This window comes from Lynx rufus, unplaced genomic scaffold (assembly GCF_022079265.1).
Source record: "Lynx rufus isolate CCGP_SWC_20201006 ecotype Redwood Valley unplaced genomic scaffold, mLynRuf1.p SCAF_2, whole genome shotgun sequence".
In the NCBI taxonomy this organism is placed as follows: Eukaryota; Metazoa; Chordata; class Mammalia; order Carnivora; family Felidae; genus Lynx; species Lynx rufus.
Window position 1 is genome coordinate 37,610,349 of NW_025814834.1, and position 72,089 is coordinate 37,682,437.

The 72,089-nt window shown below is 37.5% G+C and overlaps 1 pseudogene; it reads left to right on the forward strand.

Annotated features, from left to right (window-relative positions):
* The first annotated feature begins 27,419 nt into the window (after positions 1-27,419).
* LOC124515999 (40S ribosomal protein S25-like) lies at positions 27,420-27,799 on the forward strand (annotated as a pseudogene).
* The last annotated feature ends 44,290 nt before the right edge of the window (positions 27,800-72,089 follow it).

Sequence of the window (72,089 nt, forward strand, 5' to 3'; positions counted from 1 at the left end):
AGTATAGTAGATACTAGAATTTTTAATGTACTTAATATAATTGTTGATAAGGTCATAAGAATCTATAGAATATCACCATGATATAGCTATAACACCTCTGATTACCTCCTACAACTCAAATATAGTCACATATGAAACTATTAAGGATGTCAGAGTTAGAGGGCCAAAACCTATTACTCTTCCAGCCTTCCACTGACTTTCACAGTGGCATTAGGGGACACTGATAATTGACACTTCATAGGTCAAGTGATAGGTATAAGATATAGTTTCATGCTCTAGTTATGCAGAGAGAAAAGGTACATACCCATGAAAAGATGACAAGTTAAAAGGAGAGAAATCACTTTAAGTTAAGGTGGTCAAAAGACCTCTTATAGGAAGCAGAAGGTGAGCTGACTCAAAGGATTTCAATAGCCAAGAAGAAGATAGAAGAGCATTCTGGGAATAAATAAAAGTTCAAAAATGCAAGATTGTGCTGAAATAATTGGATATACCTATGCAAAAGAATGAAGTCGGATCCCTATCTCACACCATATACAAAAATTAGCTCAAAACAGATAAAAGACATAAATGTAAGAGATAAAACTATAAAACCCTTAGAAGAAAATGGGGAGGGGAGGGTAAATCTTCATGACCTCAGATTAGACAATGTCATTTTAATTATGAAAACAAAGGCACAAACAAAAAAAAAAAAAGAAAAAATAGATATACTGGACTTCGTCAAAATTTAAAACTTTTGTGGTTAATCATTAAAAAACTGAAATGACAACCCACAGGAGAGAAAATATTGAAACTCATATAACTGATAAGGGAACTTTATCTGGAATACATAAAAAAATTCTTATAACTCAATAATATAAATATAAATATAAACACAAACCCATTTTGAAGATGGGAAAAGAGTATACATAGATATGTCTCCAAAGAAGATACACGAGATCAATAAGCACATGGAGAGATGTTCACCATCGTTAGTCATCAGAAAAATACAAATAAAAACTACTGTGTGATACCATTTCACATCCATTAGCATGGATATAATCAAAAAACAGATAATAACAGGGCAAGATAATAATAACGGCAAGAGTGTGGAGGAATTAGAACCCTTAGGAACTGCTGGTGAGAACGTAAAGTGCTGTAGCTGGTGTGGAAACCATTCCAGTACTTCCTCAAAAGGTTAAACACAGAATTACCATATGACCCAGGATTAACACTCCTTGATATATACCCCCCCCCAAAAAAAACATGCATGCACACAAAAACTTGAACATGAATAGTCATAGAAGCACATTCATAATATCCAAAGAGTAGAAACAAACCACATGTCCATCAACTGGTAAATGGATAAAAAATATGGCATATTCATACAATAAAATATTATTTGGCAATAAAAAGAAATGAAGTACTGACACATGTTACAATATGGATGAACTTTGAAAACATCATGCTAAGTGAAAGAAGTCTGTCACAAAAAGACCACATATGGTATGGCTCCATTTACTTGACATGACCAAAATAGGTGGTCTCTATAGAGTATAGTCTCTACTCTATAGAGACTAATAGTAGATTAGTAGCTTATAGAAGGGTGGGCAGAAGGAAGAAAGGGAGTGACTGCTAATGGATATGGGGTGTTTCTTTTTGGGGGGGGGTAGGTGATGAGAATATTCTAAACTTGTGCTGACAGTTGCACATCTTTATAAATACACTAAAAACCATTGAGTTGTACACTTTAAAGAGGTGAATTGCATGCTTATGTGAATTATATGTGAATAAATCTGTGTTTTTTTTTAAAAAGGCAAGGTATGTCTGTAGAGAACTATAAATAGACTGTTCTGACCAGAAAATTAATAGTAGAGGACAGCAGAACAGATATGCAGAAAGCCTTTCAATGCAAAGAAAGAAAAGGAGTTTGAACTGTATCCTACCTTCCCAATTTATTACCTTAGGATAATATATATAGTTCCAAACCTAGTAAGCACCCCCAAAATGACAATTGTTCTCATTATTAGCATTATTAGGAGGTCTCTGATAATTTAATGCTACACATTCACCTTGAGGGGACCTCTGGATTAGCCTCTCGGGGCCTCGATAGTCTGGATTTTATGTGACCACTTGGGCTTAGCTCTCCAAAGACCAGGGGTCCATCCAACTTAACACAATTTACTTGTGAAAATTAAAGAAGATAACAGAAAACAACTTGACTTTTGGACCCCTAAAAAGTAGAAAATAATTTCAGAGCCTTGAAATTCTAGAGCACAATGTCAAGAACAAAAGCAATATCCACGTGGGTAAATTAGACTTGTAAGTTATCTTGATGTCGTAGTACGCCACTGGAATAATAAGTGAAAGACAATTAAGCACAACAATAGCTACATTCACTAGAAGTCACTTAGCCAGACACGCATTACCAGTGGGAAGCTGTTAGAGAATATTAGTGTGTGGAAGAGTGTGAGCCTTATAAGAACAAGGGAGAAACTCAAAGTCACCCAAGATGACTGTAATTTTTCCAGCTCTGATGGATCAGGCCGTTGAGTGACATGAGGAAGCATGTAATTTTTCCACAGTTCTACATTGAACAAAATAATTCAAAGCACACATGCATTACAAAGTTCAGCATTTAAAAAACACTGACATTATATTAATATTAAAAATAAGCCAAGAGAGAAGATGTCATTTTTCCTCTGGGTTTCTTACCTTTCCATTTAGGATCATGAGAGAGACATAACGTTTCTGACCACCTTTTGAACTATCAAGTAGATAATGAATATGTATGCAGGTCATCAGACAGTCACTAGAGAAACCCCCCAAATAAACAAACAAATGAAATGGACAAATGAACAAATGAAATGTGTTCTACCTTTGAGCAGACTATTTCAGTTCTAACTACTCAGATTAGAATTTATTCTAGTTGCCAGTATGTATGTAATGACACCCAAGTCACTTCTAAACTTAGGACAGTTATCAAAGAGTGAACAGAAAGTGAACAAAACCTCTAACATAAAGGGAGATTCTCCCACGTAGTACAAAAGCAGGTTTTCCCAAGGCTGCAAGGACCAGTCCTCCCTGGGATTCCACAATGTCAACACCTGCTCAGCAATCCACCCCTCTATTTTCCACACTGGAGCAGGAATCTCCTCCCCCAAGTCTGGTTCTGTCCCAGACTGACACAACTCGAGGGCCTAGGCTGGTACAGGAAATTAATTGGCATTAGTTGGCACACAATGACACGTGGTTCACAAGAACACTGAGCCACAGGTTGAGCATCTGACTTCAGCTCAGGTCATGATCTCACAGTTCGTGGGTTCGAGCCCCGCATCAGGCTCTGTGCTGACAGCCCAGAGCCTGGAGCCTGCTTCAAATTCTGTCTCTCTCTCTCTCTCTCTCTCTCTCTCTCTCTCTCTCTCTCTGTGTGTGTGTCTGCCCCTCCCCTGCTCACACTCTGTCAATCTCTCTCTCAAAAAATAAATAAACATTAACAAAAATTAAAAAAAAAAAAAAGAACTCTGAGCCACAGAAAAAAACTAACCAGAGATTTAAAAACCACCATGGATAACCCACCTGTGATTAATCAAGTGATTAACACAGACAAACCATATTTATATTCCTTTTCTTTAAACGCCCCAAACTGAAGGTGGTGACACTGACCATCATCAGTCTGCTCATGGGTCCACTAGGTGGTCTTTCCATTGTCACCTTAAATGACCCATCAATATACATACCATCTTTTAGTCTGTGTTTATATATCTTTAAAAGGAGGAGGACAAGACTGAAGATAGAGGTATTATGAACAAAATCTGCAAGCTATTCTGATAACATGGGATTCCTGTACAATTTATTTTTCTCTCATTTAAAAAAAACTTTACTGGGGCGCCTGGGTGGCGCAGTCGGTTAAGCGTCCGACTTCAGCCAGGTCACGATCTCGTGGTCCGTGAGTTCGAGCCCCGCGTCGGGCTCTGGGCTGATGGCTCAGAGCCTGGAGCCTGTTTCCGATTCTGTGTCTCCCTCTCTCTCTGCCCCTCCCCCGTTCATGCTCTGTCTCTCTCTGTCGCAAAAATAAATAAACGTTGAAAAAAAAAAATTTAAAAAAAACTTTACTATATAATATGCCATATAAACTCCAAGGACAGTTTAATCATTTCTATTATTCAAATACAAATTATTCATGTTTCCAATTATAATACAATAACTACTTTCAACACATACAGTCTTCCTCTAAGTCCATTTATTTATTTTTCCAAAATAGAATATATTTCTTGCTACTTTCCACCCTTTACCTGCATTGGAAAGCAGGAAGTATCCCAGCCTTTGAGCCAAGAGAAAGCACCATTATCACCTATCCTTGAAGATCAGAAATAACTCCCTGAAGTCTGAAGTTTCATATAGAGACTATTATCTGGCAGAGGGAAAAAACTGCCATGGCCCTAGGACCTAAGCTTATTTTGTCTCTGAGCCAAACAAGGGAATGGCATAATAAGCAATTTTCTAAGAGCTATAGTCAGTAATTTTCTAAAATTACTCCAAAAGACAGCATAGGAAGCATAAAACTTTTGCTAAGTATAATATTTCTCTTTCTATGACTTAAGGAAAAGGGACTTAGAAATAAACTACTAGGTGGATTTAAAAGTAAGAAAACTACAAATCTATTCAAGATGAAAATAAGCAACTGGCTAGAGTAAATGATGACCTTAATATGTTCAAAATTAATAGAAAGAAAAAAGAAAAGTAATAGGAAATTCTTAAGATGGAAAATCAAGAGGCAAGCATTTGCCTCCCAAGTGGAAAATCTAACATTAGACATTAAGACCTAGGCATTCTCTCTCTGGATGATCTTCTTACAAATTATCCACAGGAATCCAAGTATCAGAAAAAAAAAAACCTGGCACACAAAAGTCAACATTCAAATATATACTCTGGGAAAAAGAAGAGCAAGAACATTCTCGCTGAATGGAATACAGTAGCGATTTACAGCTAACACATTCAGGACTATTATAAACTATTATTGATTAGAATTAATAAAGATAATGAAGTGCTGAGTTCCAAAATAAAATTTGGAAACATTCCAGAATACCTCTAAAATTGTGTGTCCTATGGAGTATGAATATAGAATCGAATACTGTTTGCCAAGAAACTGACAAAGATTCTAACATTCCTGAATTACTTTTATGAAGGATGACTTCTAGAGAAGCCATAATAATAATGCTATACATCTGAAATATATTTTTTTAAACACAGAAAAGGAGAGCATGTTTGCAAACCATATGCCTGATGGAATTAATTTTCAAAGTCTTAAAGGCAATTTATACATATTTTGTCAAAAAAAAGAAAAAAGTGGCCACAGGCATGTTTATATGGGGGGGAGAAAAAGACTAAACAATCAGTAGAGTAAATTCTTTACTGTACTCTTTTTCCCTCAACTATTTTCAGACCTACAAGGCCCCTGGGTTTCATCTTTTCCCTAGTCCCCTATCAAAATGTATTTGCAATATGGATCTAATATCACCACTTTGTTCCTTAGGCCCTGTGTTGCTATTCTCAAAGGTCTCTGCTTTCTCTACCATTATGAAATAAAAGACTTTGTCCTGGTTGAAGTAATTTCAGCATTCAGAGAGCAACTGGGGAAGTTATGAAGCTATTATACCTTTGAAATCTCACTATTAAACAACTGCCCATTCTATTTTCCTATAAGGCCAGTCTTGCTATAGGAAAGATAACCTACACATTTGAAACTGCTTCCTAAACTATTTCAACTCTGCACAAAAGTAACAGGTTCTCTTTTTATATCAATGTTCCTCTGTCTTTTTAATCTGGTTGATGCCATTCAGTGACTGAAGAACCCACTTCATAGTTTCTAACATCTCCTACCAAGAAAGTATACAAAAATATAAAAGCATCCCTTTTGTTAATTCAAAAGAAGTTAGTGATCTGCGGAGCCCAGAGAAGGTAACCCTGGGAGAGGTGATAAACCATACTGCACATGATGAAGAAATAGTGATTTCCTGGCATAAGCTTTCATGTGTTTCAGAAATCCAACTTCTCCCTTTGTCATATTTAATCAGGGAGGTGGAGCTGCGACAAATGTTTAGTAGCTAGGAAGGCAATGGTCAAAAACTCAAATCCCTATAGGGGCTCAGCAGCTCACAGAAATTAAATCCGTGGACTGAGAGAGTGAGATACAGAGAGTGAGATACAAGGAGGTAGCAAAATCCTCCTACAGGTGACATCTGTGACTCAGCTACACTGTGGCCATGCAATGTTGCAAAATCATTGATTTTTTTGAAGCAACCAGAAATACAGATTTTCATGTGAAATTTGTTAGAAACTACCAGTAATTAAAATTTTTAAAAATATTCGATAAGAGGGGCGCCTGGGTGGCGCAGTCGGTTAAGCGTCCGACTTCAGCCAGGTCACGATCTCGCGGTCCGTGAGTTCGAGCCCCGCGTCAGGCTCTGGGCTGATGGCTCAGAGCCTGGAGCCTGTTTCCGATTCTGTGTCTCCCTCTCTCTCTGCCCCTCCCCCGTTCATGCTCTGTCTCTCTCTGTCCCAAAAATAAATAAACGTTGAAAAAAAAAATATATTCGATAAGACAACTTTGAGCCAAACTAAAGGCATCAGCTGTCAGGGTGTGTCCCATTGGTCACTCATTTAGAGACACTTTTATATAGTTATGATCACTTGGTTCAATTCCCTGATGATTTTATCAAAGCGATTTTACCTATGGAACCCAGAGAAATTGGGTAATATGATGGTTAATTTTATGTGGCCTCTTGGACCATGTTTTGGGACGAGATTAACATTTAAATCACTGAGTTTGGGGAGCATCTGGGTGGTTCAGCCAACTGAGTATCAGAGTCTTGATTTCAGCTCAGGTCATGGTCCCAGGGTCAGGGATAGAGCCCTGTGTTGGACTCTGCACTGAGCATGGAGCCTGCTTGAGATTTTTTCTTTCCCTCTGTCCCTCTCCCTCGCTCATGCGTTCTCTCTCTCTCTCTCTCTCTCTCTCTCTCAAAAAAAAAAAAAAAAAACGAAAAGAAAAAAAGAAATCAATCAATCAGTGAATTTCTGGTAAAGCAGCTTGCCCTCCATAATGTGCAATCACTTGAGGACCTGAAATGAACAAAAAGAGTGGCCTCCCTGAGCCAGAAGACTCCAGAACATTTCTGGAGAACTCTCCAGAAGATTGCTTTTGGATTTTATCTGTACCATCAGCATTCCTGGGTCCCAAACCTGCTGGCCCATACTACAGGCTCACCAGCCTCCATAATCACATAAACCAATTCTTTATAATAAATCTCATATAAGTCATATATATATATATATATATATATATATATATATATATATATGACTTTGGCCAAAGTCACATAACTAGTTTCAGGACAGGTAGGGGAAAGAATTATTCTAACTCTGGCTAGAATATGTTCCAGTATACGGTACTGGAGTTGTAATCCTGGTGCAGTGAGAGAAGACATTACAGATATGCCTATGTGCTTGTATATACATTACTAAAACCCGAGACAGTACAGACAACACATATTTCTCAGAGTGTAACTGCAGCACCACAGAATCATATAGGTGCTTGCTTATATGCAGATTTCCAGGCCTAGCTTCAGATCTACTGAATCTAGGTCTCTAGGATGGGACTCCAGGAATCGGCATCTTGGAAGTTCCTTAAGATTATTCCCATGCACACCAAAATTTGAAAACACCAAAGTAATTAAGAAGCAATACAGACTAGTGGTTAAGAACATGGGTTCTGAAGGCAAATTCCCTGGGTGTGAGGCCCAACCCCACCACTTACTATGTGAATGACCTTAGGCCAGTTATACAGATGATGTGAGGATTGAACAAAGAAAGGTTCTAAACACTTACACATAATTAGCATTTAATTAATGGCAGTTATTACTAGTAAACTCTCTCATCACAGGTATTTTGGCACAGTTTCAATATCATGCTAATCAATATTTATAGTGATGATCATAGTGGCACTTTAAGATCTTGATATACTTTCTAAAGCAAAGATCAATGTGGTTAGATGCTGAGCGTTTCATTTTGTGCAAATGCTTTGTAACTTGGTGATTTGTGTATAACATTTACAGTAGCTTTCTGGATATTAAAACATTAGATTAGCCTGAATACCACATTTGACTACAACATGTAACAGAGAGTCTGCTGTTTATGTGCACCATGTAGTGTGAAGACAGAGAAATCTTCTTAAGTTGTATGGTCTTTCTGAGATCCACTGATCTCTTATCTATTTCTGTAAGGGTTGATGCTATATTTTATTTATGTTTTACCTCTCTAGCTCCTAGCTCACAAAGCCTCCATAATAGCTATTCAAAATAAATTATTTCTTGAATTAAATTTTCACACTAATATAATGGCTTTGATCCAACATTCCTCCACCAGCAAATTCTCATGCAATATCAAAGAAGAATATACATACAACAGGCTAGAAATAATATGGACTCGCAGAATATTTAAGTGATCCCCATGCTTCCCCCCAAAAAAGTCCAATTCACTTGTAGTTTAACCTTTTATCCCACCAAACTCTTAACCAGAGAGCAGTTATCAGCTAATAAACTGAACCTACCCAAATACAGCAGCTAGCACACAAGTAAAGGGGAGCCATATGAGAGACAACTGAGAGAGGGCAGAAATATGGAAGTCTTTTTGATCATTTAGAACTGGATAGAAACTTGAGTCTCTTTGTGTTTGAATTTGAGAAGATTAAAAACGGTCTTTTAACAGAGTGGATCTGCTTTAGGACAACTTAAAATATGGGAAATATTTTGCAGAACCTATGTGGCACAATTAAGGAATTAATTGAAGGTGAAAAATAAAAATAAGGGAAACCAACATGTATTGCGATATTTAACTTAGAAGAGAGGGAATATGTCCAAGAAAATAAGGATGTGGGCAAAATAAGGCTTTGGGCATAAAAAATGTTATTCTTCCATTTAGTGCTTGAATCAGAAGGAAGGGCTCTCCAGGAGGGAGTTTCCCATTTGAACAGAGGCAGATAGGCCAAAAGTGAAGTGGCTGTTCCCTATAAAGGAAATGGTCTCAGAATACATAAGGACATCAGCAATCTAAGCACTAGATTCATCACGAGAACACCAGTGGTCACAATTTACCAGCCTAAGGGTGGACTAACACATCTACATGTACCCAGTGTCACACAAAACTCACCAACTTCACATTAGTGAGAGATTTCTAAATCAAAGAAAGAATAAAGAAACAGCAAGGGAAGGGGTTTTACCAGAACCCTTCATCCATTGGCTCATTCAACTAGCAGTTACCATGGCCAACCCTGTCCAAGGTACTGTTCAAGGAAAAAAACAAAAAACATGGTCTCTGCCCCCAAAAGTTAGAATATAATCAAAGGACATAACATAAAGAACATGTATATAAGAAACAACAGTAATACAAAAGAATATTCATAATGTTTGAGTTTCAGTATTCTAGCAGAGTTAAAGGAAAGAAAGATTACTTTAATGGAAGTGAATTAGAAGGAATGGATGGACTTAGGTTTTTGAGAAGGCCTGGACAGTCAATCCTGACTTGATTATAAGAGAGACTATATTATTAGGAGATTATTAGGAGACTAATACATAAAGAAGCAGCACAAGCAAATGACTGTGAAGGAAAAAACACAAGAACAAAAAGTAAAGCAAGTAGTTGAATCCACTAGGACATAGAATACTGGCTGGAGAGTTATAGGGAACAAGGTTGGACTCCCCGCAGGCTTTCAAGGATCTTCACTGCTAAGCTACAAGTGTTTGGATTTTATTTGCTAGACAGTAGGAAGCCACTTAAGGCTTTAATCTGATTGTAGCTGATTTGTTCTATCTGGTACAGAGTGGTATTTAGAAAAGAATGAGAGCCAGGAGAAAAGCAAGATGACTCTTAAAATAATCCAGAAGGGTGGTGATAAATGCCTTAATTAAGCTAATGGGTGTAGGTATGGGAAGGAAAAGATTAATAGAAGTGGTAATGGTATCTGTTCCTAAAATGTAGAATGTTCTGATATTAATTAGCATATACACCTAGAAAATGCGTGTAGGTGTGTGTGTATATATATTCCCATTATAATTAGTAACTATTCCCAATTTCAGTATAGTAATTCTTGACATACCATTCTTAAATTCTTTTTTACGTTTATTTATTTATTTTGAGAGAGACAGAGACAGCATGAGTGGGGGAGGGACAGAGAGAGAGAGAGAATCTCAAGCAGGCTCCACACTGTCAGCACAGAACCCAATGCAAGACTCGAACCCACAAAGCTGTGAGATCACGACCTGAGCCAAAACCAAGAGTCAGATGCTTAACTGACTGAGCCACCTAGGCGCCCCACCATTCTCAAATTCTTAAACATTTCTCAAATGTTTCTTCTCAAAGAAAAAAATTATTTCAATACTCTTTGGCATCTAAATTAAAATAAATCACCACTATCACCTTCTCCCATAATTGGCATATAGAAAGACAAAGGAATAGTGCACATTGCAGAATACCAAAAACAGTCCCTGCCATTAATGAACTTAAACATGAAATTCATAGAAGTCTGGAGCTGCTCTCACTTACAAAGCTCCTCCTTTCTGAGTGCAACCATACTTTAGCCAAAAAATTCTCTAAAACCTTTATTCCCAGATGCACACATATTACGTGATACCGCAGAATAATTGTAAATTACCACATAGTTCTTGACATCCACTATGATGATTGCTTATAAAAGAAATCACAGATGTCAAAACATGATAAACATTAAAATCTCTGCCCATCATTTTGAAGGAAACAGGGGGCAAGCCATCTGAGAAACTAAATCAAGGCTCTCTGCACGCCTTCCTGCCTTCAACTTCCATCCCAACACAGTGAACAACATAATTTGTGGTGTTTTATTCAACCTCCAAAAGGCTTTGTGGTCAGACACCAGAAAACAAATCTCTAATTCTCCAGCATTAGAAAATTCCAGCTTTTAAGTTGGAATGAAACCTGCAGATAATTTCTCTCAGTCACCTCATTCTAAGGTCTAGAAAAGTAAGGATTAAGGTCCTACATCTGGTATAGCAAAGCTCTCTTACACACCTTTATTTCTAACTATTCATGTACCCAAATGATGGGGTACCAACACCAGTGTTACATACTGGGACACAGTCAAGGCAGAAAAATAAAAGATTAGCCATATACACATAGGGCAAGATAGCTTGAGTTTTGTCCCCTCACGGAGTTGTATACTATTTCCAGATTGTGAACCAGATTGTGAAGATTCATGCAGATTTACCCTACAATGGCACTGGTGTTTACTTAGGAAGTTAGAAAAAACAGAACAAAAATTTTTTTAAAAATCTGGAATATACAAAGTGTTATTAAAAACACTTTGAAAATACAATAAAATACTTAGAAAAGATTTTGATCCTTAAAGATCTAATTCAATTTAGTAGGAGAATATCAGTACATTAATCCAGATGCCTCTAAAATGAAGTTACTGGTGAGATGTCAATTATTAATATATTAACATATTAAGCAAGAGTATAATCTGGCCCATTTATAACTTTCAGGTATGAACTACATCTGACATACCTCTAGGAATCAGAATCATAAGACATTATTAATAGACCCATAGATTCTCAATCAGTAACTCAATCACCATAAGGTACCATGTAATATTTCCCAAAAACCACGAGGAATTACCCTCTGATAAAAATAGGAGATAATCAACCTGAACTCAGTCTATGTGTAACATTTAGTGATCCTTACTTGATATCAAGATTCTTGGGGCATCTAGGTAGCTCAGTAAGTTAAACATTCTACTCCTGATTTTGACTCAGGTCATGATCTCGCAGTTCATGAGTTCAAACCCCATGTCAGGATATGAGCTGACAGTGCAGAGTCTGCTTGGGATTCTCTCCCCTTCTCCCCACCTCTCTTTCTCAAAATAAAATAAATTTTAAAGAAGAGAGAGAGAGAGAGAAGATTCTTCCACAGCTGGGTTAGATCATGATCCATGCAAGCTGCCCAAAGGCCTTCTTCTCCCTTGAGATTGTGATGGCAACCACGTCCCACTCCCCACCTAAGAAAGGCAGGTAAGGAGGTAACTCATACAGGCAAGGAGTCCAATTTAAAAAATGCAACATTGGTGTGTGTCTTCTGAGTTATGCCCTCTCATTAGACTTATGACTTTAGCCAAGCTGCTTAACTTCTCTGTGCTTAGTTTTTCTCTCCTGTAAAATAACATTGTTCTGAAGATGAATTCAATGAGATAAAGTGTGTGAAAGCACCAGCAGTATCTAGCACATAGCAGCTCTCTACAAATGGTACATATTATTGTACTATGTGGAAGTATGATTCATTCACATAAAAGCAATAATGTAGGATTCACATCAGAATAGATGGTATAAAATACTATTTACAAAGAGTGGTTATGCTCTATGAGAGACTCACTGCTAGGAAGAATTTCAGCATTAATAAATGTAATGGCTTCTCCTACTGGTAACTGGGTGGTGTTTCCACAAAAATGTCATTTCTCCCCTCTTCTTACCATAGTACATTAAATCCACAACTAGCTTGCTCCAGTGCATTTAAAAAAATTTTTTTTAATGTTTACTTATTTTTGAGACAGAGAGAGACAGAGCATGAATGGGGGAGGGGCAGAGAGAGAGGGAGACACAGAATCGGAAGCAGGCTCCAGGCTCTGAGCCATCAGCCCAGAGCCTGATGCGGGGCTCGAACTCACGAACCGTGAGATCGTGACCTGAGCTGAAGTCGGACGCTCAACCGACTGAGCCACCCAGGCGCCCCACTCTGGTGCATTTAAAGGTAAGTACTAACTGGAAAGGGAAACAAAATAAGCCTTTATCAATGAATTTCACTTCAATAGAGAATAGTTTATCAAATTCTTTGGCCGATGAGCAAGAGGGTATGGACTTAGAACTAGGAAGGTTTAGGAGCGCCTGGGTGGCTCAGTTGGTTAAGCATCCCACTTCAACTCAGGTCATGATCTCACAGTCCGTGAGTTCGAGCCCCACATCAGGCTTTGTGCTGACAGCTCAGAGCCTGGAGCCTGCTTCGGATTCTGTGTCTCCCTCTCTCTCTGCCCCTCCCCTATCATGCTCTGTCTCTCTTTGTCTCTCAAAAGTGAATAAATGTTTAAAAACAAATTAAAAAAAAAAGAACTGGGAAGGTTTAAGACAGGGCATCAACTTTCACTACTTGACCATATTGTCAAGTGTATACTCCAAAGCTGTCCTGACTCGGGCTTGAGAAAGGACCTATTTGCTCAAGTAGGGGACACAGTGATAGGGTCCTATCAGTCCCAGTAAATCATGAACACTCATCACACAAACAAAATGAGTTTGGACAAGTGTTCTAACCAACCAAAAGGGACTGATTAGTCTTTAGGTCCCTTGACTGGTCTTGTGGACCATTAAATATTTATCAGAAAATAATCCATCACTTAATCAATGGAACTTCTACCAACCCAAGGCTATGTTCCTCAGTCATGTCCAACAACCAATTAATTCAGAGGGTTATAAACCTCAGAGTTACATTGGTGCCAGCCTCCCAGCCTTTAATAAAGCATCTTTCCTACCTATAGTCTCTATGTGTTCATCAGGATTCTTTTTGCTAAGTAACAGAAACAAAGTTTAGATCAGTTTAAGCAAAGTAAAAATATACAGGAAGCACACTAAAGTGTCCTTCATTATTAAGGGACTGAACACTCAAACTGCAAGAACTGCAAACTGACCCTTTCACTGTAGACTGCTTTCCTCCTTTGGGCAGCAAACCTGGCCATCAGAATCTCCTTGGTTTCACACTTTATAAATTCCCCAACCCAAAGGAACACTTTTAGAATGAAGCTTGAGTCATTTCCAAAGGTAAGAAGGTGCTGTTCCCAAAAGAAAGACTGAGGATAGTGTTGGATAGACAACAAGGGCAGACCACCACAGGTATTTATAGGCAATTTTTTTTTCAACAGTCAGCATGGTATGAAAACATATGTTTGTCATTTTGTTACTAAACCTTCACCAAACTTAACCATGGGCCATAAATTGTATACCCGTTCAAGTCAAGTAACTTATTGTATCCCTGATCTTCTCAGCCCACTGTTTCCACCATTCCCACTTCCAGACTCTTAGCTGAAACATAATGAACCTCCTTCCTAGCAAATTCTACAGGAAGAAATGCATTTACAATGATTTCACAACCATGCTTCTCTTGTCTAGAGCAGTCCTCAGGCAAGAATTATTTTGTTATTCTAGGTGTCTAATTTTGGCCTTAGATAACCTAAGAAGTTTTTGCAGTGCAATTTTATTACTGGAAACAATTTCATTAGAGGAGAATATTAAGCAACTGTTAGAATGAAGTCAAAAGGTCAGTATCCACACATAAACCACATTCCTGGCTTAAAATTCTGCTCGCTTCTATTTAGCAAATTCTGAAGTAGCAAAATAGACTTAGTAGAAGTATTAAAATATTTTTTAAACTATCTTATATTAGTATTTTTAATTATTTCCTCCAAAAGCATATGTGCTGACTTTGATGTTAGCAGTATACAAAGTATTTTCAAGGCATTGGCTCTAGGGTTTATAATATGGCTAATAATGAATCTTTTATTGCCTTCTTTCTCTCTTAAGTGAAATGATCTGTTAATATCATTTAAAGTGCCATAAAGCCTTACCTGTTTAAATCCATGTGATCATGGCATACATGACTTTTGAAAAACAAATGTCTACCCATACTCACACTTAGGAAAACAATTTCCAGAATATTAGTCATGTCTGCTCTTCCTTCCTGGGTGATCAGAGGTCTTCCGGGTTCAGGTGCTAGGCAGGGCACAACAGTCCCCTACCCAGGTACAGAAGTGAATAATTCATTTCCCACAAGGCCATAAGAGTGAGGGAAAGAGCCAGATCCAAAACAAAGGTAGATCAGACAAAAGAGACTGCACTAGTTAGAGAAGCAGATAGTGAAAAAAACTATGAGTCAGGAACATGGGTTTAATGAAACATCTAGTAAAGTTGAAGAAGAGCTATGGGGTCCAAATCACTTTAAAAGAGCAAAAATCCTAAATTTTTCAAGAGAAATCATCTTTGCTATCCAAAATTTTACAACTCAAGAGTCACCTGGGGTTCGGGTCTCTCACCAAAGTCCTGCCCCAAATTACTGAGGATTATTTAGGTGTGTAGAGGATGCAGATGCGGCAAAACTTGCATTCTTGAGGTCAATTCAACTCCTACATCCTGTCTTCCCTCCACCATTAGACCCAATGCCAAACTCAAGCTTTCTTGAGTTCCCCACCCAATACCCCACTCACATTAAGCTTCCATGAATATAAGAGACTTTGTCAATTATTTAAAAGGGAGATTTAAAAGGAGTTTACATGAGAGCAAAGCAAACTATTTCAAATTGAACACTGAGCATCTCTTCTTAAATTATCTTTTGGCCATCCTACCACTGGACTCTTTCCACAGGCCCCTTCACCTAGCTTTGCAGCATCTACAACTTCTCTCTCCTCTCTTTCTCTATTTACCTGCTTGGAAAGAGCGCAATAAACTCCCTTCCTTATAGCAGGATGTCAACTTACCCTTTCTCCTCTGTGACCTTGGGTCTAGCCTCCAACATGTTCTCCAGCTTCAATTATGTCCCTAAGTGAATCATCAGGCTATTATTACAGAGTTTTCCTCCCTTCAGAAGAACTTGGATGATAGTTAAGATATGGATTTAACTTCTTTTATTTTTTATAATGTTTATTTTTGAGAAAGACAGAGTGTGCATGGGGCAGGGGCAGAGAGAGACAGAGGCACAGAATCTGAAGCACGATCCAGGCTCTGAGCTGTCAGCACAGAGCCCAACACAGGGCTTGAACCCACGAACCATGAGATCATGGCTTGAGCTGAAGTCAGACCCTTAACTGACAGCCACCCAGGCACCACTGGATTTAACTTGCAATTCCCATTTCACAAGACTAAAGTGGAATCATTGGTCCCTAAATGGAGCTAATAAGGAGAAATGAGTTTGGAAAGCTATCCACTCCATGATTTAGGGGCCATCTGCTCATTCACAAGTTTGGGCATCTGAATACAGTCTGACAACCATTCTCAACCTCTTCTCTGATTTCTCTACCTATGGCAACTGACTCTCCTTTTCAGAAACAAATTCTGGCTTTTGGTTCATCAGAAAAGGCACTTATAGGTAGATATTGATCATCTCTGAAATCTCAGTTAAGTCCCCTATGATCCCATATTACACACTGCACCAAGCTGGTTTACAGGAGCTCATGCCCTGAAACCTCTCTTCATATTGGCCTACAGAGAAACAGGAGATCTTTCTGTGAAGCCAGGTTCCAAATCTGGTCTGATTCTGCTAAAACCATAGATGGCACTGGCTCATGAGAAAAAGTAAAAAGATAAACAGACATGGAACTAGAAATCCAGACAGGTCTTAGACCAACTTACTGTCTCTTTGCCTTAGGTATCACAAGAAACACAACACTGCTTACACCAAAAACCCTCTACCCATTTGGATTCATCTGACCAGTTAAATACTTTATGATAATCTAATTGAGACATAATCTTTACCAGTGGATATTTGATATTCCCTACATAATGAAATCTGAAGACACATCACCCATCAGAATGATAAATAGGCTTGATATATAAAAGTTCCCAGTTCACTCATTCATTCATTAATTTAACAAATGTTTATTGGGGTGCCTGGGTGGCTCAGCTCAGGTCATGATCTCACACTCCATGAGTTCAAGCCCCGCATCGGGCTCTGTGCTGACAGCTCAGAGCCTGGAGCCTGCTTCGGATTCTGTGTCTCCCCCTCTCTCTGCCCCTCCCCTACTCTGTCTCTCTCTGTCTCAAAAATAAAAATAAAAACATTAAAAAAAATTTTTTAAATGTTTATTGAGTGCCTACCATGCGCCCACCAGCTCAAGCACGGTTTTCTAGAAAGCTCCTGCCATGATTCTATTCACCCATTTAAAAAGCCACACATTACAGAAGTTACAGCTTCCAAGATGTATGTGACATCCACATGAACAATAATCCTGTCCTAGTCAGCTATCACAACAGACCTGTCAAAGGAGCAAGGCATGGGTTCACCCTCATTCCCACTCTCTTTCCCTAAAAATATCTGGTTCTTCACCATTCTTAAAGGCATCTTTGAGTTAAAAAAATATAAATAAATAAAAGCTTTTTTATTTCTCCCCAACTCTGTTTCTACTCCAATGTTCACAGTTACTGGTGTCACCTTTCACTAGTTGAAAGGTGACGTTGGAATCATAGTTGAGTCTGCTCCCTCTCTCTCACTTCTCATTATCCAATCCACCAGCAAGTCCCTTCTGTTTTACCTGAAATCCCATCCACCATCTGTATCCCATTTTTCACCATCCCCACCACTATAGCCTAAACAAAGCCAATATCACTTTTATCCTGGACAATCGTAACACTTTCTAACTGGTCTCCTCATTCACTTTTAACCTCTTACAAAATCCATTCTAGCACTAAAAAATAAACCTAGTTATGTCCTCTACTTCTCCATGGCTTTCCATCATACTTGAAATAAAATCTTAATTTTATACAGTTACAAAGGGTCTAAATCTATCATTCTCAGCCTTGCTCTCCACGGTCTGCCCTCTCTGATTCCATCTCTTGCCTCCATTCCCTCCATTCATTACCCTGCAGCCTCACTAGTCTCTCGGCTTTCTTCAAACCACAGTTTGTCTGCTTCATCTGGAAAGCTCTTCATTCCCACCCTCTACCCCCCACCACTGACCATCTTCATCTCACTGGTTCCCAAATATATCACCTCTTTGGAGGCTTTCTGGGACCACCAAATAACCTACACCAGTGGCTCTCAAGGTATAATCTCTATAGCAGCAACACTTCACAATTTTTTAAAAATGTAAATTCCCAGGTCCCATATCAGGCCCCTATGAAATCAAAACCTCTGAAGGAAAGAGCACAACAATCTTAATGTTTTAATAAGTCCCACAGGTAGGGCGCCTGGGTGGTTCAGTTGACTGAGGACCACCTCTTGATTTCAGCACAGACCATGATCTCAGGGTTGTGGGATCAAGCCCCACAATCAGGCCATATGTTGAGTGTGGTGCCTGCTTAGAATTCCCTCTCTCTCTCTCTCTCTCTCTCTCTCTCTCTCTCTCTCTCCACTTGTGCTCTCTCTTTGTTAAATAAATTAAAAATAAATAATAAATAATAATAATAAATAAGCCCTACAGTTGATTCTGATATACAGTAAAGTTTGAGAAGCACTATTATAGTGTGTGCATAATACATGTACATATGTATATATTTATCTGACCACCTACATCCTTCTACTCTTTATTTACTTGACTTTACCTTCTTCACAACAGCCATCTGAAATTTTTATTTAACTTTTTAAATTATCCCATTCTAAAACTAAGCTCCATGAAAACTTATGTTCACTCTTATATGCCCAATGATTAGAATACTATCTGACATATACTAAGTACTCAACAAATATTTGCTGAATAAATGAACCCACAAACAAACCAATCTAGTCCCTTTCTTCCCTAGAAGCTCTAAGGGTTTGGTTTGTTTTTCTCTAGAAACAGTGCCTCTGAGGACGATGTGTATAGGGATCTACAGCAGAAGGTCTCAGAAAACAATATCAAAATCAAACCACATGGCCACACATCAACCAACTCTAGCTCTTCAGAAGGGAGGTTTTTTTAAAATGTTGAACATGCTTGGCTCATATGAGTGTGAAGTAATCGCTACCTATGACTAATGCACAGCTGGAAGGCCTCGTTAAACCTCAGGTAACCTGCCAACGCATTTTTCCAAGGAAACAAAACTGGAAGAAATGAGCACTCAAGAAGGTATATTGAAAGAGGTAAGGAGGGGGCTGGGCACTCAAGTCAGAAGCCAAAATAATCTCACCACCCAAAGGATATTCTCTCTTGACTCAGAACTCTGGAAATGGTGGTTTTATGTTTGTGTATATGTCTCCTCCCACTCTATCCACACCACTATTCCCAATAAATGAAAAATACCTTTTGTTTGATTTAAATTTCTTTAAATTTTAGTGAACAACCTTGCATATCTTTATTTTGCATATCTTTACATTTGTAACATCTTTTTCTGTGAGTGGCCTGTTCTTGTAGTTTTCTTTTAGGCTGTCTGCCATTTTCCAGTTAATTGGCAATTAAATTTACTCCTATCTATCATATGTGCTGTCATTATTTGTCCCAGTTTGCATTTCACTCTTGACTTTGTTTTGGTGATTCCTCCCTCAGTCAGAACTTAAATTTTTATTTTGTAAAATGTACCCATCTTTAGTGTTAATGTTTCTGATTTTATGTCAATAAATAGAAAAGCTTCTTCTACTCCAAATATATTAAAATACTCAGTCATATCTCCCATCAGTACTTCTATTGCTCTATTTTTTTTTAGGTTTAACTATTTGATCCACCTGGAGTGTATTTTGGTGTGAAGAATGAGGAAAGGTTCTAATATTAATTTTTGTCCAAATAACAAATCCATTTAGGAAACTTTATAACCTCAGCATTTAGCCCAGTAAAATTATACATAGTTGGTGCTGCATTTATGTCTGCTAAATTATTGGAAGGGTGATGAAGTTACAAAAGAACATTCCAATGAAACGTGTGTGCATTATGACTTTAATGTGACATTAATGCATATTAATGTTTATTTTAATAAGCAAGTAGATAGGTATTAACCAATGCCAACTAGTCCCAGGAGCAACAGTAACATTAATTATAACTATCATTTATCAAGCACTTACTATGCTTCATATATTATAACTGCCTTAATGTAAACTTACTTAAACCTCAAAACAAGCCTAAGAGGAGTTTCTATTCCGATCTTAATTTTATAGATGAGAATTCTGAGGCACTAAGAGATAAAGAAACTTGCTCAAATCCCATGACTAGCAATTGGCAGAGTCACACTCTGAGACAGAAACACAGAGGATTCTATGCTTTACCCCTACGTTATTCTGGCTTACAGATCACTGCTGACCATAAAATAGAAAAAAAAAAAAAAACTAACAGGATGGTTTTGCTATTAACATCTAAAAGGTATACACATTTTATTAGGATATTGTATATTTCTAATTCTGTATTTCTAGCCTGGAAATTGAATAAACATGCCCCCATCCCCACCCTTACCCAACCTCTCCCAAAAATTACCTTCCTCAGAGCTCAATATTGCCTTTGGCTATAATATCTGATAAAGGACCTATGACAGTCCAACACAAGGTAACTAACTCAACACTTGATCTCTCTCTCCACTAACCCACATTCCTTCACATCTTTTAAGTTCAAAATCCCACCACAAATTGCTTAACTTCAAGCATGCCCTGATCTGAAATGTATGTACTACAGAGCTGCACTAAATAATTTGCTCTATGTAGCAAAGTAAAAAATTACTTCTCAGCAACTTATATTATGAATTAGGTTCTTAAAGATTTAGACAAGATTATTAAAAATACTATTAACAACAACAGGTGTCATTTTGTAACTCTAGTTTTTATTTAGAAAAATGAGTAGAACTTTTGGTTTCCTGATGGCAAAGTAAAGGCATTTTTGCTCCCTTCTGGTCTCAAAATTCTAAAACCACAAAGATGACAGGAAACAAAAACACAAACTCCAACTTTAGTGAAATGAAGAAGTGACTATAGTCCAACATTTGAAGATGGAAAGCAGATGGAGGAAACATTTTAGCAGAGAGGAGAAAAGTCAAGCCAATGACTACAAGAAGCAAGCCAATTTGCCCCTGGAAATGCTTACGAAATGGAGATGCTGGGTACTTTGGAAGATGAAAGTAACGGCAGTTGCTAAAATGAAGGGATTTTTAAACTCTCAATCACTGGTGGGCTGCAGCTGGCTCGTACCAGCTTGCAAGAGTGAACTCTGCAGTGACCTCACACTGGTAGCTTGAAATCAACTATAGTTTGAGCATTTGAGAGAAGCTGGCAAATTCAATAAATCCGTGTTTTGTTCTGTTTTGATTTTTTTCAGAGAGCTAGTTGTTAAACATCTACCAGCATACCACCGCTCGCAAATTCAGCACGCACTAGAAATCTGAAGTTTATTTTCCAGAGAAAATGGACAGTGGGGTTTCAGACTCAGGTACAGCAGTCACAAAAGAGGGCAAGTGAAAGGTACAATGCTGAGACAGGTCTAATATGTGAAAATCTGTACAATGATCACAGAGTTCCTTCAACTCCAGAACATTAGCATTCAGGTTGCATTCCCCTTGTCAAGTGACTGAAGATCCTTCTCTGATGATACTAAACTACCCAAGAGAAAAGATTTATGTATAATGTTATTTTATGAGTGGGTGGGCCCCTCAACAAAAGATCTGACTAACTTGTCTGATCATCCTACAGTGAATTAGTCCACTTAGACATGCAAAGCCCAAAAATTCATTTCCAAACACACTTTTTCAAGAGGTCACTAAAGGATATGCCTTTCCAAACACAAAAAAATATATAAGAAAGACAATGTGGATTTAAGAAACATAGAGAGACACAGTGGGCAATCCCAGAATGATAGCTGTGCCTCAGACCCCGTGAACACAGTGCACACTGGGGCAGGAGGCAGAGGGCCTCCAAGAAGCAGGAAAAAAAGGAGTTGGTAAATTATCTGGCTGCTTGAGCATATAGAACACTGTACTGAGAGATATTTTGCAGAACTGTTAGAGGGTGTTTCTACAAAAATTAAAGGGAAAAAAATGAGGCAATTATTAACTCCAGGTAAAATAACAACAAAAATAAGAAAAGAAATGCAATCACACAGTAGATCACTCAACTGTGGAAAGCCCTTACATAGTTATAAGAAGATACTGGGAAGAGATGTAACTAAAATTTCAGACATAATAGGAGCATCTGGGTAGCTCAGTAGGCTAAGCATCCAACTCATGATTTCAGCTCAGGTCATGATCTCATGGTTTGTGAGTGCAAGCCCCATTATCAGGTTCCATGCTGTCAGCACAGAGCCTGCTTGGAATCTCTCTGTCGCTCTGTCCACCCCCACCCCCTACACTCATTCACTCTCTCTCTCTCTCTCAAAATAAACTTTTTTAAAAAAAAATACAGAAATTTAGACATAATAAATTATGTAAGGAGGAAGTAAATTTTTTACTTTACTACATAAACCAAATTATTTAGTGAAGTTAATCACATTTCAGATGCTTGGAAATAACAGTAATTCATGTGGGATTTTGAACTTAAAGAGGAGGTAAAACTAAGGATCCTCAAATACCCTAGAAGAAAGTAAAAATGATTAATCAATGAAAATCAATCATATTATTTTCAAATAGGGAAGTAAATGCCAGAATAAACAGCTAAAAACACTGAGATGGTTCTTCTATTAAGTGAAACAAGGTGGTAAGAGAAAAAAGAATATCGTTTTTTTGTTATATGCACTATAAAAGTTATTTGACTTAATAATTTTTATGTAATACTTTCACCATAATTTTTAACTTACATAATTAGGAAATAAAGAAAAATAAAATAGTTTATAAATTATGGGCAACTCCAGAGAATGTGGCAATTATTCTGATATTCCAGTAATAATGAGATGCCTGCATTATACAAGACAAAACAATTTCCAAATTGGGAGAGGTCTGTTTAAAACATCTTGCAATAAACTATCTAAGTATCCATCACGAGGTACTATAATCAAAGGCTTAGTTATGAACCATTAGAGAAAAGAATTTGTGATATGTCAAGGATAAAATTGGACAGATTTATCTTCTGATCTTATCTTTTAAGGGAGGTCAGAATTTTTATTGGTACAACTATACTTACTTATCAAATGTTTGTAATAGATAGGTTATGTATCCTTTGTGTATTTCTAATTTCATTTTCTAAAGAAGATGGAAAAAAAATTTCCTTATAGTTCTCCTCATACTTTTTATTTCCTGCTTTGAAATGCCAATCTAACTTCCAGAAAAGAAAATTGATTTCATAATTAGAGGAAATTACTGAGGAGGCAGGGGGAGGTTTAGAATGGTAGAAACAAGAGCCCCAAAGCTTAGTGGCGAGGAAGAACTACATTGGTCTTTCTGGAATTTTGGTGGGGAAAAAACAGAAATTCAATGGTATCAGGGATTATGGGGCAAGAATTTTCCAGATAGGAAAAATCTGTGTTCTTCAAAGGCAAAGAGAAACTATGTAATTTAAAAAAGGGAGAGAGGGATCAGATGTGGTATGAAGGGAAATTAAAGACGAAAATAGATAGGGGCACCTGGATGGCTCAATTGGTTGAGCATCCCACACTTGATTTCAGTTCAGATCATGATCCCAGGGTCATGGGATCGAGCCCCATGTCAAACCCCACTTCAGGTTCCACTTTGGGTGTGGGGTATGCTTGGAATTCTAAATCTCATTCTGCCCCTCTCCCCCATTTGCACGCTCTCTCTCTCTCTCTCTAAAATAATTTTTTTAAAGTGAAAATGAATAAACTGAAAAACAAAAGTGGAGTTTACTTTTCAACCAGGAGCTCTTTCCTGTGAAATTCAAAGGAAGATAATAACCAGAGACATGATTCTGAGAGAAACAAAAGGGAACATGAGGAATATATCCAGAATGGCCTTACTTTTTGACTGAAAGGAAGGACCCAGTCATCTTCTGATGAGGAAGTTAGTACTGGAAACTTAGAAGAGTGGAAGGAATTGAGAACAGTCATCTTCCAAAATTGGACCACCATGAGTCCCTAGAGACCATTCCTGGGCAAGGAAAAGGTTGGCCATATCAAGAATCACTCAGGAAGGGTGTCAAACAAAGATTCCACATCCTCATACTCAGTATTTCTGATTCAACAGGTCCAGGAGGAAACTGGGAGATCAATTTTTAAAGGCTTCCCAAGAGATCTTTATGAGTAGTTAAGTCTGGAAGCCACTTAATAGTGATCCCCAAGATACAGATAAAACAGTATTAAAAGGCACAAGTGAAGCCAAAGTATAAATGTTTGTCATGAGCCATTATCTATGGGGTTTTGTTATTTCCTCTGTCAGCAAAAGGAAGAGAGAAAGTAGAATTGTGAAGGCTAATAATCCACACAACAACTGAGAATTACAGCAGCATTAAGTTGCTGACCAAATCTCACCTCCTGGTTCCACGGCAAAAATGATTAAAACCGAAACACAAAACCTCATTTCTCATTCTTTTTTATTCAATTTTCAACCAAAAGTAGCTCCCTTCATTGAGACAATCATTACCTCATTCTATGTGGGCACTTGTGTCCCAGGTCAGTCCTCAGTTTGAGTAAAAGAAAAACATACTATTTGATTCCTCGGTTTGGGAGTCTTTGCTAATGAATTTCTAGGACTACGCTCTTAAGTGCTCTTAAAAAAAGGTGTCTACACTTACTGATATACTTAAGTCTAGTTTAGTCTCAGCCCTTAGAATTCTTTCTGTTTCAGACAGACATGGTACCCCACAACTTTAGAAAGTGATTACATACTGTACAGTTGTAATAACAGTAGAGTTTTTTTCTTAATTTGTTTTGTTTTCGTTAAAAGCTCACTTTCCCAGATCTCTCTGTCAGAAATCAAGAGGGAAAGGACAAATAAAAACGAACTACACTCCTGGAATAGTGTATTTATATAGTTCAAACGATGTTTTATGATCTTAAATACTGTTTCTAAAACTACATAATTCAAAGCACAGTATTTATAGTATTTAAAAATGACGTTCAGAAAAAAACCTGAAACCAAAAATATTACTAAGGTGCAATGGGAAAGACAATGGAACATAGCAAGATAGAAATGGTCTTTTATCATTGAAACAATAATACTGTTTCCTCACCCAAGTGCAGCCTTCATTTAAGCCCAGAGAATGAAAAAATGTACACATAATCAACTAAAGCAAGTTACAAAGGAAGCTGATCCATGACTTCATAAAATAATCTCTGTCACAGTACTGCATTCTGGGAAGCAGCCAGCTGTTTTCAAGCCTTAATGAAAAATGCCAGATAAGTGGCTTCACTTCAAAACACAGAAATTGGCCTGAGTAAATCAATGACTTTCTATCAGATTTTGATATCATCTGGAAAGGAAAATCCAGCCTCCTTCTGAAAGCTGAAAACCATCACTTCTTTAATCAAGAAATTTCCTCACTAGAAATAGGTAAAGGGATTAAGAGGTACAAACCTCCAGTTATAAAATAAATAAGTCACAGACATGAAAAGTACAGCCCTGGATATAGTCAATAACATTGTAATAACGTTGTATGGTGACAGATGGTGATAACACTTATCGTGATGAGCATTGAGCAATATATAGAATTGTCAAATCACGATGTTGTACACCTGCAACTAATATAATACTGTATGTCAACTATATTTCAATAATAAATTTTTTTAAACATTGCGTTTGCTGGAAGGGAAATTCTGTGATCTAAAAAAGAATAAAGCACAAAAAAGCTACATTAAAAAAAATTCCGTGATAAAAGTTATGACGTTTTAGTCATCTTAATCATTAAAGTGTCAGTTACCTAACTTCATTGGCTTTCTGAGTGACATACCCAAGTTGCTTTGATTTGTGTTCATTAAGCATAAAAAAAAACAGTAAGTCTAATGTAAAACTATATTATAAAATCAATGCTTGACATTTGAAACTATAGCACCTTAGAAATATTTAGCTCTTTTTTTAGACATGAATACTACTATGTTGAACATACATCTTTCACAAAAATAAACTGTTTCTTATGAATTTTCAAAGGAAAAAATAAAGAAAGATAAGATATGCTTTTATTTACACAGTTAAGAAACACGTACATTAGGACAGCGGTGTTCAAACCTGGCTACATATTTAAGTCACCAGGGACCTTTTAGAAACTAACAATACCCCAGCCCACACAGATTAAATCAGTCCTCTGAGGGTGATGCCTAAGTACTGGTGTTTCGTTTTGTTTTGTTTACTTTTTTAAAGCTACGTGGGTGATTCTAACGGAGCCAGGTTTGAGAATCCTACATAGGGCGCGGACTCTCAAATTTGGCTGCACATTGGAACAACTTGGGGCAGGAGTTAAAAACAGTGGTTCTTTGGTCCTGTTATGAGCTGAATTGTGTCCCTCCAAAATTCATATGTTGAAGTCCTACACCTAGATCCTCAGAATGTGAATGTACTTGGAGATGAATTGTTTAAAGAGGTGAAATGAGGCCATGAGGGTGGGCCCCTAATCCTTATAAGAATAGGGAAGAAAGTGAGGAGAGATTAGGATATAGACCAGCACAGAGGGAAAACCATGTGAAGGAACAGGAAGGAAAAGAATACTATCTACAAGCCCAGAGGAGAGTCCTCAAAAGCAACTAACCCTCGGACACCTTGATCTCTGACTTTTAGCCTCCAGAATCATGAGAAAATAAATTGTAGAAAATAAATAATCATGAGCCACTTACACAGTAATGCTTTGTTCTGGCAATCTTAGCAAACTAAAACAGGGCCCATCCTCAGAATTCTGATCTCACAGGCATGGGTGTAGCCAGGGATCAGCATCCAGGGCTACACCATGACTTTAGGTATCCTGAAGTCTGACTTCACCTGTTCTCCACTTGATGTTAGCCTGAGAGAGCAGCTGTTTACACTTTGTAACACCTTCCTATTAAAGCTATTTAGTGAATGCAACCAAGATAGGAATAGAAAATTAAGGTTTTCATTTTACTGAGGGCTTTGCTCCTTGCAGTTAAGAACTCTCACAAGAGAAACTCTCTTTCTCAACTGTTTCTAACACCATCAGTGGAAGGTGAATATTTTTTTCCTTATGGTGGTGGTATATTTGTTTCCTATCTCCACAGATACGGTTTTCAAATATTCTTATTTCTATTTATCCTTCCACTCTTCATACTGCCATACTCTATATCATTGAAAACTTTACATAATTATTTCAAAATATGAATTTTAACAGGCTCAATGTTAATTTAGAAGGCAACCGCTATACATTTTCTTTCCCCCTAAGAGTAGTTTCACAGCTTCTGAGTCACACAAAACTCGGATCCAATCAGCTCTGCCATCAAATAGCTGTGTGGCCTTCAGGAAGTTTTATAAACTCTCCAAACTTCCAGGCAGTCTCCCTAAAAAGACAAGGTATGTGTTCCTCTGGCCCTTTCCCTCCTACCTGCTGGTAGAAGTCTGGGGCCCAAAATAGAAATGATGTTTTGACAATAGTAGAACAGCCCATTAGCTGAAAACCCCCACCTCAATTAAATATTACTTGAGAGAGAATTCAATGTCTACCTTTGCTGAAACACTCTATTTTGGGGATACCACATTACAGTGGCTTGGCTTGTACCATATTCTAACCATTGTGTGGAGAAGAGTTTGAAGAAGAAAAAAACATGGAAGTTAGCTTTTTTGTGTCTGACATCTCAGTGAGGCTGCAGGAGTGGTCGCTGCTCTCCAAGCTTCACAATGCCATCCAAGCATGACAAGAAGAAGAAAGATACCAGAAAGGCGGACAAAAAAGACAAAGACCCAGTTAACAAACCTGAGGGCAAGGCCAAAAAAAGAAGAAGTGGTCCAAAGGCAAAGTTCAGGACAAGCTTAAAAATCTGGTCTTGTTTGACAAAGTGACATATGACAAACTCTGTAAGGAAGTTCCCAACTATAAGCTTATAACCCCAGCCATGGTCTCTCAGAGACTAATGATTCAAGGTTCCCTGGCCAGGGCAGCCCTTCAGGAGCTCCTTAGTAAAGAACTCACTAAACTGGTTTCAAAGCACAGAGCTCAAGTAATTTACACCAGAAACACCAACAGTGGAGATATCCCAGCTACTGGTGAAGATGCATGAACAGATCCCACCAACTATACATTTTGAAAAATAAAAACCTCATTAAATCAAAACAAGAGAAAAATGTGGGAGTTATAAAATCAGTTAGGAGGTTACTGCAGAAGTCCAGGCTCAGGAGTTGGTGGCTTGGACTAACACTAGCAATGGAGGTACAGTTGGGAAGTTGGTGGGGTAAAGGTATATTCTGGGGGGATGAGTTAAATAGGTGATGGAGATCAAGGAGTGCACATGTTGTGATGAGCACCAGATGTTGTATGGAAGTGTTAAATCACTATATTGTACACCTGAAACTAATATTATACTGTATGTTAACTAACTGGAATTTAAATAAAAACTTTTTAGAAGAAATACACTTTGGAAGTGCAATCAAAGTGAATTAATGATGCACTAAATGTAGAGGGAGTCATCAAATATGGCTCCCAATGTTATAAGATGATAGAGGCATTATTTACTCATGAAGACTAGAAGAGAAGCATATTTCTAGGGGAAGATCAAGACTTTAAACATCTAAAATTTGAGGTATCTGTGAGACACAAACATGGAGTTGTCACATCAGAGTTGAAGGGATGAGTCTGAAATTCAAACAAGTTTTTTCCAGAGGTGATTTGAAAGTAACTTTTCTTTTCATCATTAGCCTTGGGATCATTGCCCAACCCATCCCAAGTACAAAGCACAAAACAAGCACAGCCATCCAAATACTATCCTAAATATTTAGGGAACAGTATGAGGCACCAGGTCAATCTTTTCTCCACAAGGAAAAATCATAATTCTTCTGATCTTTCCATTGGTTTTGTTTTGTAGCCTTTTCTTTCTGGGGTTAATTGACTTTAATAAATTCTTTAATCCTTATGTCAAACATTTGATTGATTTCCGTTTAATCTTTCATTTTAATGTGTATAGTTTATGCATGTTTTCAAAATTCTGTCTAAAGTTTATTTCTAAAGTATCTTTATCCAAAAAATCTCTGCAATATTTAGATGCCAATATGGCAGGGAACATCATGGAGTACTAGGTGATCACAATCTATAAAAGGAGCTAGTAAAGGAATTCAGACAAGGAGAGAAAGGGGATTTCTAAAATTTTATCCCGAAGTCAGAATCTTTTTAATTTTATTTATTTATTTTGAGATAGAGAAAACATGAGTGGTGGAGGGAAAGAGAGGGAGAGAGAGAGAATCCCAAGCAAGTGCCCACTTTGACAAGTGCTCTGTCAAAGCAGAGCCTGACGTGGGGCTCGAACACTAGCCGTGAAATCCTGACCTGAGCCAAAGTCAAGAGTTGGACATATAACCGTCTGAGCCAACCAGGTGCCCCTAGAAGACAGAATTTTGACTTCTGCCTCTCTCCTCTGAAAGTACTCATTCAAATTGTATCAATCATCTCAATAGTGCTTTTGAATATAAGAAAGAAACTTCTAATTTGATTGTTGTGGTTATGGGAAAGGCATTGAGGTATGGTGGATGTGCTGCCTTCACAAAGTCAAAAGCATGAACAGTAATCTTCTTGGCTGTAAAGAACACTCCCCAGCTGTACATTTATAAATGTCCCTGAACTCAGTGAAAGTGGGTTTAGGGATCCATTAGGCATTTTATCTTATTATCCCTTGCTAACACTACTTTTAAAAGAGCTGAAGAAAGAAATCCCTTGGAAGACCCCTTCCCATCCATTTATATCCTAGAAGGGACCCTAACAAAAACCACTTGTTGGCAAGCCAAATCACTTATTCTGAGACAAGAGAAGGAACCATAAATGCATCCATTTTAAGGTATTCATCTTTTAACTATAGGCCACTAATATTGAATGACAGCTGCCGTAAACTCTAATTGGCTAAGATGCATTAGAGCCAAAATACTTTCATAGTTGTCTTACAGATTTCTGGAAGGATATCACAGCATGTATCCTTGCAGCTATAACCATTTTAACCCAGCTTACTCTTCCAGGAAGTTTATTTTAGGCTATGAAATTTAAATACTGCACTTACTAAAAAAAAAAAAAAAAGTATAAAGACTTTACAAAATCATTATATAATGCAGGATATTGGGACAATGTGTAAAATAAGGAAAAACCGGGGTGGCTGCGTAGCTCAGTCGGTTGAGCATCTGACTTCAGCTCAGGTCATGATCTCACAGTCCGTGGGTTCAGAACTTACAGCTGACAGCTCAGAGCTTAGAGCCTGGAGCCTGCTTCGGATTCTGCGTCTCCCTCTCTCTCTCTGCCCCTCCCCCACTCACGCTCTGTCTCTGTTTCTCAAAAATGAATAAATGTTAAAAAAAAATTAAAATAAGGAAAAGCTATGAACATCAAGAACCTTCCTCCTACACCTTGATTTTAAGTCGTTCAGCAGGCCCAGCTTCTTTGGTTTCCATCAGTCATTACCCTGATGACGATGAACCAGTACAAATAGACAATTTACCAATTATCCTCATTTTGTCCAAACATCAGAGCCTTTCCCTAACCAATCTGTCTAAAGATTTGCAATTGATCTTTTTTATTTTTGTTCCTACCAGCCATGGAGGAATTAACACGTAAAAAGGACATAAAGACCAGACGAGAGGCAAAAATAAAAGGAGGAGAAAAATAGGGCAACTTAGATAATTCTCCAACTAGATAATGAGTTCCTGAATAATTAAGAATCAGCTAAGTAATGGTGCCAACCCCATTCACTTAATTTTTTTTAAAGTTATCTTCTAAGTCAAGGGCAAGTCCTTTAAAGAGCCAGTAACTGTTCCACTCATACATGCTTTGTTCCTAGGAGCAGGTGCCTTAAAATATTTCCTTTATTAATTTTTCACTTTTTATACATTGATCCTAAGCTTCACCAAAGAAGGAAAAAGAGAAAATAAAACAAAACCAGCAGACCTGAGCAAATCAGGATACTTTCCCTAACAGATGGGATCTTCCTTTCTTTTTAACACTCACAGCAAATGTTTTAAAATGCTATCTTCTATTTCTTCACCATTCCTAACCCCATCGCCTCATGCCACTTTAATATTTACTCAAGGGATGCCTGGGTGGCTCAGTCATTTAAGCAACCAACTCTTGGTTTTCACTCAGGTCATGATCTTGCAGTTCATGGGATTGAGCCCCATAATGGGCTCCACGCTATCAGTATGGATTCTCTCTCTTTCTCTGCCCCTCCCCTGTTTGCTTATTCTCTCTCTCTCTCTCTCTCTCTCTCTCTCTCTTTCTCTCTCCCTCTCTCTCTCAAAAAAGAAAAAAAATGTAAATATATTAACTCAAAGCCAGTCTATGCCTCATTCCAAATCCCTGCAATGCCTGGGAAAGTGTCTTACCCATAGTAGGTGACTAAGGAATAGCTCTTGAATGAAACTGTTTTAAAAACACTTCTCTGCACACACATACACACACAATAGTGAGTTATCAAGAAAGTAAAAGTATCTAGAAATGGAGAATAACTGAATCCAGTGTGGTAGAGGTGTCTCAGCATAGCAGTTGCTAAACCATCACAAGCTAAAGAAAATAAATACCTAAGTTCTCAGTTCTTTCTTAGGACCAGAGCATGGAAAATAGCCACATCTCATCAGACTGTGAGTCTATGTAATGGGGAACTGAGAAAGGGCCCTGCAATCAATATAAGTAGCAATGGCCTAAGGAGAGAAAGTATGGGGAGGTTCCCAGACCTAAAACAAAGAATTTGGGAATTTTTTGGATTCTTTAGTCACATGTGTGTTACTCATTCACCATTCAAGAGAATTCATTCTAAAAATAGCATAGTTCTGATCCATGAGAGATATTTAATAGTCTAGCCCTAACCAAAATTGGGAATATACATGTAAAATGACCATCGCCCTCTCGTTTCAGTAACTTCCCTAAACACCTTTAACTTCTCTGTTTCCCCTGCCTTATTCAACCAACCTGGTAGTAGCAGAAACATTCAAGAAAGAATTTTACCATAGTCATTTATACTTCTACACCTGTGGTTTTACACCTGTGAATAAAGGGCTCTGTTCCATGGTAAAAAGATTGGTCAGTGAGTTGGTTTGTTGGTTGATTGGTAGGTAGGTCAGTTGGAGGAGAGCAAAAGGACCATTCAAATACCCCTGAAATCATACTCAATAAGGTCATCTCTGAGCAGGAAGACAGAAACCCCACCAGGACCTTGTGTGAAGGTACTGGTAGCTTCTGCCATGAAAGAGAAAAGAATGGGTAGAATGTGGGTGGAGAAATTAGTAATGTAATTAAGGACCAGCCTTATAAGTTGCTGCCCACAGCAACAGCTGAGCCCCCTGTAAGTCTAGTCCAGGTTAATTCTTTATCCTCTTTTCTCTTTCAAACAATGAAATATCCTCTGAATAGTATAAATTATAGCAACTATTCCAAACTGCTGCTCTGCAGTAAGTGAGGTAACAGGAAAGTATATAATGAAAATGACTTCCATAGGCCTGGTCTAAACACTTTTCTAGGGACAAGAGAGCCTGGGCATGGCTGCTGGCAATAGACATTGCCTGCCTAGTCTCTATCTTCCCTTCTGAGACCTTACACTTTCATTTACCTGTCAAGGTGGCCCTTATTTTCATTCCAGCCAGAATTTATCCATGTGAAATTTTAGAGAGCAAGCACAGAATGTGACTTGTGACTTGGCCCAAACCCCTCCCTTTCTTTCCCTGCCAATCTCCAGCCAACCTGTCCCCCATAACCCTGATGTCCATAGCCTCTGCTCTCTCAGAGCTTTGATACAGAGTAAAGCATAAATATTATAAACAGTAACTTTCTACATAATTCAGCAGACCATTTTATTGAAAAGGAGATAACAGAAGATACAATAAACCAAATAAACCTTTTCCAGATACAATAAAAAAAACGTTCACAAACCTTGAGGAACTTTGTAAGAACTTCTCCTTATGTAAGAACTTCTGTGAGTTACAAATGCAAATAATAAAACTCCAAACATTGCAGATGTGTCCTGGTAGGGCAAAATGTTCTCTAAAAATTATGGAGGCAGACAACCTACCTACTGGATTAGAGTTTAGAAATTTTGATGTTTGTACTTTGTAGCTCAGCAGGCCTGACCACTGATACAAGCAGCTGTTTGATACAAATCAATAAATTAATATCTAAGAACATACATCACTTTTCTTAAGCGTACAAGGAAATGGAAGGTATTGAATAATAAGGTATGGTAGGAAAATAAAGTCTCTTTACACAATAAACTATTAGGAAGAAAAATAAAAGGCTCAGTTATTTCATTTTATTTTTAACCCCTTAATTTTCACACAGTCATATGTAAAAGAATCCAAACATTTTTTTCTCAAGATACGGCATTAAACATCTCAACTGCAAAACACCTGAGGGTTAGTTCAGTCACATCATTTGCATGTGTTGTATTTTGTGAAGAACACATCTGTTGGAGTAGTGCTTCTTTTTTTAATTTTATTTTAATATGAAATTTATTGTCAAATTGGTTTCCATACAACACCCAGTGTTCATCCCAACAGGTGCCCTCCTCAATGCCCATCACCCACTTTCCCCTCCCTCCCACCCCCATCAACCCTCAGTTTATTCTCAGTTTTTAAGAGTCTCTTATGGTTTGGCTCTCTCCCACTCTAACGTCCTTTTTTTTTTTTTTTTCCTTCCCCTCCCCCATGGGTTCCTGTTAAGTTTCTCAGGATCCACATAAGAGTGAAAACATATGGTATCTGTCTTCCTCTGTATGACTTATTTCACTTAGCATAACACTCTCCAGTTCCATCCACATTGCTACAAAAGGCCATATTTTATTCTTTCTCATTGCTAAGTAGTATTCAATTGTATATATAAACCACAATTTCTTTATCCATTCATCAGTTGACACATCTCCAAAGGCAAGGGAATTAAAAGCAAAAATGAACTATTGGGACCTCATGAAGATAAAAAGCTTCTGCACGGCAAAGGAAACAATCAACAAAACTAAAAGGCAATTGACGGAATGGGAAAAGATATCTGCAAATGACATATCGGACAAAGGGCTAGTATCCAAATCTATAAAGAACTCACCAAACTCCCACCCGAAAAAAACACACCCAAAAAACAAATAATCCAGTGAAGAAATGGGCAGAAGACATGAATAGACACTTCTCTAAAGAAGACATCCAGATGGCCAACAGGCACATGAAAAGATGCTCAACGTCACTCCTCATCAGGGAAATACAAATCAAAATCACACTGAGATATCTCACGCCAGTGATACCTCACGCCAGTCAGAGTGGCTAAAATGAACAAATCAGGAGACTATAGATGCTGGCAAGGATGTGAAGAAATGGGAACCCTCTTGCACTGTTGGTGGGAAAGCAAACTGGTGCAGCCACTCTGGAAAACAGTGTGGAGGTTCCTCAAAAAATTAAAAGTAGATCTACCCCATGACCCAGCAATAGCACTGCTAGGAATTTACCCAAGGGATACAGGAGGGCTGATGCATAAGGGCACTTGTACCCCAATGTTTATAGCAGCACTTTCAACAATAGCTAAATTATGGAAAGAGCCTAAATGTTCATCAACTGATGAATGGGGTAGGGTTTCTAACAACCAAAATTGTATGGTTTCTTGAAGCAATGTAGTAATTGAAGATTCTCCTTGACTGATATTTTTAAAGGCATCTCTTTAAAAATGGGAGGTTGAGGGGCACCTGGGTGGCTCAGTCGGTTGAGCCTTAGACTTGGGCTCGGGTCATGATCTTGTGGTCTGTGAATTTGAGCCCTGCATGGGGCTCTGTGCTGACAGCTCAGAACCTGGAGCCTGCTTCAGATTCTGTCTCCCTCGTTCTCTGCCCCTCCGCCACTCAAGCTCTGTCTCTCAGAAATGAATAAATGTTCAAAAAAAAATTTTTAAGAGAATTCTCTAAAATGGGGATTATGGGGAGGTTGGGATGTGTGGTAAGTTTTATATGCTAGAAAGCCACTATCTTCTCTTCTAAAGGCATAATCTGCTTAAAATAACCTAAGTAGCACATATTCCATTTTGAACTACTTTCAATTACTTTTACTGCTTTTACCTTAAGTAGTAGTAATGAATTTTTCTCTACTCCAGAAGTTCTATGATTAATAGTCATTTGCATAAATTTGCACAAATTACTGCATACTCCTCCATGCACATTCAGCCCCTGGGAATGACTTCCTCTTCTCTCTAACTCAACGGGACAGGACAAAAATAGCAATGGAACAACTTTAGGCAATAGGTTTCATTCAATAAATGGATTGTATGAAGTATATTGTTTCCTCTTTTTTCCATTATTCTCTAGCCTTACATGATAGAGAAAGGATGAGAGATGATACAAGTCAAAGAATGAGTAATAAAGATGGAAGAAGCACAAGGAAAAAGTCTTCTGTATCATTTATTTTGCATCGTTTTTACCTTTTCCATGGTTACTCATGAGAATTTGCATCTGCACAGAATCCAAATGCATAGCTTTCCCATCCTCTACTCCAGAATTAAAGTATATAAGGGGCAACTGAGTGGCTTAGTTGGTTAAGCGTCTGACTCTTGATTTTGGCTCAGGTCATGCTCTCACAGTTTTGTGAGTTCGAGCCCCACGTCAGGCTGTGCCTGGCAGCATAGAGCCTGCATGGGATTCTCTCTCTGCCTCTCCTCCACTCATGCTGTCTCTGTCTCTCTCAAAATAAATAAATAAACTTAAAACAATTTTTTAATTAAAAAAATATATATATAATGCTCAGCTTTCAATTATTCCTGTAAAATATCCTTCAATCACTCACATCCCTTCTACCTAAACTCTGAAGCTCCTGAAAGCTGACAAGAGCAAGGGAAGGAATTTTTGCTGAGGATCCCAATGAGCCTCTGTGAGTCACAGAAATGGGCCAGCCTGCTTCTGCTGGTCTGCTAACAACAGAGCTGCATCATTTCCAAATGAAAAATGAAAACCTTCCTGGCCACAGAAGGAAGAGTGAAAGAGGGCAGCGTCTGCACACACCAGGAGGGGAACATACTGCTTCATCACCTGGAGGGTGGAGCTGTTTCCCCGGGAATGTTTACAAGACCACTGACGTAAATGTATAAACTAAAAAGGGGGAAGTGTGTATAAAAAATGTCACTATGGCACAAATGAAGCCAGAACATGACTGATCTAGAAACTTTTTCTTTATTTGTTTATTCATGAACATAATTTTAAAACAAACAATCAAGATGAGGAATAAACATTAGCAATTACAGTATCTCATTTAGTTATTTGACACTTGTCCATGCTAAAATGTTCTCATTCTAGAAAAGTTAAAATTACAAAAAGGTATAAAGAAAAAACATCACTAAAGGGAAAAAATATCATCTAAACATATTAAGCATATTAAGATTATTGACATGCTGGTATATTTTCTTCAGATATCTTTCTAGTTGTATTATTTTTGCATTGTTGTACCCAGATGCGTACCTAATTGTGGATCATTTCTTTCATTTACTGTTGCAACATCTGTTATTAAAAGTTCTATAAATATCATGTTTATGAATGAATTTAATCTTGAAATTAAGCAAAAGTAGAGAGAGTGACTCATCAGTGATTACACACACACACAAACACAAAAGAAAGTTCAAGGATACATTTCTTTCATTAACACTTCATCATATTGTTCTCATAAATCCTTTTCAAACTGTGGGATCTACTGTAATTTATGAGACAGAAAGAGAGAGAGTTCCCTTTCATTGCTTAACAACTTTAAAAAAATAACCCATTTCAGAAAACTTCAGAGCTAAAAACTGTCCCAGCAACAATAATGTTAGCATGGAGTCCAATCAGAGCACCTCAAATATTTATCTAAAACATATCTCAAGAACTGACTAGTATCTATCTTGCCTTTTTAAAAATCTAATGGAGTCAAGAGAGAATTTTTGTATCAGAAACTGCCTGAAAGTCTGAACAGCTCTTTACAGTTAGGACCTAATACCAAATAAACATTTGCTTGTTTAATGCCATTGAGCACAGAGCCAAGGAGAGTTGATCTTGACAGTTAAGCCATTTGTGCTGAATGATAATATAAATTAGAAAAAATTGCTTGTTCAAAATGAACTAATTTATCATTCAGCATGTTTACTGAGCAATGCTGAAGGAAAACCTTACACTTGTACGAAAGGAAGTTTCTGAAACTGTATATCTTTGGTTGAAATACATGCACAGAATAACTAGATGCAGATATAGAGCAATACACCAAGTCAAAAAACTTCATACCATCAAATGGTATGAATGACCTTTGGTTCCAAATTTAAGCTTTGTGCATTTCTCAAAAAAAAAAAATTGGTTATTTTATATGCTTTTCCTAAAAAAGAAAAAAACTACACCTTATTTGTTTATCAGTTTTCAAAACAGTTTGCCATAACCTCACTAATGCTGATTATAAGTATTTAGGTTATTATTCCCAACAAACTGCATAACATTAAATTTTTCCAAAATACACACAGATGTTGGTGCTCAAATTATTTCATCTTAGAAACAGAACCACACCACCTATCCCCTGGGGGAAAATATTGATATTTCACCCACACACATTTGAACCAGAAATCTGACCCATGAAGAAAGATGCCTACTGAGAATCCCTCCTCTCAAATAGTCCTTCCTAATGAGCCAAAGAAGTTTCTAAATCTACAAACCAGTGTAGCTATTTCTCCAGAATTTTTGTAAAGATGTTCTCTACGTTTACTTACATAGTATCTGGGTGTTTGCCTCAAAAAATCTAATTTTGTTCATTACAATGCTCCTTTTGGCTTTCTATCTTTCTACGTTGTATTACTAGCATTAACAAAAGGCAGAAGGTTACCCTCAGAATGAGAATGTGAGGACATACCAACAAACTAATACTTGAAATCTCAAAGGCACAAGACACACACTAGAAGGTGAATAATACTGGGGAGGGGTTCACTGCTATTGGCAGCAGCAAGATGAGTTTAGGTGATGAATGGAGTCAGAATTTCATAACATTGAATTACATAGGGAGAAATTCATTCCCCTTTCAACTTAACTTTCAATACTGATTATATCATAGAGAACATCTAAGTTTGGTGCCAGTTTTTAACACCACTCTACTACAAGCTGTGATAGATTAAAAATGATTTGCCATTCTCCTCCTTGAATCTGGCCTGGCCTTAGTGACTTCTTAACCAATAGAAAGTAACTGAGGTGTTATAATACTTCAGAGGTTAGGTCATAAGAAGCTCCCATAGTGTCTACCTAGACCTCTTTGAACACTTACTGTTGGAACCCAGCTGTCATGTGTGAGAAGGACATACCACATGAAGAAGCAATGGGTAAACACTACAGTAAACAGTCCCAGAAAAAGTCTCAGCAAATAGGCAACATCTATTGCCCAGCTGAACAAGAGCCATCATGGCATCCCACCCAAACAAACCTTTAGATGACTTCTCCCAGCTGCTGACTGAAATCTCATGAGAGACCACAAAGTGAGAACAGATGACCCAAGTCAACCCACAAAACCATGAGAGGTAGTAAGAAAATGTTACTTTAAGCCACTAAATTTGAGGTGAATTGTTTCACAGCAACTGATAACCAGACACTTCCTGCTCTCCCTTCCCAAATAAAAAGAGAATAAGCTCAGGTTTAGCAAGTACACAGGCCAATACTAGAATATACAAAAAGAATGTTTTATTTTTTTTTAACGTTTATTTATTTATTCTGAGAGCAAGCACAATTGTGTGAGTGGTGGAGGGGGAGATAAAGAGGAAGAGAGAGAATCCCAAGCAGGCTCCTCTCTCTCGGCGCAGATGTCGATGCAGGGCTCAAACTCACAAGTCACAGGATCGTGACCTGAGCTGAAATTAAGCCAGGGGCTTAACTGACTGAGCTATCCAGATACCCCAAAAGAGTGTTTTCCTTTAATCTCATTTATGCTTACAGCAATTGATAGTGTGTTTCTTATTTATGGTAATGATCAGAAAGGGAAGCTTCAAATGAATATATTTAGGTTAGACAAATTTTTAAGGTATCAAGTTAATTACGATTTGAGTTTGAAAGCTTAAAACAAAATACATGACTGTGAATGCTTGTCATTTGAGAAACATTACACAAAAAGATGAAGAATGTTAACATGGAAAGATCCTAAAAAAAAGAAACTAGGATCAGAAAACAGAAATGTGATTTTGTTTAGGAAAGGCAAAATGAGAGTGTAATATCCAGAAGTGGGTTCAGCCTATGCTTGACATGGTCTGATGTTCTCTGTTCAGATGTCACCACTTACTCCTGAGTTTTCATCGCAGGATCTGAAGGCAACTCTGTTCTCTCCCACAGGAGTTGTTTGGGGGCTCTGTGGCACTGCTGTCCTCATATTGTTTATTCCATGTGCTCTTTAGAGGTTAAAGTAAATTACAAAATGTCCACAGAAATTTGATAAGTTATTTGCTGACATACTATGAACAGGAAGCTCACTTATGTTATAAAGTGGCAAATAAGGATCCATAAAGATGAAGGAGAAAACAAGATTCATGAAGATGAGAGAGAAAGCAAAGACAAACCAAAAGTCATAATAGGCAGACAACATAGTTTGAATACAGTGAAAGATGACCTTCAAAATAATATTGACTTTGATTCAGAAAGTGTTTGGAATACAGAAGGAAAGAAAATGGATGTGTTATGAAAGAAACAACTTTAAATATATTTAAGAGCATTTGAGACTGAGCAGAAAAATCAGGCCATTGGTTAGAAGAGAAATCAAAATGAGAAGAGACTAATGGCAAAGGTGTGGGAAAGGTTTAGCTGGAGGTTTTGCGGGCACAGAGGCAGTCTCAGTGAGTGGGTGAGTGAGAGAGTGAGTGAGTGAATGGAAAAAATTGTTACTGAAGTAGAACTAGTAGACCATTAACATTAGTGATGGACATCCTCAGGCTTTTGTAGTTACCACAAGAGCATATGATTTCCTCCATAAAATACACACTTAGAAGATGTGGTTACAGACTGTCCTTGGCTGTGAGTGTCTCCAACACACTAGCCTTGCATTCTCAATGTCATATTTAAAATTGGACAGAATTGTAAATCACTGCATTGCTGAGCTTAAGGTCCATTCCCAAATACTGGAAATCAAAAATTTTAAATCTGGGAAAGCCAAGAGTCTACTGTATTCAGTTGGGAAGAAGTTTCTTCCCAGAAGCTGAACACTGGTGACTGATTAAGCAATCCACTGGCTAGAATTTAGCTATCCCACCCAAAATTCAAGTTAACTGATGTTTTTAGCCAACTGATTTTTAAAACTTCCCCCAACATACTTTCTTAGCATATAAACAAATCCTTCACAACACTGAAAACTGTATTTCATATTTCCTACTTTATCACTCAAATATTTGCAGATTTTTTTCTAAATGCCTAAGTGTTTTCAGTGTGGGAAACTGCATGTGTTGTTCATAATTTCCTAGCCAGTATATTCATAAATTCATTTTTTATAAATTATTAATATTATTAAGAATTATATCACTATTCACAAAAGTCTATCAGGAAAAGTCAAGAGGGATTCTTAATCTTTTTATTGATAAGCCACTTTTCCATCTTAAAAATAGCTATTTAATGCTCATCTCAGGATGGCCTACTGCCCTAATTTATTCAACAAATTGGTAGGAAAACCAGAGCTAGAAATGGATATTCCCTTCACTTTATTCTATGTTCAATTCTAGATCATCTCCATTTATTATGGAAATCCTAAATGTTTATTTTTTTAATTTTTTTTTAATTTTTTTTTCAACGTTTATTTATTTTTGGGACAGAGAGAGACAGAGCATGAACGGGGGAGGGGCAGAGAGAGAGGGAGACACAGAATCGGAAAAAGGCTCCAGGCTCTGAGCCATCAGCCCAGAGCCTGACACGGGGCTCGAACTCACGGACCGCGAGATCGTGACCTGGCTGAAGTCGGACGCTTAACCGACTGCGCCACCCAGGCGCCCCGGAAATCCTAAATGTTTAATTTGTAAGTACTCAAAATTTTCATTCAACAACTTAAGTCCTCAGAATATGAATATTTTTGTACTTATGACCCACAAAATGAAAAGCATATTTAACTGAGTTCCCACCTGCCCCATGGTGATTGGCAGGTCAGCACAGTGCTTGACAGTGTGGCTCTGGAATCAGTCCCAGCCCTGTGGGACCTTCAATAAAGATCATAAGCCCTCCGTGCTTCAGTTTCCTTGTCTGTGAAGTGTTGACAATAATAGTATTGCTCATGGGGTTGTTGTAAGGACTAAACAGAGTGGTATATGTAACATACTTCACATATTGCATGGCCAGGTAAGCACTACATAAATTTTAGCTGCTACTCTTATTGTTGTTGTTATTAGAATTTACCACAATCAAAAATAAATCTAAAGATGAATATATCATAACTTCATTCACTGTCAATATCAATGAAGATTCCAGCTGAAAACATCTTTGTGCATTGTAACACAACTGCTTTCAATTCCCCAGCATTTAAGAATTTATCCATCATCCTATACTTGATATCTCCATCAGTGTCCAGAATTCTGGATAGAAGCTGTACTCCTTAAATAACACAGCCCAAATGCAAGGGGGAAAAAATACAGACACATAAAATATAGAGATAATAATGCAAGACTGCATAATTGTTAGATTATAAAATACAAAGTATAATATTTGTAGAAATTCTGAGAAATATCAGTGTGGGCCAGAGAAGTCAGCCAATATTTTGGAAAAGATACACAATTTCTATTAGACCTTAAGCTCAAAGAAGTGCATTTCATCAATCAAAAGTACACAAGTAGGAACAAGAGTGGAGCACGCATAAAAATTAAGTGACAAAAGTGGAGAGATCTTGGTTGGGAAGTATAGGTATGTTTCTCTGAGCATAAGCTAAAGGAATACTTGTTTATTCATTAAAATTTTACTTATATTTTCATCTTCAACTTTTACCTGTTTAATTAATTGCCTTTATTAGAAGCTTACATTTGTAAAGATTAAATATGTGTACATTTTCTGCATGTCAATACTGATAATCAAGGCATACATTCTTACCACATCCAAAAGCTTTTCACCCCCCAAACTTTGAAAAGGTCCCTGATTGATAAAGGTACCTCTTATTTTTGTATTTCATGAGTTCCACTCCATTTTAACACTCAACAAATAATAGTTGCCCACCATAATCTGAGTGTTCCCTAAAATTCATACATTGAAACCTAATACCCAATGTGATAGTATTTGTAGGAGGTGCCTTTGGGAGGCAATTAAGTAATGAAGGCAGAATCCTCACGAATGGGACTACTGCCCTTATGAAAGAGGCCCCAAAGAGCTCTCTTGCCCCTTTGTCCTGTGAGGTTATAGCAAGAAGACAGCCTTCTATGAATCAGGAAGTTACCTTTCACCATATGCCAAATCTGTTGACACCTTGATCTTGGACTTCCTAGCTTCCAGAAGTGTGAGAAGAAAATTACTGTTGTTTGTAAGCACCTAGTTTATGGTAGTCTCTTAGAGCAGCCCAAATGGACTAAGTAAAATACTTGCTATTATTCAATATAAACCAACTTTTCTGAAGAAATATAATCACTAGATACTAAAGGAGTAAATACACCTTCAATTTCATTTCTATATCCTTTTTCATTAAGCTGGGAAATTAAACTGCTCATAAATCAAAATACAAAGGGTTTACATGCTTTGGTTTGCAATGAACATTAAATTGGCTTGCAAATAATGCTGGATATTCTTCCAATTTTGGAAAATGGCTGCAAGAAATTTATAGAAAATATGTCAACTCATTTCACTCTTAGATATATATATTCTCCCAGAGGACACAAGACCAGAGCAAGTGTATCTTTTGATACTATACATTGTCCACAATAATAATTTGAATATGCATAACCTATGTGAGCAACCTTAGATATTTTATCATATTTTACTTTATATTTTCTCTGCCTTATAATCATTTCATTAATTTTAATTACTTAGCAGAAAAGTTACAAGAAAGTGAAGCAGCCATTTGGTAAATAATAATTTTAAAAACGGTAAGGATACTGTTTCAGGAACTAGAAAAATAGTAATAATTCCAATTCCGAGAAAGAAGACATAGTATTCCTCAGGTGGTCTGTCCTCAGCCTGTCACTGATGTAGCACTTCATTAGAGTGTGCTATCCAGTTTCCTCATGTTTCACAAACCACTCAACATAAAAAGCACTAGCAGGAAAGATGATACAAGCGAGCTTCCCAGGGAGCATTCTGAGAGAGCTAGTGAAACAGTTGTCTCTATGACATTCCCCTATAGGAAGAGCTGTACTATTCTCAACAGCAAGGTACTTAATATATTACATTCAAAAGTACAATTTGAGAGACCAAAAACAAATTTTGAGTTACAGAACCAAAAAGGTCAAAGGATAAACAAGAACCCAGTTGTTATTAACTTTGTGTCAAGAGATGGCATATATTATCTTAATTAGTCATCACAATGATCTTACATCATAGACATTATTATCCTCATTTTACACATGAGGAAATTAAAACATAGAGAGGTTAAAGGGCTTCCCTACAATCATTAAACTAGTAAATGATGTGGCCAAGATTCAAACCTAAGCAATTTAACTTAAGAACTTATCATTTTTCTTTTAGTGACTTAACATAATAAAAGTTTATTTCTCATTTATGCTGCAAGTCTAATACAGGTCATCAGGGAAGCTCTGCTCTTCATAGTCTCTCAGAGAATTAGGCATACAGGAGGTATACAGAAAATAGACACATATTTCCTCACTAATGAAAGCAGGAAAAGGAAATCTGACAAATCTCACATCAGCTCTTAAAACTTCCTCCAGGAAAGAACATAAGTCATTTCCTCTTTCATTTCATTGGTCATCACAAGTCATATGGCTATGCCAAACTTCAAAGGAGAGGGGAATTGCAATCTTACCATGTGCCAAAAAGGCTGAGAGCCAAAATATTTTGGAACAGAACTAATGACAATCGTAAAGGAAGTTAATGAATAAAGGTTTCAAAGACAAAGGGAATAACATTAGAATTGGAGAGAAGGTGGAACCCCCAAGAATGACCTCAATATTTTTGAGTTATGTGGAAATACTGTTATGACAAATGGTATGTGGGGAAAATGCACCAGAGGGAAAACAACTGTGCGTTGTCTAGAAAATACCCCCTGGGTTATCTGATTCTGATTTTATGGGTGTTATTTAACAACTCTGTAAACTGCAGATAATTACAATGGAAAATAATTCTTGCCTATAGACTTGTAAATTCTGTCTTGTCCAGTAGAGGTTAAACTGACTTATCTCCCAGGGTGCCTGGATAGCTCAGTTAGTTAAGCATCCAAGTTCAGCTCAGGTCATGATTTCATGGTTTGTGGGTTCAAGGCCCATGTTAGGCTCGGTGCTGACAGCTCAGAGCTTGGAGCCTGCTTCGGATTCTGTGTCTCCCTCTCTCTATGTTCCTCCCCTACTGATGCTCTGTCTCTTTTTCTCTCTCTCTCTCTCTCAAAAATAAAAAAAAAAAATTTAATTAAAAAAAATCTGACTTATCTCTCTCATGGTAAAAAAAGGCTAGTTTTGCCTCCATTTGCACATTCATTTCAATATTCTTTATAAACGTGTCTGATATTTAGATTCTTCTTTAAATGGTTATAGCATCATCCTGGCTTCCTCATAATGAGTTAAACAAAATCTTCAACACTCTAACTTTTATATCTGCATGAGAGTCATGATTTTACCTTTTTAAAATTCTTTTAACTAAACCAATTATTTTTATAATAAACTTTAATTTCCAAAACTGTTTTATAGAAAATTATGAAGATAGTACAGAATTCCCATATACCCCACATTCAATTTCATCTATTAACATCTTACATTAGAATGGTACATTTTTTTTTACAGTTAATGACTAATTACAGATACATTATTATTAACTGAAGTCCATACTTTATTCAATTCCTTTGTTTTCACCTAATGCCTCTTTTCTGTTCCAGGACCCCATCTAGAATACTACATTACATTTAATATCAAGTCTCCTTTGGCTCCTCTTGGCTGTGATACTTTCTCAGACATCCTTGTTTTTGATGGCATTGATAGTTTTGAGGAAAACTAGTCAAGCATTTTGTAAATCTCCTTTGATTGGGATTTGACCGATATTTCTCTCATGATCACACTGGAGTTACAGGTTTTGAGAAGGAAGATTACAGAGGCAAAATACCATTTTTATCACAGCATATAAAAAATACATACTATCAAGTGACCTTTCACTGCTGATGTTGACCTTGATCACTTGGTTAATATTCTGTAGGTCACTTCATTATAAAGTCACTTTTACCCTCCTTTCCATACCATTCTCTTAATATCAGGATGGACTCACAGATATTGATATTATGGATTATAACTCAATACTACTTTATTTTCTTTTGCTGCTCAAACAGTTCTAGCTTGGCAACTGGGAGTCTTTCAGTTGGCTCCTGTGTCCCTTTGATATAATCCATCATTGTGGGTTTGTTTTTTTGTTGTTGCTTTCGGATTTTTTTGCCACTTGCTTTTGTTGTTGTCATTGTGTTTTGTTTTGTTTTGTTCTGTTTTGTTTTGGGCACTTCCTTACTTTCTGGCACCACAGGATGCTTACAGGCCCCACTTGTATACCTCCTGCCCAGTCCTAGAACCATCCATCTCTCTAAGGAGCCCTGGTTCCTTTTATTGGAGAGTGGTATTAGAAACCAAGATCTGGGGGTGCCTGGGTGGCTCAGTCAGTTAAGCGTCTGACTTCAGCTCAGGTCATGATCTCACACTCCGTGAGTTCGAGCCCTGCGTTGGGCTCTGTGCTGACAGCTCAGAGCCTGGAGCTGCTTCATATTCTGTGTCTCCCTCTCTCTCTGCCCCTCCCCTGCTCATGCTCTGCTCTCTCTATCTCAAAAATAAATAAAAACACTAAAAAAAAACTTTAAAAAAAAAAAGAAACCAAGATCTGGCACTAGATGTGCTTGTTCCTACCACGTGTCATTGTTTCTAGGTACCCTCAGCTGTCAGAGTAAGGAGATACAAGTGCATAAATTAACCCACATGAATATATACATATCTATAAATATTACTAGATGTATCTTCTTTATCTACACTAAGCTAAACATGAGTTCATACTGATGTCTCCAACCTTCATCCATTAACCTCCTAATTATTTGAATTATTCTAGCTTTAAACACTCATTTCCAAAGTTATTTCAGTCAGCACCCTTTTTCACCACTCCCTTTGGTGAAGTTGTTTTACACATTTGTAATACACTTAGATTGTTTTGTCACATTCTGCATTCAATCCTGAGGTCCCCTGACCTCTTAAATGATTTTTTTCACAAATTAAGGTTTATTCTTCGTGCTATAAATTTCTATAGGTTTTAACAAATGCACAGTATCATGTGTCCACAATTACAGCATCGTACAAAATAGTTTCACCAGCCTGAAAAATCCCCTGTGCTTCACCTATTCAATCCTGAGCCCCTCCCTCCTAGAAACCATTGATAGTTTTACTGTCAATATAATTTTACCTTTTCCAGAATGTTAAAATAGGAATCATACTGTATGTAGCCTTTTACCTACCAATATGCATTAAGGACTAATCCATGTCTTTTTGTGGCTTGATGGCTCACTTTTTATCATTGAATAATATTTCATTGTACACATATACCACAGTTTGTTTATCCATTCACCAGTTGGAGGACATGTTGGTTGACTCCAGTTTTTGGTGACTATTATTAAAACTACCATAAACATAATGAATGTTACCATAAACATTCACATGTAGGATTTTATGTAGACATAAGTTTTCAAATCAGTTTGGTAAATGCCCAGGAGTTTAATTGCTGGATTGCATAAGACTATTTTTAGCTTTGTAGGACACTGCCAGACTGTCTCCCACCAACAATGAATGAGAGTTACTGCTGTTCCACATCCTTGCCAGCAATTAGTATTGTCAGTTTTTTTTGGATTTTTGCCATTCTAAAAGATGTGTAGTGGCATCATATTGTTGCTTTAACTTGTAATTCCCTTACGACAAATGATTTCGAGCATATTCTCATATGCTAATTTGTCATCTGTATATCTTCTTTAGTGAAGTATCTGTTCAGCAATAGCTTTTTAGTATACATTATTTTCCTGGGCACTGAGTATCAGAGTCCACCCTTGATTTTCTCTTCACCCTAGTTTGGGGCAGTATCTAATACACAGTTTGAATTGGCCTTCACTCCTACACGGTTAACAATTATTCTTCCTGTCCTCTAAGCTGTTTCAGCTGGTGATGATAATAATGATGATGATGTGTTATGACAATGATGATGTTAATATGTTTTGAGCGCTAGCTATATGCCAGATACTTTAAGTACAACACATGGATTATTTCATTTATTCTTCACAACAATCCTAAAAGGTAGATACTATCAGTATCCCTGTCCCATAAATTAGGAAACTGAGACTTAAGGAACGTTAAGAAATTTACCCCAATTCATAGTTAGTAAGCAATTTGAGCCACTATTTGAATCAGGAAGGTTGAGTCCAAAGTCTGTGATCTTAATTGTTATGGAAAATTCACACTATGTAGAAACTAAAAGATAAAAAGCTAGAAACAATTTCTATTTGTTCCCAGATCTTAAAATATTTCATTTCAGACACCAGACTAGTTATTTTTCATTTCTATTTGTTCCCAGATCTTAAAATATTTCATTTCAGACACCAGACTAGTCAGACACCAGACTAGTTATTTTTGAAAACTATTTTTAAAATCATCACTACCTATGAAACAGGAACGAAACAACCACTCATCTCCACAAACAATTAATGAATAGTCAAAAGAATGTATCTTAATGCTAGAAATGTATTGCTACTGAGTCAGATGCAGAGAGGTACAGTCAGTGCCTCAAAGATGTCATGCTTAGCACAAAGGAAGGTTTCAACATTTCCAAGTCACAGCAATTATATGAACACAAGCAGCACAGACCTATGCCTACAAGGTTCCTCAGCTATAGCAACTAAAGCTGCTATATTGTTTGATACTAATTTAGCCATTTCTCCATTGTCCTCTGAAAAATCTTATACTAATTCTAGAAATTATAGCAACTAAGATACCTCAGGAAGCATCACTGGCAAAAGAATGACCCACCAATATCTCCCAGCCTCCTCACCATCAAACCCCTCTAGCCATGTGAGTTGGGGCTTTGACTTGAAGGGGAAATTGCCCCCCTTGTCAGACACAAGAGGGTATCAGCACCTCATGGAAGTGAATGCTGCTGGGCTGGAAATCAATATTAGGCTGTCTCAAATCCTCACTGAGGATTAGTCAGCCACTTCTGTGAAAGACGCACATGCTATGAAGAAGAAAGATTCTCTACCTTCCTCTGCTTAGCATTTTAGCACCACTTAACTGGACACTTCATACACTCCCATCACCAGGGCTTTTTTTCCTTTTTAATCTCCTTCTAGAAAGTAATATTTTAAGTTTGGGCAAAAACTTCCTTGCATCCACAGAGTTCTTGAAAAGAGTGTCTTCTGACTATTTCTCTTTTTTATTTCATCCTTGACACTTAAAATCCCCCCTGAACTCATTCTCCATATTTATGGTCTGGAAGTAAGGTTCAGACTTCCTGGCTTTCTGTAAAATGGGATTGTGTACATTCAAATCCTGCTGCTCTATACTGCATTGTTGAAGCTGGCATGACTTTTCTTCACTGGATGATCCTTAAGATCAGCTTTAATCATGTGAATCATTATCATTTCCAAACATTAAAAAAAAAGTTAGCAGGTTAGTTGGAGACTAAACTCCTCTCAGCTCCCAGTTTATTAATTACTTCAATCTCATTAAAAATATGGGATTGTTCTTACTTGAACTGCAAGCTAAGGAGTGCGGCCAAAACAAGAATTCAGGATCTCTGGAACTCTAAATGGTATTTTGGCTCCTTGGGAAGAGTTCCATGTCCTGACAATGTTTTCAACAAATGCTCCTTTCTCCAACTCTTACTTCCAACAAGAGGCATCATGTTCCAGGAGATTTTAGGAGGAAACAACAAGCTGTGCTCAGCCACTGTGCTGCCCCTCCAACATGCTGGGTACTACACCAGGGCCTGTGGTTCACTTATAACAAGTGGTGCCTCCTGGAACTGTACAGCCATTGCATTACATCATGACCCTATCTGTACTGTAGAAGTGGGCAGAGGGCAAGAACAGCCCCTTTCATCTCTATCCCCTGCACCGAGTAAGTACTCAGTATTTTCTAATTAACTGACTTAAGAAGTCAGCCTGAGACACACAGAGTTCTCGTTTGATAAATCTGTTTCACAATAGTTCTTTCATGTGCTGGGAACATATGTCAACATAAAAATATAATACAAAAGCAAATAGGACATATGCATTTGCACAAAAATATAAATCAGATATTTTATTCACTTTTCTCTTTTTCCTTATACCCCATTACACAAGATTCATAATTTGCCCTCAAATGCTTTAACATTATGAATGGGTGAATTACCTGAAGCTAAAGTGTTTCAGTTACCCTTAAACAGGGACTCACACTCCTGGGAAGGTTAGCTAACATTTAATCAGAAAGGCCACACCATCAGTGGCTACCACAAATACTTCCAATCTCTTTACATCTGGTTGTAAGCAGAGGCTTTACTAATTAGCATAATGAATGTTAGAAATGAATTTTCATAAGTAAAAACAATGTCTTATTATTTAGTGTAAGGGGTGTGAAGAATGGAATGTCACTGGCAAAATTTGTGATATTCAAGATATACGAATGGGTAAGAAAATACTAGAAACACTCTCCATCCTTGTATGAAAAGGGCATAGGAACCTAGAAGACTCTTCACCTCCGCCCTCCAAGATGGCACTGAAGACTGATCCCTGAACAATACTGTGTTCAGCCATAGGTTTGGAGGATTCTGGAGAGGAGTTAACTGAATCCTCCCCCTAGAACATTGTCTTTTTGCCTTGAGTAAATGTGTAGACAAAGCATTTCTTCCCTGATTTCTTGCAACTTCATCAACAAGTTGAATGAGTTGTCTAATAAATGTTTATCTAAAAGTCGTCTGTGTGTGTGATGGAATCTGGTCAAGTCTTACTTGCATTGTAACCTGGTTAGGTAGTGTAGTGGAGAAGCTACCCTTTGCCCGTCCTTAACTACTGGAGTTGCTATCTATCAAAAAGGACCTGGGGTGTCTGGGTGGCTCATTTGGGTAGGCGTCCGACTCTTGGTTTCACTCAGGTCATGATCTCACGGTTTGTGGAATCAAGCCCCAAGTCAGGCTCTGTGCTTACAGCACACTCTAAATAAATAAATACATGAATACATAAACACACAAATAAACCTAATAGTCCTACATAACACACTGGCTTGGGTCACTTTGCAACACCCCTGAAAACTGGTTGCTGTTTGCTGCTTCTTATATTTCATTTGCACTTTATCCTAAGAAAGCTTTAACTATGAAGCAGTCTTTTCTACAGCTAAATATCACTGATGGAGAACATAATTAGCAACCTCATTAGGGTGTGGGACTATAACTTGGCAAAGTAATACCTGAAGAACCAAGTATGATTAAACATACATGAAAACCTCTCCAGTCTTCACAAGGCATTTTTTGCCTAGTAACCATAAGCGAACTTTGCCATCAGAAGGAAAGAGTGGGGCAGATCCATGAAGTCACATCACAGAGAAAGCTGTTCACTTCCTATATTTTATGCTAAAATGCACAGTTTCAGCTTTGCTCCCATCATTTCACCTCAATGTGTTTGAGCCTACATTGTTGAAGTCAAAGGACCTTTCCCAAACCAAAATCAAGAGGTCCAGGAAAAAAGAGAAAGGTTGTAATATCCCTTGGCTAATCAGAAAACCAAGTTGATTGTTCAGACAGTACCCTCTTCTTCAATATCACACTCCATGTGATAGCAAGGAAATGAATATAGCTTCAATATTCCCTGCAGCAGTCCCCAATGGTGCCACTCAAATTTATTTTTAATGAGGCCCCTACAGGGTCTGGTATTAGGAAATAGCCCTGGAACTGTTAGGATTTATGAAGTCGTAACACCTCTCTCCATTTTCTTCAAAAGCATAACTTTCCAGAGATCGCTATGCATGTAAGGAATGCATTCTAGGGGGGTCTGGAATGCTTCTCTGTGTGTTCTGGCAGGAACTCAGGGGCAGCAGATACTAGAGGCTGGGACAAAGGCACAGGCTATGTTACAGGTCATTGAGCAAATGCCCAATGTTTTACTGAAAACTACTCTTGACCTGTTGTCCCAATCAACATTATATTTCAAAAGTGCTCAGATACCAGATTCGGGATATTTTGCATTCCATGCAAATTAAGTAGGATGCTAGAGAAAGAAGAGGAGGAAAAGGGGCATGGTTAAGAATAACAGAAATTCCCAAATTTTGCCTACCTAATACTCATGATGCCTGCAAACACTGGATGATCTTCAAAAGGCAAATAAAATATACTGTCATACAGTTCTAAATTGTATTTAAACTTTTATCACCTCTAAGAAAACCTGATTTTTTTTCCACTATTGTCAAAAATTTGATTTTTGGATATTCTCTCAAAAGCTTCTCTTTTCCAAATTGCTAAATTATTATTAATAAGATCACTGAATCAATACCACAAATATGTGTTCTTGGGGCTTTCAAATAAGATGCATTGTACCTAAGATATCAACATTCTGGATTATGATTTATTTTACAGTGTGTACAAATTTAGTTTGTTTTAAATGAACACCATGTCCATTAATTTTACATCAAAATGTAAAGCTTTTATTTCTGGGTAGTTTTTAGTGTAGCCTCTCTTACAGTTTTGCAGACCAACAATAAAGACATAAAGGTACTAAGTTACTGGACTTAGAAGTAAATACCAAGTGTAATACATATTACATTGAACACAAAGCTATTTACTTCTCTAGTGATTTACTGTAGGATATTTGAGTTGGCAAAAAAGATTTAAAAATTAACTCTGAATTAAGCTGGAATTCAAGTTTAAGATAATTTAAGGGGATTTTTCCAGGTGGCTGAAAAGAAAAATAAGGTTCAATATCTAAGATCTATTGAAACAAAGAGATGAAGAGTGTTTCCAAGTAATTGCCATCAAGTAGAGAAGAGAGAGACATGTAGTGAGAAACAGAATAAAGTAAGTTATGAGGTAAGATTATTAAAAAAAAAAAAAAAAAACGAAAGGGCAAGACAAAGAATAGGGGTGGGATAGAGGGAGGGCTTGGGAAAGGCCTTTGGACAAGGGGAATGACAAGTGAAGCTGACATTTGTTGAGAGCCCTCTAACTACTGCCCATGTAAGATGGACAAGGTGGTCCACTTGAATCTTGAAACAGTCCTCTGAGTATGATACAGCTGTACATAGAATGAAGGTGAGGATTACCGAATGTAAATGCTTAGGTGTCTTCAGCTAAAGATCATGCAGCTAGGGAAGAACAGAACAGAATGGAACCTGAATGTGAATGGTTCCAAAGTTCATGTCCTTTTGACTAAAAACTTGCTTTCCTGAGAAGATTTACTAATCACTTTCTATACATTAACCCACTAACCCAATTTAATCCTCACCTAAAGCCCTGTGCAATAGGCATTGTTAACGCCCCTTTTACAAATGAGGACCTGACCAACACTCTATATTTTGGTAAGGACCCGGATTCAAACATAGATCTGTTTCTCTTTGACTTGAATATGAGCTTGAAAACTACTAGAACTACAGGAGGTGGAGATGGAAGGAAGGGTAAAAAAAGAGCTCCCTTCTCATTTCCCCATACCAATGCCTGGAGGTCTCAGTATGTGCAAAGACGGAATTGAAGATCTACTTGATTTTCCATTTTCCCAAAGAATATTTACTACATCATATGACCCTTATCAAAGGGCAGACAGTATAAACTTTATAAGCTGACTGCTACCAGCATAACTTTTCCCTAGAGAACTCCACTCTCCAAAATTCCAGGCCACCATCCAAAATTCCAAATATCCTCTCAGAGAGGCAACTCTGAGGTAAACAGATCCCATCCTCAGAGAGTAAGTGAGGAGCCTCTGGCCATGACTCAGGAGATGAGGCACTGCCTTGATTCATCTCTGTAAAGCCTGCTCATGGGGCTTCCCCAGGGCCATGAGTAGGAAGTGGGCCAGGAAGGAATCAACAACTGCCACCCACAGATGTACATGTAAGTGCTTTGAGCAGAGTGACCGGGGACACCTAGGGAAGGTTCTCAGAACACAGAGCCAGGCCTCTATATTGGAGCAAACCTCAGCGCTTCCAGGCACAAAATTTTCACTGCCCACTGCTGTTCCTTGGCAAAAAAGAACTCAGGAATGAGCTTTTAATAACATTCTTTCAAGCCAGAATGGGTGACAAAGGTTTTTTTCAGCTATATATGGAAACATGTCCCGGCTCTGCCAAGTACCTAAAGGAGACTCTCTAATTCTTCTCTGACGTATGAATCATGATCTAAACAGCAAATTCCAAGCTCAAAACAGCTTCCAAGGGAAGAAAAGGGAGATCACTTATCCAAATGTGTGCATACCTTCTGGAATAGAAGCAGTGGGAAACTGAATGCCACATTAATCCTCGAAGATTAAATCTGCCATGAGAGGAATAGCAAAAATCTCATGTTTGGCCTTTTTTTAAATGACTATACTTTCCTATAACTTTACAGACCTTTAAATGACCACTATCTTCAGTCTTGAACAAAGAGGTCAAGTATTTTTCCACACTGAGATAAATTGTTAAGATAGTTATAAGTGATCTTTCATTCAACAAAGTGTAACACATTTTGCATAAATTTTCTCTCTAAACCTAATTGTTTGTCTAAATGTAATGGGGTATAGAAAGAAAGAAAAACACATGTTTCAGAAAAGAGTATCACCTCTTCTACACAGCAAACATAGAGGTTTTTTTTTAAAGAATTATGATATTTAATGTCAGTAGATGAAGACTGATCAAGAAATGCTTGTTCCCTTTACTAATCAAGTTTAAGGTATTTAATTAACATTCATGTTTTAGCTGGCTTGGTAAGAAGATATGCTAGAAAGTATGGCTATTTCGAGCAGTTAAGTGAGGAACTGGTAACCTTGAGCCCAAGGAAAAGAACATTTGAGAATAAATTTCTTCTGAGGTATGGAAGAGAAAGTGGACTTGTTACAAATAGCTCCAGAAGCAGAGACAGGATTACTAGATAGAGGTTGGGAGCAAGGCAGTTTTGGCATCAGTATAAGGAAGGACTTCTGAATTACTTTAGCTGTTCAAAGAAAGAATTGGTCATTCATTCTCCATTGCTCGAAATATTTAAGCAAAAGTTGGTAAGTATCTGTCAGAGAGTCTTTAATATATTTAGCAATAAAGAATAAACTCCTATTGCAATTTTGGTCAGCTCTAATATTTCAGTTGTTCTTTCTTATCTCCAAATGGATGTCTCTTGGGTTGCTCAAATTCTCAGTCCAAAACTGAATCATCATTTTCTCTCCTAAGCGCATGCCTATTTTTGCTATCTCAGTAAATGGCACCATCATTCATCTATTGAACTAGCCCCAAACCTAAGCTACATCCTATGCACATCCCTCTTCCTCATCCCAAACATGTCATCACTCCCCAAGCTCTATCCATTCTCCCTCCCAAACATCTCTTACATCAATGATAGGTTAAAACAGAGAGTCAAACCATAAGAGACTCTTAAAAACTGAGAATAAACTGAGGGCTAATGGGAAGTGTGGGGGGGAGGGGGAAGGTGGGTGATGGGCATTGAGGAGGGCACCTGTTGGGAGGAGCACTGGGTGTTGTATGGAAACCAATTTGACCATACGTTTCATATTAAAAAAATAATAATAATAATAATAATAAAATAAATAAATAAAAATAAAACAGATGATCCTCTTGTACGAGAGCAGTGACTCTCGTCCTTAGTTGCTCATTAGACTCATTTAGAGAGCTTTTAAAAATGTAATATGATTTTATTTTTTGTGTAATATGATTTTATTTTTTTAATGTAATATGATTTTAATTTGCCCAGACTGTACCCCAGAGCAATTAAATCAAAGTCACTGTGGGATTGACCAGGCATTAGTATTTTTTAAAACCTCAGGTGATTCCAATATGCAGCCAGAACTAAGAACCACTGATAAAGAGGCAAGGAGGCCAGACAGGAAGGTATTAAAGTAATTGAACTATGAAATGATAGTCTAGGGAAGTTGCAATTGGGATGGCAATCTGAAAAAAAATATTTTGAGGTAACTGAAAGAGACATTGGAGAATGGTGCCAACCTCTCATGGCAAAACTCCAGTTCTTTTTACCTCATGCAATGGCCAGAGATATAACCCACCAACCAATCATCTCACAGAGGGGACCAGGCAAAGGTGTGTGGGTGGATTAGCTCAAATGTTGTACTAGCCCTTAAAATAACCCACAGTGAGCCAGATAAATTATCTACAGATGTACCAAAAAAAAAAAAAAAAGAAAGAAAGAAAAGAAAGAAAAGAAGGAAAAGAAAAGAAATACAGCATTTGTAAAAGTAGATTGAAAAATGCTTTCAGACAGTCACCAAAGACACCTTAAAAATTAGATTCTGAAAATGTTTTAGGTACCTAGAAAGCAAGGAAATGTATCCATCAAAACCATTCTAATAGCTAATATTCACATATCCAATGTTTGCAAATAGAATTAACTATGGTTTTGAATGTTAACCAAATATTACTCTTGAGATTGACCTTTATTATTATGTGCCACAAAAGCAAAATTTTTTATTAACTAAATTTCTCCAAATTCTATAACTTGGAAAATTTATGATACTATCATATGCATTTAATTCAAAGATAAAAATCACTGTCAGACTAAATAGACCTTACCATTCCTAGAAACAGCCTTGATTTACCACAGCAATTTCCTCAAGAAAGGGGTGGGAGTAGACAGCCACTAAACTCCTACACTTGTCTGTCAGCCCGTGATGTTCTCGTCTCAGTGCAAGAAACCCAAGATTTGGCCATGAAATGAATTAAAATTAAATAATATAGGGACTCTACTCTGGCTCCCTGGACCTTCTCAGCATATTGCCAAGAATAAACCCAAAGAGAAATGTACAACTATTCACAAAGCAAGATGTGGCTATCTTTTTCTAAACTTTCTAACACAAGAGAAATGAAATAAAACCATCTTAGAATGACTTTTTAAACACTACAAGAAGGATATAAATATATTGGTAAAACCATGAAGAAAAACAAGAGAATAAAAAACCCCAAATTCAGGCAGGTGAATACCTCTAGGGTGGAGAGAAAAAGGGAAGGGACTGGGGAGGGGCACACACAGAGCTTCAAAAGAAATGGTAATGTCCTCTTTCTTAAACTGACTTTGTGATAGTAACACAGATGTTCATTTTATTGTTATTCTTTACACCTTCTATATATCCAATGAATATTATTTTGTAATTACCTAATAATTAAGACCATTTTTTAAATTTTTAATGGAGTAGAAAGGAAGATGTGTAGATTTCTGCCCCAATTCTGCCATTGTGTGACCTTTAGCCAGACATTTCCAGGATTAGTAAAATACAGTCATGGGACTAGAGCAACAGTCACCAAACTATGGCTCACCACCTGCTTTGATAAATAAAGATTTATTGGAACATAACTAAGCCCATTTGTCTGCGTATTGTCTGTAGTTGTTTTTGCATTAATACAGTAGCTAACATTAAGTACTTGCAATAGCGACCATACAGCCTATAAATCCTAAAATATTTGCTATCTGGTCCTTTAAGGAAAGACTCCCAAACATGAATTCTCCTAACTAACATAGACTGATACTAAGAAAAAAATAGTTTCAAAACATGCTAACATCAGTTGGCCCACTAATTAACGAAAATTTCTTTGGAGTCCTTCTCATAAATGATTTGTTTGGATTAACTGCCCCACAGACTGTAAAATCTCATAAACCATATCTACAGGTTTTTGACACAAATTTTGTACAAAATACAGTTTCCTCTAGATCAATAGTAACACAACAGCAGCATCAGCAATCTCCTTCCCTGGATGCTAAGGTCTGTTTCTAAAACTAAATCTCATAACCGAAATCCTGTTTGGGAAATCTCAGAACCTAAAACACCCACTCTTGCAAAGAGTCTTGGCTTACTTAGAATCAGAGAGGTTCAATGCCAGGAGTCAATCCCATCTTTCCCCATATGCTGGCCCAAGGAATATCTCATGGAGACTTTCAGTCTCTTAGCACACACATGCATGCACATAGAAAAGCTTAGCATTTGCCATTTTTAAATGACAAAGGTAGTACGTCCATTCTGCTTTTCATTCCAGTAAGTTCATTTTTATATTTGTGCAAATAGTCCTTCAGCCTATAAAACTATCAGAGAACTGCCTCTGCCAGAGACAAAAAGGAGGGAAAGATTGTCTACCAAACCTTATTCCTCTATAAACTTAACTCCTTGTTTTCTTCCAAGCCCTCCTGTGATGCCAGTGATGCAACATTGCATTCACACATGAGACTGACAGCTGTCAACCCCAAACTTGCCATGCTGTCTAATGTCCCAGAAACATTGATGTCATCACCCCATCCTTGGATGATCAAGTGGCATGAATGACCAGAAATCATTTTGAATGTCTAACTTCCAAGTATGTAAAACCCTTGTAACTAATCAAAACTAATACATTGTTTGGAACTATCCATTTCAGGATCTGTAGATCCTTAAGAGTACGAGATCCAAAGTTCTCTTTCTTGGTTGTACCAGGATAGCTAGATACCAGGCCTACAAAAACAAAGTGATAATAAAGAAAATGGGGCTAGTTAGTAGACCACAGTAGTCTCTTGAGCCACAGCCTGGAGGCTGTCCTTATTTAACACACAGTGCTTCTGTTGCAGTGTTTCAGTTGAAAGCAATAAATCTCCTTTGTTTTCCTCTAAAAAGAGATATTTATAAGGATTCATCTGATTTCTTTTATAGCCTGAATTATCACGTTCTCAGATCAAAGTTACTTGATGAGAAATGCTTAACTTAGAAAATTATTTTTGGTATATAGGTCTTAGGGGGATTTTGAATTTCGCCAAGAAAGAATACATGGAGTTGAAATCATAAAACCTGGACTCTAGTTTCCTATATAATCAGTCTCCTTGGACAAAGCCATAACCTCTCAAGACATGCCTCTGAAGTAAAGTTCTTGGAATAAGTGGATCCAAAGATAAATTCCATCCCCCTCCTCCTCAACAGATGACCTAGCCCCCTAATCTAAAGAGGTCGAAGCTAAGAAAGGATTTCCTCTACTCCTCTACCTCAAATTGCTCTTAAGATTCACCCAGTAGGTCTTTGTTTCTCTCTCTAAATTGGAAGTATCCTTCTTTCTTATCACAGGTAAATTTTCCACCCTAACTTTCAATTTCATTCCCTTCTGCCTCTTCTGGAATACTGCTATTGCTTTAACACAACCCGTAATTTTCCACTTCCATGCCTCTGCTCATATGGATTGCCAATCTATTCATCAGAAAATCTTATTCAAGATCCAGCACAACACCACTGCCTGCCCTTTGCCTTTTCTAAATCTTAACTAGGAGGAATCCCTTTGTCTTATGCAACTCATAAACTTTTATTTTATTCACTTATGTTAGTATGAATGAATTGTATATTTGCCTTATCCTTTCTGTTGGATTATAAACTTATTTCTTACTCAACTTTGTATACTTTATAACATTTCACACATAATAAGTATTCAACCTGTACTGACTGAATAATGATGAGTAAAATAGATTTAAAGTCTCCTCATGTACACTTTATAGATTCTGATTAGTAAAAGCTTAAATACTACTGTAATTCCTGTAGTTCCTACCAGGAATGGCATACTCTTTAGAAACATGTACCTTCATTATTGGGTAAATTACCTTCCAGTCACAGATTCAACCCCCAAAGACATCACATCTGAATGTATATGTACCTAATCCATTTTTGTTTCTGTTGTTTAGAGAATGTTTTTTCAAAATCCCAGCAGATAAAGTGGAGTAAAAGAGAGGTTGGCAATACAGAGCTTTAAAAAAAAAGAATGTTTATAATCTTTGGAGACAAATCATTGTAGATGTGAAAACTTTGAATGTAGTGACAGGATATCCACTTCAATCAACTTTCTCTTGCACCTTCAAACAGTCATTCTCCAGCCTTTAGGTTTTACTGGTTGTTGGAAATTAAATATTTCTCTTGTTTTGAAAAAAGTTATCTATGGCAACCCTTTTACTTTGTAAACAACCAATAAATATTAGTTTTGTGAGACATAAAAACTTACCAATAAGAGCACAGAAGACTAAGAGGTAGTAATAAAAACTAAAATGAGACACCAATTGCTCAATTTATCTTGCCCAGATTCTTCAGAGATTTCGTATCAAAGCTAAGTCAGACAATGATCCCAAAGTCCAAGGACTGTTTGTTCTTGCACATACTCATGAGAACCACAGCATCTTGTGCACTAAAGTATTTCTGAATATTTGTACTCTTGGACAATGTATTCATATGAATAACACTAAATTGCCAGACCATTCCTTTTTCTCATTTTTTTAAATTTCTCCAAATAAGATTTACTTCATTTCCTCCAGGGGTCCATTCCATTTCATGTTAATCAGTATTTGCCTTACTCTTCTTATGAAAGCAGTCTTGATCTTTAGCTACATTTCACTTAAACTTATAATTTAATCTGTCCTACTTACTACATTCTAAAACATTTCCTCTGCAAAGTCAGCAAACTCTTTTGCATTTATTTATTCACTTAGTGCATATGTATTGACCACTTACTATATGCCATTCACCACTCTAGGTGTAAGAAATATGGCAATGATCAAAACACAATTCTTGCTCTCAGTAAGCTTACATTTTAGTGGGGGATACAGATAACAGACATGTATATCAGGAAGTGTTTGGTGCCATAAAGAAAAATGAAGCAGGGTAAGAAATTAGAAAGGCTAGTTTTGGCAGCATGATAAAGAGTAAAGTGGGAAGCAAACCTTACAAAAACCTAGAAGAACATTCCTGGTATAGGGGCTCCTGGAAGGTTAAGCATCTGCCTTTGGCTGGGGTCATGATCTCACAGTTCATGAGTTCAAGACTGTCTGTGCAAAGCCTGCTTCAGATCCTCTGCCCCCCCCTTTCTCTCTGCCCCTCCCCTACTTGTGTTCTCTCTCTCTCAAAAGTAAATAAATTAAAAAAAAAAAAAAAGAACATTCTTGGGAGTAAGTACTTAAGTGCCAAGAGCCTGAGGCAGAAGCTTGCTTGGTCTGTCAAGGAATAGCAATAATCAGGGAAATACAGCTCATCAGATTACACCAGCTAAAGATTTCACTTAATTAAGGTTCATAAGCTTTCAACTATTTTTTGTTTTATTTTTTTAATATGAAATTTATTGTCAAATTGGTTTCCATACAACACCAGTGCTCATCCCAAAAGGTGCCATCACCCACCCTCCCCTCCCTCCCACCCTCCATCAACCCTCAGTTTGTTCTCAGTTTTTAAGTCGACTATTTTTTAAATGACTTTCCCAGTAGAAATGGTCATATGATATGAAAAATAATCTAAACTACACTATGCTCAAAAATTAGTTATTGCTGAGTACTATCAGGCATTCAGGTAGTTCCAGATGGACAAAACCAGATCCTGGATTTAGACCATCCTAGATGTGACTTATGACTTTGTGAGATAATAATTCAGTTCCTCCAAAGTCCTGTTCTTATTCTTGTCAAAGTAAATAAAATGACGACCTGAATGTATATAAATTACTAGATAAATTTCTAAGAATTCTTCATCATACTTATCACTACTAACTTTATACTTATTTATGTATTGTCTTTTTCCTCCAGAATGTAAGCTCCATGAAAGCAGAGGATCTGTTTTCTTCAATATGCTATCCCTGGTGCCTAGAAAAAGTACCTGGGTTGTTTATTAGGCACTCAATAAATATTTGTTGAAATAATAAATAATTCTTAAAGGAATCAAATGAAGGCTAAAATTACTAATGTGATAACCAGGACATATAAATCACATTTAAAATAAGAAGCATGTCAGGGAGCTAGAGATCTACCAGTATGAATCCCATGGTGCAACGTAGTGGATAGAGTTCATGAGAAGAACCAGGGAAGCCATGATAGCAAAGTATAGTGGGAAGGACATCCAAGTTAGGTGATGTAGGTCCTATCATAGACTTCTCACTCGTCAGGTTCTGGCTTGAATGCCTCAGTAGTTAGCACTCTATTAACTACACTAGAAAAGACAAAATAAAATATATAATGAGTTCAATTTTGAACAGATTAAGTCTGTGATGGCTACAGAACATCAAGTATAAGGAAAAATATGTTGGTCTCATAACATGTAATTAGTACTAGAAGCTATGGGGCGGGGGGGGGGGGAGATGTGCTTTCTTCAAAAGCAAGTGAATTTAAATTTTTCAAAATTCAAATTGTTATATGAAATCTCTCAATTTTTGTAAGTTAACAACTCATTAAAAATGCTTTTGAAATTCTGTTCAGGCCAAGAAAGCACAAAAGCATACTGGATTTGTGAGTAGGACATCAGTTCATAATCTCTGAGAAGAGAAAGAGAGAAGAAAATAAATTGGGAACAGAAAACAAGGGAATAATTTAAAGAGCAGTTGAAGAAATTAGGTACAGGGTCAAAGAGAAGAGTCAGAAAATCAGGAAGAGACTCAAAAGAAAATAGGGTATCAACGCATTCAAGGGAAGAGAGAATTTTTTAAAGGGAATAATTAACAGTTTTAAATATTAGAACACATCAAATAAAAGCAAGACCAAAGAATCCTGTAGATTTGGCAAAAAAAAAAAAAAAAAATTTCACTGGAGATGTTTATTGATGCAATTTTACCGAAGTAGTAGAAGCCAAATCTTGATTTCAGTGGAGACTCTGTTTTGCTCAACATTATTCTCAGTGCCTAGAAAACAGTACCTGTGCTATGCACTATACACTCAATAAATACTGAAGGGCAAATAGGAAAGTGACCAAAAGGAGACAGAAACATGCTGTGTTATTTTGGTAAAAGAGAGGATATGTTGGTGTGGGGATGACTATAATAAAACTTGTAATATTTTTGTGAGTCCACAAGGGATGACAGGCACTGTGCTAAACAGTATGTACAATTTCATGAAGTAGGTACTATTGTTATCCTTCTGTTACAGTTGAGGAAACAGAGGCTGAGAGGGGTAAATGTGACCAATTTATAAGTGCCAGAGCTCAGATTTAAGCCCAGGATGTTTGAATATAGAGCAAGAAAACACACACACACACACACACACACACACACACACACCTTATTTTAATAAATTATAGATATATGGGAAGTGTTCTACTAGGAACATGAAGCAGGATGACAGCACAATGTTAGGGACGAACAGGTACTTCTCAGATGGAAGAAGGGACAAACATGAGGGTTCTCGGAGTGATGCCAAGACCAGCCTCGCTGTACATTTTATAAATGGACTAGAAGAGACTGAGTAATCTGATGTTTCAAATTTTGCAAATGACACAGTAAGCATCTCTGGGGTGTGAAATGCCAACCTGACAAAAATAAAACAAAGTATACTTAGAGAGTGACGAACTATAAGTTCACAGGGCCCAAGAATGGGATCTGGCAACTCCAAGCAGCAGCAGGTAGACATCTCTCCAATTTCTATTTCAGTATTGCTTCCTGGTTTCAGTGTGTCTACAGTTCTCTGACCTATTGAGGCCCTTGAGCCTGGTAACCTAGCCCATGGCAAAGTGAAGGCTAAAGGTCCCACAGACCCACAAGCCAGCCAAGAACAGAAATTCTACTTATCAAAGGCTTGGGATTCAGAGTAGGATATCAATCCCTGTGGGGTAGAAAGAACCCAGCAAGGCCTATTTCCAAGGGAGCAAATGCCAGAACACTGCCGCTAAACTGTACCTCCTCACAGTGGATAGAAGCTTTTTCAGCTAAAGTGCCTGACTGCTCCGCAGAGATGGTAAACCTGTTGAACTCATTGCTAGAACATAAGGCACAAATCAAAAATATAAACATGTGTAAGAGGTTCTTAACTGAATCTAAATGAGTTTTAAGGCAAACTAGGGCCACTTCCAAGATGACAAAGATCAGCTTCAACTCCCATGACACGTTTTGGAAGGCAACATTGTATATGCAGCACCAGAACTGAAGGGACTAAAGATCTGAAGTGTATGGAACTTCTCATAGAAAATATTCAGTAGCTAGCAAACCTCAGAGTAACAAATTTGCCTCTTACTACTTTTAAACTCATAATACACATTCACCTGACATCCAGAAACCAATAATCCTCAAGTTTTAGGTCTTTCAACAAGTAATCACAGTATTTAAAAAAAAAGTGTTTCAGAGACAAATATATATCTCAATTGAATTTAAGCCAAAATTAATGATATTTTTGTTTCTTTTTATCTCATTCAACCCATATGCAAAAAAAGAAAAATATAGGAGGTAAGTATTTTTAATATCTCCATATTACAGATTAGGAAACTAAGGCTTCAAGAAGTTGTGTGACTGAGGCAAGACCACATGGCTGTTAGTTGATGGAGCAGGTACTCAAACTCTGGGCAATTAGACACCAGAAACCACAATCTGAACCACAAACTCACAACAGCACCGCCATTCTTCTCTACAAAAATAAAACTTCATTATAATGTATGTCCTTACATGTTCATCTGCAAATCCATACATGTCAAATCAAATCCTAATCCAACACAGCTACATACTGCACATAAGACAATTAGCCAAAAACAAGAGCATCATAATCCTGTTTCCAAAAGTGTTATGAAAATGATCAACTATTCATCATAGTTTGATCAGAAAGTATTAAAAGCAAAATACAGTTTCCAAATAAAAATGGCATAACTGTATTAAATCCCAAACCTTAAATTTAGGGATTTTTATCTTCTTTCCAGCTGCTCTCAAATACAGAGGGGTGGTTTCAAGACAGAAGAGCACTGATGGGGAGTCATCAGAGGTCATGTAGAACCATCCTCAGAGATAATATTTCCATGTAAAACAAGATCAACTACTCAGCGGAGACAAAAATTTCCATCTGGAAAAAAAGTCACCAATGAAAGGAAAAAAATTCAAAGCTGTTTTAACATTTTAACTAAATTACATCTATACAACAACCACCAAACATTAAGCAGCAAAAGTGGTGGTTTGCAGAAAATAAGCTTGGACATAGATGTGTGAAAAACATGTGGACGTGAAATTTAATAAGCTTGATGCTAAGTATCATTCTCATGGGTTTTTTTTATTTTATTTTTCATTTTTTAAAATTTACATCCAAATTAGTTAGCATATAGTGAAACGATTTCAGGAGTATATTCCTTAATGCCCTTACCCATTTAGCCCATCCCCCCCTTCCACAACCCCTCCCGTAACCCTCAGTTTGTTCTCCATATTTATGAGTCTCTTCTGTTTTGTCCCCCTCCCGTTTTTATATTATTTTTGCTTCCCTCCCTTACATTCATCTGTTTTGTCTCTTAAAGTCCTCATATGAGCAAAGTCATATAATTTTTGTCTTTCTCTGACTAATTTCACTTAGCATAATATCCTCCAGTTCCATCCACATAGTTGCAAATGGCAAGATTTCATTCTTTTTGATTGTCGAGTAATACTTCGGTGTGTGTGTGTGTGTGTGTGTGTGTGTGTGTGTGTGTGTGTATCACATCTTCTTTATCCATTCATCCATCGATGGCCATTTGGGCTCTTTCCTTTCCATACTTTGGCTATTGTTGATAGTGCTGCTATAAACGTTGGGGTGCATGTGTCCCTGTGAAACAGCACACCTGTATGCCTTGGATAAATACCTAGTAGTGCAATTGCTGGGTCGTAGGGTAGTTCTATTTTAGTTTTTGGAGGAACCTCCATACTGTTTTCCAGAGTGGCTGCACCAGCTTGCATTCCCAAGTATCATTCTCATGTTTTACACTTCTACCATATAAAAAGGCCATTTTAAACTGTTTAATATTGGGAATAGTCTTTATCTATCAGAGTCACATACTGAAATATTCGTGGATAAAATTATATGATTTGCGTCAAAATAATATGGATCAAAAAAAGGGGAGGAGGGGAAGGAGGAATAGATGAAACAAGATATGGCATGAATTGGCTGTAAATTGTTGAAAATGGGGAGTAAGTACATGAAGTGTTCTCTACATGGTTCACTTTATGCTTTATTTATGCTATTCTACTTATTTTTGCATATATCCTACATGTCCCATAATAAAGGGGTTTTTTAATCTGATTAACAGTTTTAAAGTGTATATTACACTTGGGTTCATTTTAGTGTGTATTTGAACACCACATAAAATAATCTCTGTCAACAATTTAAAACTCAGATTGTGAGCAGAATACAAATGCCTCCACTAAACAGTGTACAGTTTATAATCTGCCTCATTTCATTCAGTGAAAGCCTGAGACAACTAGGTCAAAGTCATAGGTTCCATTTTTTTGAGACCTATTTTGATTTGTTCTGTTCCTCAAATTTATCATTCTAATCTCAGCTAGCCATTTCAAAAAATTCATTTTGGCCTGTAAAACAAAGGAGGATATATAATCCTTGAATAAGGACAGCAATTACTGAAAAAAAAATACTTTGTTATTTGTGGCAGTGTCACCAAAAAATGACCAAGTCAATAGGAATTGCAGGATATGGTCCCAACCAGCTTTAAGCTGCCACACCTTAGGACTCACTGGTGTGTTTCATTTTCCCTCATGCCTTCTCACTCACTGCTTATATTTCACATGTCATTCTCATGGTTGTTCTATGACACTAAATTACAAAGTCTCACACTTTGATTCTACCAAATACAAACAACCTTTGTATGGTGTGAGCCAACTTATTACTGAAGTGCTTACTGGTTGTTTACCAAAGTTGTGTAAAAAAAATGTTTTCAAACTACACTGTTCAAATATAATGCAGTTTTTTGAAATGCTCATCAGAACTAACAAATCAAAGGGATGGCAGAATTTAATTACATTTTATAACCTGTTTTATAAATATCATAAAACTACTGTGTCAGAAAGTAGACTTTGCTAAGAATTAGATGAATTTCTTTTTTTTTTAATTTTAGAGAGAAAGAAAGAGTGTGGGGGGGGAGGGGCAGAGGGAGAAAGAGAGACAGAGAGAGAGAATCTTAAGCAGGCTCCACACATCGCAGAGCCCAACATGGGGCTACAACCCATGACCCTGGGATCATGACCTGCGCTGAAATCAAGAGTCAGATGTTCAACCAACTGAGGCACCCTAATGCCCCAAGAATTAGATGAATTTCTGTATATGAAAATTTGGTGACACATGTATGAAAAATACAAAACAAAAAGAAAAATTAAAATGATCTTTGATTTACCTATATTCTCTCTTCAGATTCAGACGTCCAAATTAGCGGTTTCTTTTCAAAAGCATCTTAGAATGGCACTTTTTCCTTTCTCTGACTCAAGATAGCTTATAAAGGAAGGGCAGGATGAAGAGAAAGAAGAATAGGGAAAGAGGGCATGGATTCCATTTTGAGGGCACTTTTATCCTGGCTACAGAATATCTTTTCTTCAACGTGATAACTCTGTGATATTTAATTGGGTACTTACCGTTCTTTCATTAGATATGATGGCTGCATATTGAATCAGAAGGGAAGTCCACTGGGCCAAAATTTTTTAATTACTTCCCCTTTCTGTAAGAAACAAACACTAAACCTTTTTATCAAGGGAAATAGATAAACTGCTTCCAAGTTTAACAAGCCAGGGTATTATAGGGGACCCAAGGAACTAGAAAGACAAAGGGGACCTAAAACACAACAAACACCTTCTCTAACCCAGCCCCACAGTGCTGCCAATCATATTGGTCACATCACGAATCCCCATAGCTCTGAGTGAGCAGTGTTACCCTCACTGAGGGGACTGGTTCCAGAGGTGATCCGGGACTATAACACTAGTCCGTCTGACTCCAAATCTTCTCTTTCTACTCCACTAAACTGGAAAAAGTAATAAGTGCTATCTATCACTTTGCTGCAACTTACGGTATCTTCTTGAACAGGCCTACACTTCGTCTAAGCAAGCAACCTAATGCAAGTCCTACAGATCCTATATAACCATTCTTAGAGATGAGAAACACATGTTGATTCCTCTTCTTTATTAATTTACAAGCATGCAGAAAATGAATGTTGACAAAGGATGATAAAGTAGATGTGTAACTCACAAATAATTCACGAAATAGATATGCTAGCAAAGAAATGCTAAGCAGAAACAAACAACCCAACCTCCAACCAACACCCGCACTCAAAGTAATTACACCAAAAAAGATGAAATGGGTGTTATTTAAATTTGACTTTCTCAGGAGATGATCAGGAAAAAGCTGCCTAGCACTCAGAAACAAACATCACAAAATTCATGCAGTCACAGGAATGTATAGGGATGTTCACTCAATGCTCTTTGTTCCAAATGGAATTACAGTAAGACTGTGACAGACACTGTAGGTTGACTCATTCAAAACCCATTGCAGACTACCTTTCCCCTTTGTCTGTCTCTACTCTTAAGGTTGACAAGGCTAAACATTGATTTTTCCTGCCTCTTTGCAAGGTGGAAGAGGGTATAGGGGACTCAGGGACATGGGCCAACTCTCTAGCCAACTTAAACAGAAGTTTTTAAGTAGAATTTCTGGGCAACTTATTTTTCCTGAAAAGAGGAATAGATGAAACTAGCATCCACCCCCCAACACACACACCCACTGCACACACTCCATCCGCTTTCTACCCAAAGCTAGAACAGCCATCTTGCAACCACGTGCTAAGCATGAGAACAAAAGTCAATAAATACAGGAACAGCAGAGCAAAAAGTCAGAAAGAGTCTGAATCATTGAAGAGCAGAACCAGCACCAGTAACTGCCTACCTCCAGGCTTCTTGTTATATGAAAACATTGAACCCTTATTTGTTCAACCCACTTTAAGTCAAGCTTTTTGTTCCTGCAAGTTGAACATGTGTTTAACACATACAATGTCAGTAGTAAGTAGCTACTTCAAGCCCAGCTAACCTACAGCATTTAAGCATCTAACTTTGAGTTTGTGTTTTGCATGCTGAGATGGATAATACATGGAACTCTAAACCAGGCATTGGCAATGGCTTGCTTTTGACCTTGGGCAAATCATTTCACTCTCTGAGCCCATCTTCTCACATTTGTAAAATGGTACTATGAGGCCTGCCCTGCCCATCACACATGATTGTTACGGGAATCAAATGAAGGACTTGACTCTGAATAAACTCAAAAGTGCTACATGAATGTAAAAGTTGTGCGATTCTTGTGTAAATTTAGTTGCCACCTCCCCTACCCGCAAATCCTACAGCAAATATACTGTGGCACTGACTTTACTGAACAACAGTAAACAAGATACTACTTACTAAATTTTTTAATTGCTCTTCCCTAGAAGATGTTTATGCTACCTCTCTAGCCAACACAGAATCCACACACCAGAAGGCGTTCAAATCCAATGACAGACAGGATAAGTGTAGTCAAGGCAAACAAAAGACGTACTCTAAAGTTGCAGATATTCTAAATCCTACTCTTTAATTCATCTGTTGGTTGAATTTGATTAAGGAAACTATCAAGAAATAAGCAGTGCCTGGGTGGCTCAGTTGATTGAGCATCCAACTGTGGATTTCGGCTAAGGTCATGATCTTAACAGTTAGTGAGTTCAAGACTTGCATCAGGCTCCACAATGCAGAGCCAGCTTGGGATTCTCTCTCTCTCCCTCTCTTCTCTGCCCCTCCCCTCCTTGCTCTCTCTCTCTCAAAATAAATAAATAAACTTTTTTTAAAAAGACGGGGGGGGCCTCTGGGTGGCTCAGTCCCTTAAGCATCAACTTCAGTTTAGGTCATGATTTCGTGGTTTGTGAGTCCAAGCCCCACATCAGGCTCTGTACTGACACCTGAGAGCCTGGAGCCTGCTTTGGATTCTGTGTCTCCCTCTCTTTCTCTGCCCCTCCCTTGTTTGCACTCTGTCTCTCTCTCTCTCTCTCTCAAAAATAAACATTTAAAAAATTAAAAAAAAAAAGCAACAAAGGCTTTGTGAATCAATACAATTAACCAACTTCAAACCACTGGCTCTGTGAAAACCCAGTAGTATTTTCCAGTTATTTGACAGGCTTAAGATTTATCTCAAAAATTGACTGAGTTAAATACATATATTGATTGGCTCTACAAAGCTTTCAAATAGTAAATCATGAGTAAACAGGAAGTTATTTGCATTGATAAAGAGGTTCAACTGAAATATAACTGTTGGAGCTATTACCATGACAGATTGCAAAATGAATGTATTGAAGCCCTAAGATCAGAGGGTTACATTCACATGCAAAGACTAAAATGGAAATCCTCACTTGATTAAAAACCCTCTATGAACACATCTTCTATGCTAATATAGTCCACAGATCATAGCCATCAACATCAGCTGGGAGCTTGTTAGAAAAGCAGAATCTCAGGGCCCCTGGGTGGCTCAGTAGGTTAAGCATCTGACTCTTGGTTTCAGTTCAGGTCATGATCTCATGGTTCATGGGTTCGAGCCCCACATCCAGCTCTGCACTGACAGTGCGAGACTGCTTGGGGTTCTCTGTCTCCCTCTCTTTTTGCACCACCCCCCCCAACCACTTGCATTGTCTCTCTCTGTCTCAAAATAAATAAATAAACTTAAAAAAAGAAGAAAAAGAAAGAAAGAAACTAGAATCTCAGTGCACTTCCCCCACCTGACCTACTGATCAAGAACCCACATTTTAACAAGTTTCCAAGTGATTCAGAGGCACATTAAAGTTTGAGAAACACAGATCCTTGCCCAGCCAGGATTTGGTTCTGATTTATTATTGATAAACACACACACACACACACACACACACACACAGCAGACCAAGAAGTATTCATTACCTCTACACAAGGAGCTGGGAAAACACTTCCACAATATTCTGTAAGATTAGTTTACCTGAAACACAGTTCTAGTAATGACACTCAAAACCTTCAATGATTTCCCATCACCTACCAAAGAGTCTAAAGCCCTTAGTTCTACAGCCAAGGTCCTCTGTCATCTGACAGCAGCCCCCTTTCCAATTTGGTATTCCACCTCAGCCTCTTCATATGCTCTGTGACTATTTCTCAATGTGTAAAGAGACCACTTGCAACAGAACCACCTGGAGCTGCACCCTTGACCTTATGGATCACATTCTCTAGAAGATAAACTGGGAAGAAGCAATCTTAACCAGTTCTCTATGGTAATTCTTAGGAAACATCTGCCCATCCTGTCAGCCTAGGTCTCTCATGCTTGGTCAAGTTTCTCCTAATACATTCAAGCAGAAAGGGTCACTCCATGGCACAAAAACAGACACTCAGATCAATGGAACAGAATAAAGATAAAATGGACCCACAAACATATGGCCAACTAATCTTTGACAAAGCAGGAAAGAATACCCAATGGAATAAAGACAGTCTCTTTAGCAAGTAGTGCTGGGAAAACCAGACAGCGACATGCAGAAAAATGAACCTGGACCACTTTCTTACACCATACACAAAAATAAACTCAAAATGGATGAAAGACCGGAAGCCATCAAAATCCTTGAGGAGAAAGCAGGCAAAACCTCTTTGACCTTGGCTACAGCAACTTCTTACTCAACACGTCTCCAGAGGCCAGGGAAACCAAAGCAAAAATGAACTATTGGGATCTCATCAAAATAAAAAGTTTCTGCACAGTGAGGTAAACAGTCAGCAAAACTAAAAGGCAACCAATGGAATGGGAGAAGATACTTGCAAACGACATATCAGATAAAGGGTTAGTATCCAAAATCTATAGAGAACTTATCAAACTCAACACCCAAAAACAAATAATCCGGTGAAGAAATGGGCAAAAAAACATGAATAGATACTTCTCCAAAGAAGACATCCAGATGGCCAACTGACACATGAAAACATGCTCAACATCACTCATCATCCAGGAAAAACAAATCAAAACCACAATGAGATACCACCTCACACCTGTCAGAATGGCTAACATTAACAACTCAGGCAACAACAGATGTTGGCGAGGATGAGGATGTGGAGAAAGAGGATCTCTTTTGTGCTGCTGGTGGGAATGCAAACTGGTACAGCCACTCTGGAAAACAGTACGAGGTTCCTCAAAAAATTAAAAATAGAACTACCCTATGACCCCAGCAATTGCACTACTAGGTATTTATCCAAGGAATACAGGTATGCTGTTTCAAAGAGGCACATGCACCCCAATGTTTATAGCAGCACTATCAACAATAGCCAAAGTATGGAAAGAGCCCAAATGTCCATCGATGGATGAATGGATAAAGAAGATGTGGTATATATATACAATGGAGTATTACTCAGCAATCAAAAAGAATGCTTGTCATTTGCAGCTATGTGGATGGAACTAGAAGGTATTATGCTAAGCAAAATTGGTCAGTCAGAGAAAGACAAATGTCATATGACTTCACTCATATGAGAAATTTAAGATACAAAACAGATGAACATAAGGGAAGGGAAGCAAAAATAATATAAAAACAGGGATGGGGACAAAACATAAGAGACTCTTAGGGCTGTTGGAGGGTTTATGGGAGAGGAGGATAGGCTAAATGGGTAAGGGCTTAAGGAATCTACCCCAGAAACCATTATTGCACCATGTGCTAACTAACTTGGATATAAATTATAAAAAATCAATTCTAGGAAAAAAAAAGAAAGGGTCACTCCATCCTTAGTACTCACACTGGCCCCATAGGCAGCTCTGTTGTTATCCACATTAAAAAGTATAGCAATTACATGTTTCCATGCATGCTTCCCCTTTGAGTCCTTGAATGGAGGAAATATGTACTATGTATCCCTGTATACCTAACATCCAGCACATTGTCTGGCAGAGTAAGTATTCCCTATTTGCTGATTTACTGAAGCATTATTTAAACTAGGAAAAAAGAAGTTGAAACAACCTTAGGCTCCATCATTTGGAAACTACCTAAATTAATTATAGTACAACCATGCAGTGGAATGCTATGTGTTCATTAAAAATGATGATACTGATTATTTATTGATTGGAAGGATACCCAGGATATATAAAGCTAAAAAGGCAAATTATAAACATTAATATTAAATGATCTGGAAGAATATATACCAAAATGTTAACGGTGGTTATCTCTGAGTAGTGGGATTATGGAAAACATTATTCTCTTCTTTATATCTATCATTTGAACTTTTTACAATTAGTATGTGTAACTTTTTTACATTTCTTAAAGCTATTCCCATTTTAAGTGCTTAGGGAATGAATGTTGTTATAGTAAATTATAGCTTCACTTATTCAGCTTCCAAGGACAGGGATTTCCAAAGGTTGGCAATGATCC